Source organism: Ruditapes philippinarum, unplaced genomic scaffold (genome assembly GCF_026571515.1).
Source record: "Ruditapes philippinarum isolate M1 unplaced genomic scaffold, ASM2657151v2 ctg584_1_1_1_1, whole genome shotgun sequence".
NCBI classification, from domain to species: domain Eukaryota; kingdom Metazoa; phylum Mollusca; class Bivalvia; order Venerida; family Veneridae; genus Ruditapes; species Ruditapes philippinarum.
The window spans coordinates 107,417-168,364 of NW_026854286.1; the positions used below are offsets into that span (position 1 = coordinate 107,417).

General features: G+C 31.7%; 1 protein-coding gene across 11 annotated transcripts; it reads right to left on the reverse strand.

Moving 5' to 3' along the window:
- Window positions 1-10,723: 10,723 nt before the first annotated feature.
- Window positions 10,724-55,023, reverse strand: LOC132739665 (zinc finger protein rotund-like). Of its 11 annotated transcripts, none has more exons than XM_060727413.1 (7): window positions 54,970-55,023; window positions 41,100-41,154; window positions 28,855-28,908; window positions 21,317-21,534; window positions 17,637-17,707; window positions 15,114-15,280; window positions 10,724-13,707 (listed from the first exon to the last, which is right to left on the reverse strand). In XM_060727413.1, the coding sequence occupies exons 1-7, from the start codon at window positions 55,006-55,008 to the stop codon at window positions 12,872-12,874; spliced, it is 1,440 nt and encodes a 479-aa protein (XP_060583396.1). In that variant the 5' UTR covers window positions 55,009-55,023; the 3' UTR covers window positions 10,724-12,871. The 11 variants fall into 11 exon arrangements, with proteins under 11 accessions (XP_060583396.1, XP_060583395.1, XP_060583404.1 ...); XM_060727412.1 differs by having other exon boundaries at window positions 21,317-21,549; XM_060727421.1 differs by lacking the exon at window positions 54,970-55,023 and adding an exon at window positions 54,791-54,963.
- Between the last annotated feature and the right edge of the window lie 5,925 nt (window positions 55,024-60,948).

Below are 60,948 nucleotides of genomic sequence, written 5' to 3' on the forward strand. Positions count from 1 at the left end.
TACCAAAAGTATAGTTTCTGGTCAAATTGTAACAGTGCAGTCTCACATGACTTTACTGGACTAAATTTGATTACCAATAGAGCTCAATTTTTCTGTTTGTTTTTGTTTTTCCAAAACACCTCAGTCTTTTGTTACAATAATTGTTTAAGTAAGAGGATCGCAATTTTGACCATGTTTTTGAACATTTTTGAAGTAATATCTTAAAAATTAATTAAAGTAATGAAATAATCGACATTTATAAATAAGGTACCATGAGTCGAATACAGAATCAAAATGATATTATAAATATTGATAAGACTAACATGTAATCCATGAATTAATTAATTCAAAGCTTAAAATAAATGAAATTATAATTTCATGTAGAGTAATATTTAGCACCTCAAATTTTTAAAATTTGAAAAACATGGGCAAAATATGTTCTTGTCTGTAACCTGCCTCCCTATTAACTAGCAAGAAATAAAAGCTGTGAGAAAAAGGTCTTACAGGGGCAATAACTTCTTCCAGATGATTTTATTTTCATCAGTCAATTTGAAAAAAAGATAAAATGAAGCATAGTAGTAGCCTCATTGTTTTTTTTTTCAAGTTGTGTACATAATAACAAGAATGTTTTGATTAACAAGGAATATCACTAGTTATTAATAAACATCTGTTTCTCCTAAAATTCATAAAAAAGAAGAAAAAAATCTGATTAAAAAGTTAGAACATTTGTCAGTTGTCCCACTTTCTTCTATAACAATGACCTTTGACCTACATCAATAACAATGACCTTTGACCTACATCAAAAACCAATTGTTTTCAAGAAATTTTCTTAAAAAAAAAAACTTTAAAGTTCAACTGAAGACATGAACAGCATTGATGTTTCTTAGAAAATTAACCATTTTACAACTCAACACACAAAACTGTTAAAGTGCCATTTACTTTCAGTTCAAATCCTTTTTTCTTTAAATCTTAAAGTACATGTAGTATGAACTGAATAAAATTTTAGTGAATTTCTAAAAAAAAAAAATCAAATGGAATCTGTACTTAATATCTAAATGATTAAAAAAAATTTGAGAATAAATTCAGGAAGAAACAAACATGATTAACTTTTTAAGTGTCTTAAATTTAAGTCACAGATTAGTCTATTAACTCAAGTTTGTTTTTTTCCACGAACAGTAGATAATGTTGTATTTTACCAATATTATAAAATCACAATAGCACTTAACATATTAAGAATATTTACATATACATGTTGTTAAGGTGGTATTCATTCTAATACTTAGTAACCAAATTAAATGTTTAGCTAATAAAAAAAAAACAGAACAAAATATGAGAAAAAAAATGCTTAAGGAGGCCCATCTTTTATACATAAGTTCAATGCCTGTGTTCTTAGAAAGACTTTAAAGGCCCAAGCATTTAACAAACATTAAAGCCCCATTCTTATAATAACCTTTAAAGGTCAATCATTTCTATTAACATTACATATTCATTAAAGGCCTGCCCCTTTAAATAACATTAAAGGCCCATCTCTACAAACAGTGCTGTGTTAACCTTGCAGCATGAATTATATAAAAAAAAAAGACTTTTATAAAGCCACTGGAGTAAGAAAAAAGTGCAAGTATGGACAAAAACAACAGAATTTTCACAACATATACATAGAATGAAAAATAACTAAAAGTTCTTATTTCATAAATAATAAAACATTACATAACTAGTACAAATGTTCCTTAAACCTTCATTTTTACAAAGAAATCGTATTTGAAACCTGTGTGTGACTGAAAGAGCAAAAAAATAATACAGTAGAAAATCAGCTGGGAGAAAAAAATAATCCAAATTTAAATTAATATATGGTTTTATTGTGATATCATAGTGGGTGTATAAATCTATCAGATTCTTTCTTTATCCATGGCAATAAGTCATTTCAAAAAGTGAAGATGATGTGTGATATCAAATAGTGATATCAGTGTGGTTGAGAAATATGGGGTATAACCTCAAAATCAGATTATTACAAAAGATCATTTTACTTCAGGTCATTTAATTAATATTTACAATTTCAAGGCTGCATTTGTATACTGGACTTATGATGCTTTGAATTTAAACTGTAAATTGTAATTTAAAGTAAATAAAGCTTAAACTGAGCAGCCAACATTGTAAGAGCCTGATCGTTGATAAGACGGTGGGCCCAGGTAAGCCATACAGCAAGGACCTGGAAGCTGGCCTGGCTCTATACTTGTTGTATAGACAACGGTGCATTACCCTGCTCTTCAAAAACTTAATAAAAATTAGTTCTTAATATAAACTGATTTTCAATTATAAAACAAAGATCGATAATCAACCAAAATACACAAAAATAACTCTCTCTTCACACGAAATACTTGTAAATATTAATTTATGTCCTTTAATTTGTAATTTCTAATTTCAAACAAAAATTACTTGATGTAAACTTTAAAATTATTTTGTAATGTTACTGATAAGTTTGTATATTACTTAATTAATGCATACTTTGTGATAAAGACAGAATACATAAATCATCTTCATTAATATGTATAATGATTCTAAATCATTGTACAAGAACGTAATTATGTTTATTAGTAATAACTGAATCAGCAGAAATAATGCTGCCATGGAAAGAAATGTACATAAACTTTCCTTAATGTTGTTGGGTAAAGAATGTTTTTTACATAAAAAAAAAAAAATAGACGTAAAATTAAAATTTTAAATTCCTTGTCTTTTTTTTAAACAAGGAATTAGGATGCATATCAAATGTTTTCCAACAAGAAGGGGCTTATAATATAGTCCAGTTCTCATTTAAAACATAGAAGCAAAATCATTATGACATTTTAAACAAAACACTGTTGTTATTTTTATTAATGTATATTTTTGCCAGACATTGTGAGGAGGAAGCCTTCATGCATTCATTTTTTGGGCCTCTTTTTTCAATTATTTGTAATTAATCAATGTCCATTACCTGACCTTAATTAATATTCTTTTTAATTTAAATTGATTAAATCAATTAATGTAATTTACCTTTTTTTTAAATTTATACCTATAATATGCTATATGAATAGATTAACTCACAACCTAAGTTGAAACTAATAGTAAAACATGATCCAACTGGCTTGATTTAAATGAAAATTAAGAACGAGTCCGAAAATTTTATAATCTGATTATTCTAAAATAGACCTATGGCGGAACTTATGTTAGGGACTGGCTTTCAATCATTGTTTATTGTAAAGTTATCTTGTTCATGAATAAGTAATCTTCAGTCCTGTTTAAATTATGATTTAATTAATGTAAAATACAAATTAACCTAAATAGTTGAAAATGAAAGAGAAGTGTATTTAAAGACAGAAAAGTTGGTAAAAAAGCACTTTCTTTGTAAGAAAGAGAGCATAATGCTGATCTTGAACCAAGCATAAAAGTAAAACAAGGTTCATTCTAAAAAAAATATGAATTCTGATTAAATATATACAAAATGACAAATAATATTTTTCCTTATTTAGACAGGCTAACTGATGATATCCTGTGGGAAGCTGCACCTAGAATAAGTACAAAACAAGCATAGTAATAGGTACATGTATATAGTGAATTTCATTCCGACCTTTCTGAAAATTTCACACACACCAATATGATGGCTTACTTAAATTTACAGTTGATTGACCTTGGATTTACTGTATGTGCAAAACTAGTTAAACAATATGATGACAAAGTCTCACAATCATTATCCAATCAATGCTCTCCAACCAGAGAGGACGTCATTTATTGTCCAATCAAATTTGAGCTTACAAATGAGTTTAACAGTTATCAAAAAGGTCACAATGAATCCACCAATACCTAATTGCACAAGCCACATCTCGTAGAACAAATTGCTTTGGCATTTCTGCTGTTGCTGTGACATTAAAACCATGGCTTCAAAAGAAACAACAGTGGGCGAACAAAATCAAGAATTCAATATGACTTGACCTTCTTTGTATTTTAGTATTTCTGTAAATATTACAAGAGCTTATAGAATGGAGTCTATTCAAAATTACGGAAGTAGGCTGTCCTGGTGGCATAGATCAATCATTATTGCCCCTGGTCGTCAGGGAGTAAAGTTCGATATCTACGTCATTTTATGTTACTATGGAAATAAAACAAAAAATACCAAGGCAACATGATCTAAGTAAAGCAATGTTTGCTGTAACATGTCTAAGGGAAGATACTGACTTTAAATGTGGAATGAAAATGATGACAACATCGTTGAAAATGTAATGATCAAGATACACTCTAGAACTTTATGTTATAACTTAAATAATAATTACATGATCAGTAATTTATTTTTTTTTCCTTTAAAGACAATTCTTGATGTAGATTAATCGATATATAACTAAAAACAACACTTTTTTACATGGGATTCAGTGCAGACTAAATCATTGTGAAAGAGGAATAAGTATTTATATTATTCAGAGAAAAATTAATTCAAAATCTAGTACAAAAAATATTATCAAAACATAAAATAATAATGTCAATTTCTGTCAGTGATAAAAATTGCCATTATTTTGCCATTTCATGCATGGTTTAAAAAAGTAAATCTTAAATTAATTATTAAAACAGGTGCTAAAATCTTTACTTCATCTTAAAGGGAGATAATACAGATTTTGTTCTATTCAAAGAGACCAATCATGATTACTTCCCTTTATGGATCACAGAAAGATATCTGGTAATTCACTTCATGGTATTTTAGACATCTTAAGAATTTTTTTAAAAAATCTGTAAAATAATATATCTATCAGCCAAGGGTTAAACTCAAAAACATTAAAATGTGTTGCTATTAAATATATCCCTTTCAGTGCTAAAATTTTATATTGGACTTACCTTACATTGTTTTGTTTTGGTATTACTGTTGATTTTAATAACAAAAAGCAATATGAAAGTAGGCTGGACCATACTGATGTGAAGGTTTAGCCTAACTTTATATTGATAGCATTATATATAAGCAAAGTAAAGTTCACTTCAGATAGTTTGAAACAAAAGTTTGAAAAAAAAATGTTTTAGCTCTGATTAAATATATAAAATATGCTTTATTATTAAACGAAACATTTTCTTCCAATTTACTGCCTTTTAAATCAATTTTTGAGAAATTAAGGTCAACTTGAAGAAAAAAGAAGATAAACGGGGGGAAAAAAGATGACATATCATATATATATAATAAAAAACAACAACAGAACAACCTATCGCACGAAGGAAGTGAGTAAATGAGTTATGTTGTTATATGAAATTGAGATCGGAAACTCCAAATTTTCTCTATCTGTTTAAAAATATGAACTTCTTGAATAAGGCAGTGATAAAAAAATTAATGAAACAAATGACAGATATTGTGATAGCTAGTGTATTATGAGAATAGAAATTTGAGCCGCGTCAGGACAAAACCAACATAATGGGTTTGCGACCAGCATGGATCCAGACCAGCCTGCGTATCCGTGCAGTCTGATCAGGATCCATGCTGTTCGCTTTCAGTTTCTCTGCATGTAATAGAATTGGTAAGCGAACAGTATGGATCCTGATCAGACTAGGCGGATGCGCAGGCTGGTCTGGATCCATGCTGGTCGCAAACGCACTATGTTGGTTTTGTCATGACGCGGCTCAATTTTTTTTTTTTACATACCAACCCTCAAAACCATACCCCCGATTCAATATAAAAGTGTATTATATAATTATGGTACCAGAAAAGCAATGTCATTTCATCCTTTATTAACCCTTGCCATCATGTTAACAATTCTTGCCATTTTGTTATAAATCTCAAAAATTTATTTTTAGTTTTTTATTTAAATAAATAAAACTATAATAAATTTTGGACATACTTATATTTCGGATAATTATTGATGATCATTTTGATTTGAAGAGCCATGTACTATTTCAGTGTGTTTACATTTGTATTATTTCAAAGTGTTTTTAAAGTTAGTAATAATTGGACATCTTTCAATGTATTAATAATTCAAAATGAGGTTTAAAATTGTATTATTTCAGAGTGTGCTTGATATCGTAATACAACGGATGTGCTCTACAACAAAACTACAATGCTTACATAAATTTCAAATTGTTTGATCACTTAACACCTTCATTTGAAATATTCTGACGAATATTTTATAAACAATAAAAAAAATGCTTGATTTACTGCAACTTACAGTTTGGAATGTTCGGGAAAGTTAATTATTTGTTTAACAATAGGTAAAGATCATCATTAAAAAGTTCTGTAATGATTCTTAAAGTAACGCTTTGTTAAATTAATCTGCGGTTTCTAAGAACCTTATAAACAGGAGTTGTCAGTATGGCAAGTGAGTGATAATTTAATTCTGTTCAAGCGGCCTACAGCTTTTAGTTTTATATGGAAAACAATTCAGTGTCATGTTTTAAACTAAGTATTTCAATCATTTTATCTTCGAAAAGTGGTTTCAATGTTAAGTCTTCTTTAACACAGCGTCCGAGAGCTATTTATAACGTACCAGCAACGTTCATTTCAAAAATAGTAGATCGGGAAACAGAACATCCACTTTACTAATATACATATAGAGAGTGGATTATCAAGGGTGTCTCTTTATTGTTTATGTATTTTATCAAATGCAAATTTCATTTTCTGCCTAATGATTCTTTTGATTTGACAATAATACTCATTGATAACGATTTATCTAAAAATAACCTTTAGAAAAGCTGAATGCCGTTTTAAACTCTAATATAAGGCAATGGTGTCTGGTAAGAAAGTAAAGAACTTTAAAGATAAAAGTACCAAACTATAATCCTACACCATTGTTTTCTTTATACTTTAAATAATTTGAAGAAAAATATAAGCTTTACTTCGGTACTGAAAAAAAATCTCCAAATTATTAGCATATGTGTAAGTAAGTTATGCGTACTGTGTACAACAAAAAAAATATGCCCTACATAGTGTGAAGTTTTTTTGTTTTTTTTGGCAAAACATCCATTATCGATGTACAAAAATCACAACAAGGTCGGCACGTATGGAATGATATGATAAAAATGTGTTGTGAATGAACAAAATGTTTACACGACAATTATAATACCTATATGGTCAACTCGGTAAAAATGATTACAATGGTGTATTTACAAATGACCGACTAACATAAGGTAACAAAGAGTTATCTTTCCTTAATTCTTATACAGCACATTGTCAATCAACTAATGGTTGAAAGCAAAGTAATGTCAACATGCCACTTTTTCTTATTGAATGCCATTTTGGCTTTCATCTTCTGCAGTCAACCTCTGCTTAAAACGAAATCTGTACATAAATTCACAGAATTTCGTTGCTTTTCATTTGTTACCTTATTACTCTTAACTGCTATCATAGCTAATACAGGGCCCTAATTGTCATTAGACTTCAAAAATGATCACCATTGCAAAACATTCGGCTTTCTTTTTACAGACCGATTTCAGACTTCAAAATCGAAAAACTTCAAAGAAACCTAGATCTTATCTCGTGTTCAATCAAAATTGAGAAGTCCAATGTGAACAGGGCATGATTAGGTCAAAACAAGTCTAATGTGAACTAAGCATGATGCAATGAAAAAATTTAAAGCACATTTTTTTTGTCTAATCACTAAAGAACAGGTACATTGTTATACATCATAATACAGTCTACATTTATATGTGCAATGTCATATAAAACATTAATAATCATATGTAAATTCAACAAAATTCTGTACAAATTTTAGCCACCTTCCCATACAAGAATAGTGGTTTGAGCCGTAGTATATAAAGGCCCTATTCACAAATATCAGAAGTTAATAACACAATAAAATCTATAATAATCAAAAATATCTGTAAACAATAAATGTTTCATTACACATCATATATGCAAAATATATGCAAAATGAGCATATACACATTAATAAAACACAACAATCTACATGTTAACCTAAACAATCACTTTCACACACACACACAAAGACAAAAAAGAAAACATAATTATAACATAATGGAAGAGTCTATTTTATAGATGGGTATCCTGCATGTACAAGATACATGCAATGTTAATGTACCTTAAATCCAGTAATGGACTGATCTTTACAATTTTATCATACTTCCAAATCAATTAATAAAGAAAAAAGATCAAAAGAAAAAGAAAATATCCATTGTGTGAGAACATACAGCATCCCTCTATAAAATAAAATAAACTTTAACTTAAAAACTTACATAAGTCAAAAATAAAGTAAAATAGGTAACAAAGAAAAATGTTAGCACTTTTTTAGATTGATGAACTTTAAGTACGTAAAAAAAACAACAGACATAAGTAATTAAAAATAAAAAAGAAATACAATTTTTTTTTATGTATTTCTATTCCTAAAATGAAGCACATTGTTGTTTTGGCACAAATCATGAGCACAAAAAGTAATAATATCTATAAACCCTTAGATCCCTATAATATTATAAGATAAAAATTTTGATAATTTTTGTACATGCAACACAATTATCCAGGCAAAATCCATTTAAAAAAAAATTAAATATAAAACAAGGAACATCGCAATGCGATGCAACCAGGTTTTCAGCAAAATATTTCACAGAAGCTTTGTCATGAAGGGGCATTTGTTTTTAATTGAACTTTTAGGAGGAATTATGGCTTTTTTAATATTCCTCAAACAAAAATGATTGAGAAATTTTATGTTGTTTATTCGCCTTTTTTCCCCAAATGTTTTAGAAAGGTAAACAGTACTTTATTTTTGCTTAATTTTTGCATTTTTGCGTCTCTTGTCATTTTCTTTTGTCAACAATATTGGCGTGTGGTGTTTTGTGCGATATCAAGAAAAGTATGTTCACAATTTTAAAAAAATACTTGAATGATGGTCTTGGAAGAAACATAGGAATTTAGTGAGCGCCAGGGCACTTGATGACAAAGCTTCTGTGAAAGTTTGGTCAAAATCTATTGACAAATGTAGGAGAAGTTGCGCACTGTAGAAATTGTTCACTATATATTCTGTATAAGGAAAAAATATACAAAGGGCCATAATTCGGTCAAATATTATCCAATCACAAAACCCCAACAATATGTGCCAGGCACTTGATAACAAAGCGTCTAAGAAAGTTTGGTCAAAATCCGTTGAGAAATGTGGGAGGAGTTGAGCACAGAAGAAATTGTTCTCTATATATTCTGTATAAGGAAAAAATATACAAAGGGCCATAATGCGGTCAAATATTATCCAATCACAAAACCCCGACAATATGTGCCAGGCACTTGATAACAAAGCTTCTAAGAAAGTTTGGTCAAAATCCGTTGAGAAATGTAGGAGGAGTTGCGCACAGAAGAAATTGTTCACTATATATTCTATATAAGGAAAAAAACAAAGGGCCATAATTAGGTCAAATATATACCAATTGCAAAACCCTGGCAATATGTGTCAGGGCACTTGATGACAAAGCTTCTGAGAAAGTTTGGTCAAAATCCGTTGAGAAATGTAGGAGGAGTTGCGCACAGAAGAAATTGTTCACTATATATTCTATATAAGGAAAAAAAACAAAGGGCCATAATTAGGTCAAATATATACCAATTGCAAAACCCTGGCAATATGTGTCAGGGCACTTGATGACAAAGCTTCTGAGAAAGTTTGGTCAAAATCCGTTGAGAAATGTAGGAGGAGTTGCGCACAGAAGAAATTGTTCACTATATATTTTATATAAGGAAAAAAAACAAAGGGCCATAATTAGGTCAAATATTATCTAATCGCAAAACCCCGACAATATGCGCCAGGGCACTTGATGACAAAGCTTCTGTGAAAGTTTGGTCAAAATCCGTTGAGAAATGTAGGAGGAGTTGCGCACAGAAGAAATTGTTTACGCCCGCCCGCCCGCCCGCCGACATACCTCCAATCTAATAACCAGTTTTTTCCTTCGGAAAACCTGGTTAAAAATAACAGTAAGTACTGTTGTTTTACTTCAAAATTTCTTCAAGATTTTTTAAATAATTTAATTTTTTTTCTGCAGAATTGAACAGAATTTATAAAAATCCTGAACTTTCAAAGATGTAAATTTCGCAACTGTGTGCATTCTTTTATTATATATAATATACAATTATACAGATGAAATCTAGAATGTATTCTTTCTGATCTTCAGAGACAAGTTTTACTTAAACTTTAATATTTTATATAAAAACAAAAAATATTAGTATGCATAGTAATATTGAGAATATTCCCAAAGCAACCAATTTTCCAGTAAAAAATAATGATCACCATTTGTATAAAATTCATGTATATAGCAGTGTCCCATAGCAACAGTTTCAGACCCCCACATATATATATAAAGTTACAATTGATAGAGACCTTAATTACAAAATGTTTGTTTCCATGGTAACAAATTGTGAGTTTTCATAAAAGATAATTTTAATAATTCTGGTCGATAAAGCCTTCTTATGTGTCACCTTAAATGTAGCAAAAGTGCTGATTAAAAAATGTACATATCCATAGAAATAACATTATCAAAGGATTATCCATATGTATCCATGGAAATAACATTATCAAAGGATTATCCATATGTATCCATGGAAATAACATTATCAAAGGATCATCCATATGTATCCATAGAAACAACATTATCAAAGGATCATCCATATGTATCCATAGAAATAACATTATTAAAGGATCATCCATATGAGCAAAGAAGTGTCGAGTAGAACCCAAGAATCTCAGAATGTTTTTTAACAGATGGAGTTGAAAATAGCATACAAAATAACAATCTACCAACATAATACAATAAAAAAAAATTACATATCTTTAAGATAAATAAAACAATTACCTAAAAAAGAAAGAAGTGTTGCACAAATGTTTTCAGTATTCCTCTCTCGAAACATTATTTTACATACATTCAACAACACATAAAAATTTAATTTTTTTTTTAAGATTTTTTTTTCAAACCACTTTTAACATGGAAAACTACTCTGGGTCTTTTCTCCCCATTTTATGTTCAGCAATATAACACTCACGACAAGCAAATGTGGAACTATTTATATCATTGATCTATACATAATACTGTCCTAACTAGTAATAGTTCATAGATAAGTTATTTTCTAGTTTTCTGGTGAAATATAACATCAAAAACAACAGTCATCACTTTTAACACTTTACATGCATTCCACTACTTTTGGGTAGTTTTTGTAAAATTGAGTTAATTTCATAATGTCTATACTAGTATCATTCAATATTCTTTTGCAGCTTTTTTCACATATTTCTGAAAGTTCACCAGCAAATGTTTCCTTTTCTTTTGTAAGGTACAATAGAAAGTTTATTTCCAAACTGGCAAAATGGTTTAGAACAAACAAGAAAGGGATCGAAAAGTTAGAAAAAACAACAACAACTAAAAACAAACAAATGCATGTTAGAATGCTGCCAATCTCAACTTTCCCCTCTTTAAAACCATGCCTAAAACAAATTGTTCTTAGAAAGTTAAAAGTTCCCTCATCAAGACAGTGTCACATTATGCACAAATATTCCATTATTACAACATCAGTGTTATTTAATTATCTAGTTACTCTTGTACTGGACAACTTCTCCACCCAGCAAACTGATGGGGGATGATCAATCACAAGGTATCAATCTCAATTTTTTTTTAACTGTAAATTTATGTGTTTTTTTACTCTCACTATTTTGTGTAAAACAAAAAAATATCGAAAATGTATAAACTAAGTATGCAATTTTGCACATAATTTAACAAATTTAATACAAAAAAACTACTTTACGATGAATATCACCTAACCGTATTTGATTTATACAGCAAAAAATGACAGATTTGCCATAGAAAATTAATGGAAAGAGATATAAATAAATTATCATAACACCATAAAGTCTATTTTTAACGCAAGATTTTCCAGGAATTTTCAAGTATAGTATTTATTCATTTATAAGACAGGCTCTTTATTTGCTCATGTCCTGGTTTATTTTGTTGTTGTTGTTGTTGTTTGGTGCCTCTGACTTAATGAGCAATGGCCTGTTAAATAAAAGAAATAATTGCTCCATACAAATAAGGGAGGTAAATACTATCTTCTTAAAAAAAAAGAGATGCATGTGAAATCATTACAACTTGAAAAACATCTTGTTTTTTAATTTAAACCAATGATTAAATGCTAATAAAACTGTCGAAAACAGAATTTTGTAGCCTACAAGAATTCATGCAGTCTTTTACATTATGCTCTAGTTATGGGGAGGGTTTTATATCGTCAGTGACGGAGATTTTGTTGGAAAATGTTCCAGAGATCTAAACTGTGCAGATACACTAATTCACAATGCATGACATATACATGAAATATTCATGAAAATACATAATATTGATCCATGTCAATGTGAGGGAGACTGATGATGGGAAATCATGAGTGCTTCCATAAAAGATGATCTCTTTTTATGTCCCCACTCTTCGTTTTTTAATTGGATCATAGCTAAAATCACACTAATATTTTTGCTGCCAGAAAATTATGACACAATGTATTCATAAGTAAATAATTCAATTTGGACCTGGTTTGTTTGATAGTTCTAAATTTTAAGTAATTTTGAAATATGTATATAAAAGAATAATCTGTTCGATACAAGAAATGATTAATTTCTCTCAAAGTGAAGCTTATGTTGATTGCTTTAAAAAATATTGTAAGTTCTTGTCCGTGTTAATAAACACAGAATAAGTGTACAACACATTCACACAAAAAACCTCATAATAGATATATTCAGGTCATTTTAAAATACATCAATTAAAACCACAGTAAAGCTTTTCACTTGGCACAGCACATTTTTGGCAATTTATCTTTCAGATCCATATTACCTAAATGCACTTAGAAGTGAAACTATGTTTCCGCTTATATAATGTTTATAAATAGAATTTCTATAAATAGCATTCTATAAATAGCAATCACATGATGCTGCTGCTTTTATGTTAACCTAGAATTACTTGGACATGGGGAAAAAGATGGTGGCATCTGCTGGGAAGCATAATTTTTGATATGCTGCAAACTTAAGAAACTATTAGCTAACATGCTATCTGGCCTAGTTGTCATAGGCATATTCATATTACGATCAAGTCTATCATTCACAAGTCTATCGTTGACAAGACGTTCACTGACCAATCTGTCAACAGGATCTGATTTTCTAAATCCTAATGGGTCGTAAGGAAAGTAGCGTGGATTCGACATCGATGATATATGTGGCAGGGAGGGGCTTAAATTGCTATTTGACAAAGCAGACGACAGTCCAGAATTTAGCCCCGATCCGTACGGATATGCTGAATTATTTGAGCTGGTCGTGCCGAACTGAGCTAGCGGCATAAATGCTGATGACACCGACGATCCAGGACTTTTTAATGCTGGCGTTGCATTTTCTTGAGCTCTGTGATCTACGCGATCCAAAATTCTTGTAAAATCAACTGCTGATTCTAAACTGGAATGATCTGACGGTTCTTGCTTGACTGGCGCCCTCTGGCCTTGTAACTTCGCATTCTCTCCTGTATGTTTAAGCATGTGCCGTGCCAAGTAAGTCTCTTGCGTGTATGCTTTCCCACAAATTTTACAAATTTGCGTCTTTATGTGTTTCGTTTCGCTGTGTTTCGGTATATGCTCTCTTAGACCGGCCTCGTCAGCATAGCACTTGTAGCACGAGTTGCAACGGTATGGTCTATCTGTCATGTGACTTCTAGAGTGTGACTGAAGATTTGATAGTTGAGAGAAAGCTTTCCCACACCCAGAGTGGTGGCATTTGTAAGGTTTCTCACCTGCAATTAAGATCATTAAAACTATTATTTTCTTCAAAAAATCAAATTTTTCAACTCTATAAAATATACATTGTTTGATTAACAATTGTTCTTAAGACATTTCCCTTCATATATATTACTTGTATGCAAGTAGCTGTAAAGGGAAAATTACAAAATTTTAATGCTAGATTTACACATTTCTTCATTGTAAAATAATACTAAAAGATTGCACTTGCTGATGTAGCAATTGGCTATAGAGGGTACAAGGTGTAAAATAGGATTACATGTGAAATCTAGCTACCAATACATCATAGTTACCCAGACTGAATCTTTAATATCTGATTAGTTATTATAAGTGTAAATGTTTGAAATTGACCAATGGTCTATCTGCAATAAATCAAGACTGGTTTACAGATTTTCATTTTTCTTAGAATGTACCTCAGATTGCCAATATCTCTGTAGGCTCATTTCAAAACTAAATCTTAGCCTACTGGTGTATACAGATTCTACATATGCAACCAGTGCAAACCAAGATCTGCCAGCACATTCATCATGATCTGCTCATGGCCTGCACTAGTTTGCTATTCAGTCAGTCCAGATTGAAAGATGGGCAAGTCTATTTCAGGTATTCAACAAATGGTTAAACACACCAGTACAATCTCAGTTTAGATAAATTGTGAAGGTAAATAAACAACTCAAGTCTGTATCATAGACTAACCATTATTGTTGCTATATGAGACTGGTACTGGTGTCAAACAAATGATCTTTGATCAAGATGTAGATACTTCAAGCATAAGATACCTCCTCAATCATCAATAAATATAAATGAAGGTAGTAGTGGTTTGGATTGGATGTTTACCACATTAAATACCTTAAATGGACTTCTGCATCTATCAATCTTGACATCCCAATTAATCATTTTAAGGGAAAGTGTATCAACCTATTGTTTGTTTTGTTTTATCGTACACCAACACAATTCAGGTTATATGGCTGCATAACAGAACGCCAGAGGTCAGAACCACCTCACCTGCTGGAGCTAAGAGATGCATAGACTCCTGTAATTTGAACACATTTAGTTGCATCTTATGATCACACAGGGATGAACAGTAACTGCAATTCTGATGACCTCAACCCTTAACAGCAAAGCCTAAGCCACATGGGGAGCTAACAACCTATACTTTTCTGGATTAGCACACAGTGCCGATCAAAATCTGATGGCACTAAGTGAAGACTTATTTTTGGGTAGAATTCAGTCGCCATCAGCAGGCTACTGAGGGTTAAAACCAATAAATATCCAAATCTTTCTTCTAATGTAAAATAATTATGTCCATGTTCCACATTGTCTCACTACCCATAAGCAGCATTCTTTGAATGTTTTCCCTGATGTGTGTAAAATCTGAAAGAATACAGAAATAAAAGGTACCAACCAGTGTGTGTACGTATATGCTGCTGTAGATGTGACAACTGGGTAAATTTTCGTTCACAAATTTCACATTTGTACGGCTTTATTCCGGCATGTATTCTATTGTGCTGTGACAGATAAGATGAATTCGCAAAACACTTCTGACATTGGGGGCATCTAAATGCAGATGGACTGAAATGATAAGCAAATGTTTCATATTTATCATCTTTATACTGGCTTAAATATATGCATCATTAAAATGATTATGTATTTTAAATAACATGGGAATGACTGAGGGTAAACAATGAAAGTAAGACCTCGCTTAAGTGAAAAGGACGGCAAAAAATGGCCGTGAATATAGAATAGCATGAAGTGACCATACATATAAAGCAAACAGTGTATTGTCGGACATACTAGCAAGAACTCTTTAGAACATTAAAATAGCAAGACTAAGACTGGCAAAAGCTATGTAGATACATAAGAGAATGAATAGAGCTGACAGTTAATACAGGATGGCAAGAACTGGCATAACATATAAAATGATGAGAACTGACAGTACATACAAAATGGCAAAAACCTTGAGGACATACACAAAGGCAAAAACTGACAGAACATACAAAATGGTAAGGACCTAGGGAACATACACAAAGTCAAGAACTGATGGTACATACAAAATGGTAAGGACCTAGGGAACATACACAAAGGCAAAAACTGACGGTACATACAAAATGGTAAGGACCTAGGGAACATACACAAAGGCAAAATCTGACAGTACATACAAAATGGTAAGGACCTAGGGAACATACACAAAGTCAAGAACTGACGGTACATACAAAATGGTAAGGACCTAGGGAACATACACAAAGTCAAGAACTGACGGTACATACAAAATGGTAAGGACCTAGGGAACATACACAAAGGCAAAATCTGACAGTACATACAAAATGGTAAGGACCTAGGGAACATACACAAAGTCAAGAACTGACAGTACATACAAAATGGTAAGGACCTAGGGAACATACACAAAGGCAAGAACTGACAGTACATACAAAATGGTAAGAACCTAGGGGACATACACAAAGGCAAGAACTGACAGTACATACAAAATGGTAAGAACCTAGAGGACATACACAAAGGCAAGATCTGACAGTACATACAAAATGGTAAGAACCTTGAGGGACATACACAAAGGCAAAATCTGACAGTACATACAAAATGGTAAGAACCTAGAGGACATACACAAAGGCCAAGAACTGACAGTATATACAAAATGGTAAGAACCTAGAGGACATACACAAAGGCAAGAACTGACAGTATATACAAAATGGTAAGAACCTAGAGGACATACACAAAGGCAAGAACTGACAGTATATACAAAATGGTAAGAACCTAGGGAACATACACAAAGTCAAGAACTGACAGTATATACAAAATGGTAAGAACCTAGAGGACATACACAAAGGCAAGAACTGACAGTATATACAAAATGGTAAGAACCTAGAGGACATACACAAAGGCAAGAACTGACAGTATATACAAAATGGTAAGGAAAGAAATGACAGTACATAATTATAGAATGGCAATAACTGACAGTAAATACAGAATGACAAAAACTGACAGTACATATAGATTGGCAAGAACTGACAGTACATACAAAATGGTAAGAAATGACAGTACATACAGAATTGAAAGACCTGACACTATATACAGAATGGCAAGAATGGACAGTACATAGTTACAGAATGGCAATAACTTACATAACATATACATTTTAGAGTGGTTACACATGTATATAGAATCACAAAAACTATCAGTGCATATAGAATGGCACTAGCTGAGGACACAAAATGATCTTTTACTTGATATTCAATGTGACCTTGACCTAGAGCCAGCACAGCTTTTGCATAGGTTCTGCACATTGCGCTGTTAAGGTTTACATTTGTGCCAAGTTTGATGACAATTCTTAAAAGGATATAAGATTTACTGAGCAAATATGATGGAGACGGGCTGACCATCTCCAATGTGATTCCAATAAATAGCCCTGTACATATTATGTGATTGGGGCATTACATCTCAAATGAGAAGATTTACTGCTTCACAGAATATCACTTATAACCACTTCAAAATAGTATAGGAAACTCAAATCGTAATTAATTAAAACATGCTGAATGGTACTCATGAATGTATGGTAAAACTATGGTAGTATAAATATTGTGAATGGTAATTTAAACAGCCAGTTAGCACATAATACAGGCGCTGAAGTTTCATTAAAAATAGGCAGACTGGAACTACATTGATTTGCAACTTGTACTTGACATAGAACTGTACATAGATTTCTGGCAAGTTACTATGGTAATAATAAATGGAGTAAACAAAAAATTTTAATTTGGATAATACTGTTAAAACTACTGTAAAAGTTATGTGATCTACTGATTGCTAAGCCCTTAAAATATAATTCATAATAATTTGGAGTGAAGGAAGGGACAATAAAGAGCCTTAGAATTACAGATGATGTAATCTAATTAGCAGGTGTATACTTTCTAGTTACCTGTATGTCTTCATCTCAGTTTTATGAACTTGTTGACAATGAATCAACATGTCTGACTTTGAAGAGAAAATCTGTAAAAAAGAAAAAACAATTGTATTTATATATATAATTTTCCTGCAAAATTTATTTCTAGCCTGACACTATTGTGTTCATATGTTAAGTTTGCTTTATTTCACTTCATAAAACAGACAGAAACTTGGAGATTGGTATTTCATGAAACAGATAAAGCCCCCTTTACCAAGTTATATACTGTCTTTAATGATTTAATCTTCACTGCAATTTGTACTAACACCTTTCAGTCCCTCTTTGTGCAAAGGTGTTCTTACACACAGATGTGTCTGTGTTATAATATGTGTTCAAAGACAGTCTTACATACAGACTTGCGTATGTTAAAGTCTGTATCTAAAGATGGTCTTACATGCAGACTTGCGTATGTTAAGGCTTGTATCTAAAGACGGTCTTACATCAATTTGGGTTATGTTAAGGTCTGTACCTAAAGACGTCTTACATACAATTTTAGTTAAGGTCTGTATTATTAAAATGGCTCTACAACTTTTGCGAAATGTTAAGGCCTGTATCAAAAGAATTTTACATACAGATTTGCATATGTTAAAGGTCTATCTAAAGAGGTCTTACATACAATTTGCTATTTAAGGCCGATCTAAAGAATCTTACATACAAACTTGCAAATTTTAGGCATCTAAAGAGGTCTTACATACAGCTTTGCATTTTTAAAGGGTGTTTAAAAAAGGTTTACACAGGTTTTGTATTTAATTGTTTTCAAAGTTTAATCTTAACTTTAAGAACTTCATTTTGGTAAAGGCCCTTCAACTTAATATTTTTAATTTACAGTTTTTTGCCAAAATTTTAAAAATTTAAAGAAAGAAAACTTTTTGCTTGTTTCGTTTGGGGTAAAGGGTTTTATCCAGGTTTAATTCCAATTTTGTTTTAAAGGTTTTTTAAACAAATTTAATACATTTTTTGTCCTCAAAGACTTTCCGCTTTTGTTTTTTAAACCCCCTGGTTTTATTAGTTTTTTTGGGCTAAAATTGGGAATTACTGACTTTCTTTCAGCCCCCTTTTTTTTGAAAGGGGTGAAACATTTAAAGGTCATTAGTCCCTTTTGTTTTAACATATTGGTTTTGAAAAACAACTTTAAATTTTCCCCCCCCATTTCCTTTGTTTTAACGCCCTGGAGTTTATCAGTCCCATTGTTTAAAACAAAGAAGGGGGAAAAAACTTAAGTTTCCTACCCAGTCCCCACTTGATTGAACAGTAGTGAGGGGAAAACAATTACTTTAAGATTTTTGCCTAACATCACAATCACTTGTAAAATGTATCATTGGCCAGTCACTTTTAACCTCACTTAACAGAGGCCATCACTTCTTACAAAACATTGTTGTTCAGGGTGTTGCTTTTATTTTAAAGACTATAAATTTTCAAATTTAACACGTTTATTCTTCATAAAACATTCATAACACCCAAGTAACTGTTTCTCTTAAAAAAACTGTAGCTATTATATTGCAAACATTACATCATACCAACCACATCACAGCCATATATTTGATGTTCATATTTTTTTGTTTCATTCATCTGTTGCATTTTCTTAAACCAATATGAAACTCTATATGAAATGCAGGCACATGGCAAGTGTATGGATTTCTCTATGATTCCTACAAACCATTTCCCACATCATGCTGTCAGATATTTTTTTAATCTATTTACCCACTATTGAATTTTTTTTATTAAAAAAAAAAGCAGAACCTGTATGTGCACCAATCATGCACTGTGAATCGATAAAACTAGAATATGCTTTTGCATTTTTTTCTCTTCTCATCTAGAGATTCTCTAGAGGAATAAACACCAGAAATAACAGCAAGGAAAACACCTTCAGACGATGCTACAAATTTAATAACTCTCTTGTTAGTATTGGTTAAAAAAGCTATCAAATTGTGACAGTTCTTCTTTTTTTTGTGATGTAAATGGCTTGTTTTTTTTGTTTTTTTAAACCATTGTTAAGAAGGTATTGTCGAGAAGGAAAAATCAGTTACTGTTGCATTTCTTGATCATTATATACCTACTTATATACAAAAAGAAGAAGAAATCAGAGCTTTTCTTTTAACATTTCAAAAAATGCTCAAAGCTTTTTAACTGAAATTTGATAGATTAACGCGTAGAAAAAAAGAGAGTTTTGTTACAACACAGACATAACTTTGTTACATAAGTTAAGGTGAGATATAACTTTATTGCAGTAAGTTAGATTAACATAATTTATTTATAAAGGCATGTTTGATACAAGTTAAAGCATCAATCATTACCATGTAGCAAACATTTCCTAACTCAAGCAGACCTGTATACTTTCATTTATTTCTTTCAAAAGTACAGATTACATAGATATTATAATTTCTGCATGTGATTTATACTTCACATTTTCTATTTCACAATTATATTGGTGAATGATTCAATAGGACTGGTATCTAAATAGAACTACCTATTTTCGATAATGCTAAGATAATTTCCACACCAGAAACACATGTCTCTGTCAATAGTATAACCAAAAGCTAAAGAATATGTGATTTTACTTTTACCATGCTAGCTTAATATTTTAAATGGACTTGTCCATTTTTCAAAAAAAATATTTATCATTCTCATGGAAATTTCAAAATATGTACTGCCTGAATAGTGAACGGTGCAGACCACCATCATAAAGCACGGAAGCACGTGCCTGTTCATCATAGTCCGCATAAGTCACATGGGTGTAATCTGTTGTTAGAGTTATGTCAGTGCAAAAAGGTAAAGCAAGAAAGTTTCTTTAAAACAGTGTTTCACATCACATGAAAACTGTAACAGTCATATGGCAACCTTCCAGCTTTACCGAAGAAGCAGTATCTCAGGTATCTGTCTCCATGCATTATATTATGTACAAACAGGCTTCTAAGTAGAACCATTAACCTTCCATAAGAGGAACAGACATACATGTTTCCTTACATGACACAATTCAATGGCAAAAATAGTTTTCAAACTCCCAGACTAAACACCACTGATTTATATAAAGTCAGAGCATCTAAATTACATACAGCTGCTGAATATCCTGAAATAACATCAGCCTTAATATTACGTATGATGCCGATGACCAGCAGGAATGTTTAATTAGGTCATTTAGCTTGGGAATGACATACTTTTATGGCTCTCTTTAGTGTTTATTTAAGACAGTAGCAAATACCCATGCAGAACCACAGAAGTTAAACATGTTCCTTCATTTAGTTCATTTTCAGAATCTAACACAACTTGTAATGGTCAAGAATTTTGACATCAGTGACCTTAATCGCTTAGTTACAGAGATTACTTTGTATCATGCAGAATTCACAAAACTAAATTCAGTCACTGAAATGAAGTTTAATTCTTTAATATGTAGGTTAAAAAAATGTGGCAGGATGCTGAGCGTTTAATGCCTCAGACTAGTGATCTAAGGATTGCTGGCCGTGTGGGTTTAAACCCTGTCAGGGGAAAGAAATTGTTTCTGTAAGCAAGAAACTTTACACTCCTTGCTTAGTACTGGTTGGATTTAGGAACGGATCTGAGTGTGTTTCAATAAACTTATAGTGTTTTACACAATCAAACTAAAATAAATTAGTATAAACTGAAAAAAAAGAAAAGATTTTGTCAACTTTCTGTCTCACCTGATCACACATTTTACATTGATATGTTTTACTCCCCGATTTGTTCTGGGCTGGCTTTACTGGTTGTGGTATCACCAATGGTGGACCACTTGTGCCATTGTGTGGATGTGGAGTAGTTGGACTATTAACTCCACTTGGGGCTCCGTTACTACGGTAACTGCCCGCACTACTTGTACTACCATGCCGGACAGAATCCTGTAGATTGTTGTTCATAGCATCTGTATTGATGTTGCCTGCAAATAGAAAATATCCATTTACATTTTGACACAGAAGGTGTCTCTTATAAACTAATATAATGTTTATTATAAAGTATTTTTAGAGCAAATTTGGGGTCAGAATTCAGCCCCATTTGCCTGCCTGAAAGTATATAAATTTTTCCCCTATTTCTGAAAAAAACAAACAACATGATCCTCTTCAAAATTTCACGTATACACAAAAAACTGAGATTCATTTTATCAGAATTAATGCAATACTGAAACAGAGAAGGATATTGTTGTATGAATTAATTATGTTATTATATCACAATTTGACATAATATATATAAAATGGACAATTTAATCTGTTTCTGACTTTCCCCTTTTCCCCCTCTGCAACAAAATTTTCCCCTCTCCATGGACTCTGCCACTAGTCCCATAGAAGCGAGAAAAAAAAAATCACTGCAATATAATACAAAGGACCTTCCTTTACATTAAACAATTAAATAAGATATATGTTTGATGATAGGTTCATAAATTATCACCACAAGCTTTTGATTTAGCTTTTGTGACAGTAAGAAATGGTTATATAAAATCTATTTCAAGTTTTACTGTCTTTAAAACTATTTGTTGAATTGCTGTAATAGACTAGGAAACAGCGCAGCACTATACTGCAACCAAAAGGATAAATGATGTCTTAATCTTGACACTTGTAGATGCCACACTGAGCTATATTATACAGAAGAATTACAATCATTAGCTTTATATTCATCAAACTTTGCCCTTTCGGTTATTTATTTGGTTTTGGTTTGTTTTTTAAATCACACCCTCACTATTAAGGTTATATAGCAACAACTTCCCAGCTTTATAATGGAGGAGGACCTTAGGTACTTCTCGGCACCTGTGTCACAAGTGGGCACCTGAGTAGAACCACCAACCTTCTGTAAGCTAGCTGGATATAGCTTCCTTATATAAAAGAATCTAAAGTCCCTGATGGGATTAGAACCCTGAGTGAGCAGCCAGGGGCAACTGGTTGGTCAAAAAAACTTATCCACTTGACCATCAAGTCCCCACAAAATGTAAGTACCAAATGAATTTTGCCATGTCTTTTAACATGTCAGATTTAAGTAGAGGACACCTTTTGTCTTATCTTAAATCATGTTTTATTAAGTAGAAAATTACTAGTGTCATTGTATTTTTGGGTTTTGGTTCAGTAAGAAAAAATATTTTCATTTTTAAAAAGTTGCTGAACTTGTGTTATATCAAAAACTTTTTTTATAAAATTTTTAATTTTTTACAATATATCAAACATATGACATAAACTTGTTGTTTTGAAAAAAAATATAATCTTAAAATGTTTTAAGCTATCCCTGACTAAATAGACATATTTATGCTTTGTTTTAAAAAACATATCTGATGACATAAAAAGGGGCATCCAGTTTTTTGTCTTAACTAGCTTAAAAAAAAAATATAACATTATTTTTTTGCCTGTCTTAAAAATTTTTGTTTGTTTGTTTGTTTGTTTGTTTCTTTTTAGCCTTTTTCAACAGTATTTCAGTCATATAGGCGGGTAGTTTCCTAACCATCGTTCCTGGAGAGTTACACCAGTACTAAACTACCTTCCTCCGCGCTAAACTACCAAAGCACTTTAACATATAGCTGGTGACATAATAGGCTTCCATTGTTTTACCTTAGACTATGTCTGGCATAAGTAGAATACACATAGCTTCCACCATGTCTTATAAGACAAACTCTTGTGTTATGTCTGACTATCTTTATATATCATTGTGCCATGACTTAAAACTATTTGTGATAAAAGTCAATCTTATGCCATGTCTTAGACTATGTCTGACATAAATAGGATGTAATAATTATGTCATGTTTTAATAATGTGTATGTCTGACATAAATAGGATGTAATAATTATGTCATGTTTTAATATATGTGTATGTCTGACATAAATAGGATGTAATAATTATGTCATGTTTTAATAATGTGTATGTCTGACATAAATAGGATGTAATAATTATGTCATGTTTTAATAATGTGTATGTCTGACATAAATAGGATGTAATAATTATGTCTGACATAAATAGGATGTAATAATTATGTCATGTTTTAATAATGTGTATGTCTGACATAAATAGGATGTAATAATTATGTCATGTTTTTAAGCATGTGTAATAAAAGTGCAATACACAATCATATATGATACATTTATTGTGGCATATCTTTAACTATGTGATTAGCTATAGTCTCTATTACAATGGTCAAATCAATTTATTTTTTATTCAAATATGGTTAAAAAAAATATAAAGAGAATTTGGTTATATATATTTTGTTTTATGTTTTATTTCATATTTACAGCAAGTGATCATAACTTATGATGATAATCCGCCATTTATGTTTATGCAATGTCATGACTGTGCAGTTGTAAATTAGACAGGCAGGAATGACTGATGGACACCAGGTGGTTTTATGTCACATGCCTGCATGATCCAGCCTCTTTTTATTTAAGTTTTGACATCAAAAATAAACAACAACAAAGTCTGTAATCGAAAATTTAATGTTGCTTTTTTATAACCACAATAATTATTCCATTATAGTCAAAACCAGTTAATTAAATGCCAAATCTTAATGCTTGTTATTCTCATCCAAAACACAATAAGTGCAAAATATAAGTAACTTTTATCATATAGAAGAATATGAGCCTTCATATTTAATCAAAGGACTTGGAATTTTGTGTCTCCAAGAAATTTTCTTTGTTTTCCAGTAATCCGAGGTTGTCTGGGAGAGAAGTGTTAGGTATGGGTTTTATTGAATATGTACATATATGGACATGTTAAACATAGCTAATATATGTAATTGAGTTACCATTTCATGCGCACACATGCTGCGCGTCAAACGCGCATTGTGCTTCTATGCCGTTTCTATGCCAGTATAGAGCGCCATTATAGTGACCTATATCTTACGTGTAAAAATAACATTTGCTTTAAATTTCACAACACATGGATGTAACAAATGCCAACAGTTTATTGCTAACATCATTCATGATTTTATTTTTAGATAGTTTCAATCTGGACAGAAAGATCAGTTTTATGCAGGTTCTAAATTTTATTTAGCGGAAAAATTAGACACAGCAAAGCAGACGCGCAGAAATGCGCACCATTATAATATACCCATGCGTATACATTATACATAAATATACAACGACATTATGCATCACAAAGTATGCATCTTTGATGCAGAAGTATTTAATTACGTATTTAATCGTTGCACAATTTCTACTGTTACATCAAATAAACATGCCAACAAACCTTGCGACAGCATATAAAAGAACCATGGATTTGCGGAAATCACGTTTGGCGGCCATTTTGTGCTCATATCTCTCAGTGAACTAATAACCTCGACACACACAAAAACATGCAAAATCGTTCATGCGCAGTCCTGCATGTGTTTACTTGATCGTTATTTACTTGAATAAAATTACGAACAAAAAAGAAGTTTACAGTTATTATTATGCAATCCAAAACCATAACATTTCTATTTTTAGTATTTAGTTGTAAAGCGTAGCCTTATCCACAAACTATATCCCGTTTGTTATTTTACAGCACAAATTTATTTTTTCCCCGACCTATCAATAATAACATCCGCCATAAAGCAGCCATAAAAATTGTGCATTAAAATATCTCGATTGCATCGGAGCACTCTCATTTTCACTTTTCATTTGAAATGATATCATTAAGTAACTTTAAATTATTCAGATGCTATTAGTCGCACAGCGGTGCACTGCGACGGTTTTTTCTATATCCAAATGAGCATGAAATATAATTCTTTATACGCAAGTGTCACAAAAAAAATTCCCACTCCAGACACCCAAATACAAGCATACAATTACCTATGTGCATTTTTGTTATGCAGTATGCACTTAAGCATTAATGTTTAACGTTACATGACCCAATCCTTTCAGAAATTCAAATGAAGCGGCCAAATCAGTACATTACTTTATACAGTGTAAACACTGCAGACTGATCGAAGTTATATCCCTTGCTCTTTTAACTTATGCTAATTTATGTCAAAAAAGGTTTAATTTTAGCTCCTTCATCTTGGTTGGAGTTTTTTTATTACGTTATTTGTATAATACTGCTATTTGAAACATGCAATGTCAAGGTTACACTTTTGGCTATTTTTAGTATCAGTATCAAAATAGTGTAATAATTAGCATAAATTTATTTTGAAAATGTTTAAATTTGCTTGATATATATATATAACTTTTAGAAAGGTAAATACAAAATAAGTAAACTTTTTACTTGTACTACGTAAACTTGAAAATCAAATATCAACATAAATTATGTTCCTCATTTTTGCATATTTTAGGAAAGTACCTATAATTTATAGATCTTAAATAACAATAAATAATGAATAAATTTTGACAATTAATTTAGGTTTTAAATACTTTTAAAGTATAAATTACATTTGAGAAGTATGCAGGTAGCTATTTGTTATAAGTTATTATTGAGATTAAGTGTCTAAATTGATTTCATTAATTCCCTGCATAAAAACTAAGGCAGTTCTTCATCCCCAACATAACATATCAACCTCGGCAAGAAGGTTATACAGCAAATGGGAGTTATCACCGACATATATACAGTATAGGTGGGGGGGGGGCATATCACTGATGCATTATACAATATAGGGGACTTATCATTGATGTATATATACAGTATAGGTGACTTATCATTGATGTATATACAGTATAGGGGACTTATCATTGATGTTTATACAGAATAGGGGACTTATCATTGATGTATATACAGTATAGGGGACTTATCATTGATGTTTATACAGTATAGGGGACTTATCATTGAAGTATATACAGTAAAGTATACTTATCATTGATGTATATACAGTAAATGGGGACTTATCATTGATGTTTATACAGTATAGGGGACTTATCATTGATGTATATACAGTATAGGGACTTAACAATGATGTATTTAGAGTATAGAGTACTTTTCATTGATGTATATATACATTATAGGGGACTTATCATTGATGTATATACAGTATAGGGGACTTATCATTGATGTATATACAGTATAGGGGACTTATCATTGATGTATATGCAGTATAGGGGACTTATTATTGATGTATATACATTATAGGGGACTTATCATTGATGTTTATACAGTATAGGGGACTTATCATTGATGTATATACAGTATAGGGGACTTATCATTGATGTATATACAGTATAGGGGACCTATCATTGACATTTATACAGTATAGGGGACTTATCATTGATGTATATACAGTAAAGTATACTTATCATTGATGTATATACAGTATAGGGGACTTATCATTGATGTATATACAGTATAGGGACTTAACAATGATGTATTTAGAGTATAGAGTACTTTTCATTGATGTATATATACATTATAGGGGACTTATCATTGATGTATATGCAGTATAGGGGACTTATCATTGATGTATATACAGTATAAGGGAATTATCATTGATGTATATGCAGTATAGGGGACTTATCATTGATGTATATATACATTATAGGGGACTTATCATTGATGTATATACAGTATAGAGTACTTTTCATTGATGTATATACAGTATAGGGGACTTATCATTGATGTATTTACAGTATAGGGGACTTATCATTGATGTGTATTCAGTATAGGGGACTTATCATTGATGTATATGTATATACAGTAAAGTTGTCTTATCATTGATGCTTATACAGTATAGGGAACTTATCAGGAAAGTGGTCTTATTATTGATGTATATACTGTATAGGGGACTTATCAGGAAAGTGGTCTTATTATTGATGTATATACTGTATAGGATACTAATCCATCATAAACATGTATATGCACAGGAATGTACTACCTTTAAATTTTTCTCCTGCATTTATGCGAGGTATTCGGCAGGAAATTTCAACAATAAGCATCCTCACATGACTGGAATTCAACTTTTGATATTTATATTTAGCATTAGCTTTTAGACAGTGTCTTATCATTGGACGTCTCAAATGGAACATTATCCAAATATAGACATTATTTTTTTCTTCATGACTTTATGTACCCTTTCAAGCAGATATAAAGGAATAATATCACAAACATTTAATTGAATTCAAATTATATCTGTCTACAATACATTATAACAACATTTCTCTGTTTTGAAAATAGATATTTAAATGTCTGTGAAGTTTTTAACGCCTTACAGAATCATTTGATTTGTATAAATGCTGAACTTTCTTACCACTTGTCAATCAAGAGCATCAACAAAGATTTCTTGTCAAATTGCTTTGATACAATTACATGGTTGGGAAGAAATGCCATTTAGCAATTAATCAAATTAATAAATTGAGAATAACAACTGATGTTTATTTGTGGTTATTAAATTGACTTTGGCCAACAAAAATAAATCCCGTTAAAACAGATCAAAGCAATGATTATAATTGAATAAAAAATATGCCAATTCCGCACAATTTGAATGTATACATGAATTAATTTAAATATTATAACAGGATGGTATAATGTGGGATTTAGTCTCAACGACATTCTAAATGTCATCACCAGAAGCCATCAGTATAGAGCCAGGCCAGCCTGCACATCCGCACAGTCTGACAAGGCTCTAGCTCTATAGTGTTGTTCATTTAATTTTTATATTTTGTTTTGAAATCTCTAAAGACCATTCTAACATTCAATAGACAAATTCAGCAAACCAAAGGTTAAAACACAGATAACTTGGCAAAATTAAATTGCCTAACTGACACCAATACACACATTTTCAGTTTAGCACTTATTTCATTCTATCTATGACCATTTGAATATCACCAGGTTATATGGTTCATCACCAAGTTATATGGTTCATCATTAAGTTATATGGTTCAACATCAAGTTATATGGTTCATCATTAAGTTATATGGTTCATCACCAAGTTATATGGTTCATCACCAAGTTATATGGTTCATCTTCAAGTTATATGGTTCATCATCAAGTTATATGGTTCATCATCAAGTTATATGGTTCATCATCAAGTTATGTGGTTCATCACCAAGTTATATGGTTTATCACACATTATATGGTTCATCATCAAGTAATGTCGTTATCACCAAGTTATATGGTTCAGCCTCAAGTTATATTGTATATCACCAAGTTATATGGTTCAACATGCACACTGATTACATTCTGTTATAACTATAAGTACAAGTGTTATGTAGGGTTTAAGGTCTCACAAAGACTCGAACCTTATCAATATATTACTTCAGGCACACCCAATGTATGATCACTGTAAGCTAATTCAGTGAGAATAAAAAACAACTTACTAAAATCTGTATGAACATGACTGGTAGGATTAGCAGCCTTCCATTTGAACAAATCTGAAAATATATAATTATTTTATTACTTAATGATTCCAGTAATTAGTTTTCCCAATTAACATTAACGAAATGCCATCAGATAATTAGGACTTTTGTTAATACCTATAACCAATTTTTGCATTGTGCATGCTATTATATCAGATCTATAACCTTATATTGTAACCTTAAACCTGCCATGAAAGTCTATACAATTTCACACACCCTTTTCCTATAAAAGAAGATATATGTAAAAACTATTTTTTTTTTCAAATATTTTTTTTTTCCAAAGAAACAAATTTCTCAGATCTTTTATTTTTTAAAAATCTGGAATGGGTTGTTTTATCATTTCAAAGTGGAGACTATTATGAGACTTACACACAGCATCTCAAACCCAAAGGGAAGAATCTTGCACATAATCTTTAACCCAAAGGGATGCTCACTCATTCAAACATGAAACATTATATGGCAGAAAAAAGTGTAGACAGACATTAGAGAAAACCTTAAACTTCGGCAACTTTCAAACAAGGATCTATCTTTTGCTTTGTATATTCATGAATTTCTAGCTTCATGTTTGAAAATATAACTGATAACTTGTAATAAATTACACCCAAAAACTTGTTGAAATATTTGCCACAATTAATAGCTTGTCGTAATTACACTTGATTTATTTTCTCTTTTTCTTTCTTATAAAAAAAGAAAAGGAACAACTCAAAAAAAAAAAAGAATAGTGCAGGAAAAAAATCATGACATTACATCTCACAAGGTTAAAATGTGAGCTAAAAATACAATCATTGGGAAAAAAAACAACACCAACTTCACATCCCCAACAAGCTAAGGATTAAGATCCACAGTTGTTAAATTTTATTGTCTTGTCAAGGTTACTGGAGCATTGATTTTTGTGCAGCTGCCAGTTATTTTCTCTGCGCTGCGCCGCGTATGAACATGCAATGCATGCCTCTCTCATATTGTCGTATTGCGAAAGGGAGGCATAATTAAGACAAATCTCTTTTTACTCATTTCAGATATCTCTGTGCTGTTTTGTGTGCGTATACATGTAACAACGGAGATGTGAAAATCAACTGCACTTAACCAGCTTGGTATTTTCCTCTGAAAATTGTACGTCTTAAAATTTTGAAAAAAAAAAAAATTAATAATGAATGATTGATTACTGAATATGTAAAATACACGCTAACGATTATGTAACATGTTCAATAACGTGTTCAGAGTTCAAGATACTCATAGCAGTCCAGGAATAAATCAATCACAAGGCCATACAATTATTTTTTTACATATTTGGTTCCATGTCTTTCAGGAAAACTATTTAATTTATTTCTATTAGTGTGATAAGAAAGAGCTATATTTCCGTATAAGTACATAATACAAAGTAGTTCCTACTGATTCATTTCAAGTCCTGTTAATTACTATTTGTGTTTATGAGATGTTTTGACAAAGAAAATACCCGATTTTAATTACCAATTTTTTTTATGTATTTTCATTATTTGCTAAATCTACTGAAAATCTCTGTATATTTGAAACACCTGCAAATCATAAAATTATAAATAAATAATAATAATGCATCTAAAATTCATGTTAAGTACATAAGTACTTAAAAGTTTCATCCCAAACTTTCATGACCCGTATCACTCTTAGTTTTTAATTTAAAAAAATAAATATTTAATTTTAATTCTAAATCATCTGTGTCAAAAACAAGGACAGACAGATGAGTTTTTCAGTGTCCATGATTTTAAATATTTACAATCCAATTTAACTCTCCTAGCTTTTTTGATAGTCAACAGATGTAAAACTTCTGTACATGCAGGAATTATGGAGAATGGTTCTTCAGGTTTTTTTTCCAGAATAAGAATTTCTGTAGAAGAGTTGGGACACAGTCTGTCAAACTTGTATGATTCTGATTTAATTGAGAACTGGTCAAATTGCACAAATGTGCTGGTTTACAAAATTAATTAATGCATTAGTATTCAGGCAACATCAACAATACCTGAATAATTTAGAAACCCTGTTAAAATAATTCAGAATCCTTTTTGAAATAATAAACTTTTGATTTTAATAAGGATTTCTATTCAAAATCTACCTTTCGAAAATCTCATATTAAAATCTGGTTGATTTGAACTTTCTCTCACCCTATTATGAATAATCAGAATATGAAACCATTTCTAATAATGCAACTTTATCCCTAAAATAATTCTTGAAATTATTGAGATGCTAATTGCACAGTAAATCTGTAATTGCAAGACTTAGCTTATTATTGAAAATAGGATATGTTAAATTCTTATCAGTATTTACATACGCTTTTACAAATTAAACTTTGCATAGTGTCAGAATATAGAGTTCCCAAAAATGATGTTATTAAAAAGTGTAAAATTTAGTACAAGAAAGGTCTCATTTCCACATGAGAATATTGTTAATGGTCCTTGTTTATGTTGTCAAGTCTAAAACCTGACACTGAACAAGAAAGAACAAAGTACAAAGAAAAGAGAACAGTGTTCAGTCTGGATATACTGTCTGGTTTGACAGCCAGGATACGATTCTGACTTAGCAACATATATGTACATATGGACATCAAACAGCATGGATGTACATTCTAGCTTGGCTGCATTAATGTACAGTGTGGATAAGGCTCTAAGGATGTACAGTTTGGTCAGGCTTCATGGGTATACTCTCTGGTCAGACTGCATGTATGCATAGTCAAACTAGACTGAAAAGAATGTTCAGTCAGCATCAGGCATGGTTATAATCTCACTTGGCTGCATGGATCTACAGTTTGGTCATGCGCAAATGTACTGTCTGGTCAAACTGTGATGATGTATAATCTGAACAGAATGCATAGATGTACAGTATGTTTAGGCTGCATGGATGTACACTCTGGTCAGACAGAACATTCTGGTTATGTTGCAAAGATGTACAACCTAGTTTAACTGCATAGATGTACAGTATGGAAAGGTTGCACGGATGTCAGGCTTTATTGATGAACAGTTAGACTATTTGTTCAGTCTGTGTCAGGCATTATAAGGTAGTCTGATAAGGCTGATGGTGCAGGCTATATCAATGTACAGTCAGACATGGCTGTATGAAAGTATAACAAGGCTTTGCTGCAATGATCCTGGATTTACAGACTGGTTTGGCTGCATGGATTTACAGACTGGTTTGGCTGCATGGATTTACAGACTGGTTTGGCTGTGTGGTTTGGCTGCATAGATTTACAGACTGATTTGGCTGCAATGGATTTACAGCCTGGTTTGGCTGCATAGAGTTTAACAGACTGGTTTGGCTGCGATGATTAACAAACTGGTTTGGCAACATGGATTTACAGACTGATTTGGCTGCATGGATTTACAGACTGGTTTGGCTGCAAATGATTAACAAACTGGTTAGGCTGCATGGATTTACAAACTGATTTGGCTGCAATGATTAACAAACTGGTTAGGCTGCATGGATTTACAAACTGATTTGGCTGCAATGATTAACAAACTGGTTTTGCTGCATGGATTTACAGACTGATTTGGCTGCAATGATTAACAAACTGGTTTGGCTGCATGGATTTACAGACTGGTTTGGCTGCATGGATTGATAGACTGGTTTGGCTGCATGGATTTACAGACTGGTTTGGCTGCAATGATTAACAAACTGGTTTGACTGCATGGATTTACAGACTGATTTGGCTGCATGGATTGATAGAACGGTTTGGCTGCATGGATTCACAGACTGATATAACTGCATGAATTTATAGACTGATTTGAATGCATTGGCTATATACTGGTGGCAGAGGTAGATATTCAAAAAGTAAATAACACGCAATAACATGTTCATATTTTAAACAAATCTATAATTATGTATTTTACATGTAATTTCAAATATACATACTAATTCATGGGCAAGATGTTACATGCATACATTTATAGCATGTGCATTTTCCTAGAAAAATTAACAGATGGAGTCTTTTGCAACAACTTGCTGAATTTTTTTCTTTCAACATCAAATAATGTCTGCTCATTTAAACCAATATCTCAAAACATATTTCACATGCATGATCAACCTGCTCATAATTTGTAAATATGTATAAAGCTGTATTTTATTGTATCATTTACATTTTTTAATGATGCACATTTAACCTTTTGTAGAAGGGCCACCCCAAGAAGAACTATGCAGTGGTCAATAATGACAAGTAGCCTAAATTAGCTGATAAAAATAACTAAATTTCTTTAAAAATTGAAAATTGAAACACAACCACAATAAAGGGCAGTCAACATCAGTCTGTAAACAAATTAGCCACAATTTAAGACAGTACAGGCTAACATGTCTACAGTGGTCAGCAACAGGACTGAGCTCAAATAACTATAATTGGCAGGTGACCACTATATTCAGGTTACCATGGATATATTATACAATTTTGTACAAAAAAAGTTATATTCAAGCTATGCAATAACTAAACGTCTCTTCTAAATACACTGTAATTGCTGGTTGTTAATCACTTCCCACATATTATCATGTATTACTCATGTATTACACTGTACAACAGTCTAACATTACATTGTACTGCAGTCTAACATCACACTGTACAACAGTCTAACCTTACAGTGTACTGCAGTCTAACATTACAGTGTACTGCAGTCTAACATCACACAGTACTGCAGTCTAACATTACAGTGTACTGCAGTCTAACATTACATTGTACTGCAGTCTAACATCACACTGTACAACAGTCTAACATTACAGTGTACTGCAGTCTAACATTACAGTGTACTGCAGTCTAACATTACAGTGTACAACAGTCTAACATCACAGTGTACTGCAGTCTAACATTACAGTGCACTGCAGTCAAACATCACACTGTACTGCAGTCTAACATTACATTGTACTGCAGTCTAACATCACACTGTACAACAGTCTAACATTACAGTGTACTGCAGTCTAACATTACAGTGTACTGCAGTCTAACATTACAGTGTACAGCAGTCTAACATCACAGTATACATCAGTCTAACATTACAGTGTACTGCAGTCTAAACATCACAGTGTACAGCAGGTTAACATCACAGTGTACTGCAGTCTAACATTATAGTGCACTGCAGTCTAACATCACCCAGTGTACTGCAGTCTAACATTACAGTGCACTGCAGTCTAACATCACACTGTACTGCAGTTTTACATTACAGTGTACTGCAGTCTAACATCACACTGTACTGCAGTCTAACATTACAGTGTACTGCAGTCTAACATTACAGTGTACTGCAGTCTAACATTACAGTGTACTGCAGTCTAACATCACAATGTACTGCAGTCTAACATTACAGATGTACTGCAGTCTAACAATACAGTGTACTGCAGTCTAACATTACAGTGTACTGCAGTCTAACATTGCAGTGTACAGCAGTCTAACATTGCAGTATACAGCAGTCTAACATCACAGTTTACAGCAGTCTAACATCACAGTGTACAGCAGTCTAACATCACAGTGTACAGCAGTCTAACATCACAGTGTACTGCAGTCTAACATTACAGTGTTACAGCAGTCTAACATCACAGTGTACTGCAGTCTAACAATACAGTGTACAGCAGTCTAACATAACACTGTATTGCAGTCTAACATCACACTGTATATCAGTCTAACATTACAGTGGTACAGCAGTCTAACATCACAGTGTATTGCAATCTAACATTATGGTGTACAGCAGTCTAACATCACAGTGTACTGCAGTCTAACAATACAGTGTACAGCAGTCTAACATAACACTGTATTGCAGTCTAACATCACACTGTATATCAGTCTAACATTACAGTGGTACAGCAGTCTAACATCACACTGTATATCAGTCTAACATTACAGTGGTACAGCAGTCTAACATCACAGTGTATTGCAATCTAACATTATGGTGTACTGCAGTCTAACATCATGGTATGTACTGCAATCAAACATCAGGGTGTGTACTGCAGTCTAACATCACAATGTATTGCAGTCTAACATCACAATGTACAGCAGTCTTACATTGAAGTGTACAGCAGTCTAACATCACAGTGTACAGCAGTCTAACAATATTATGTACAGCAGTCTAACATCACAATGTACAGCAGTCTAACATTGAAGTGTACAGCAGTCTAACATTATTATGTACATCAGTCTAACATCACAGTGTACATCAGTCTAACATCACGGTATGTACTGCAATCAAACATCAGGGTGTGTAATGCAGTCTAACATCACAATGTATTGCAGTCTAACATCACAGTGTACAGCTGTCTAACATCACAGTGAACTGCAGTCTAGCATTACAGTGAACTAAGAGTCTAACATAAAAGTACAGAGTCTGGTCAGACTTAATTTGCCTGATGCAAGAATGACTTCCCAAATAATAGGAAGTTAAGTTATATATCTTGATAACAAATGACTTGAAATTGTCTTTTTAACTGCCCAAAATTAAGTATTTCAAGGGCAATAATTCTGCAAAAAGAGATCAAATGAAATAAAGAAATCTTTACAATATAGACCAGGTACAAAATGTGACAACCTATTCTTTTAAAGGTTTGGTTGAAATCCTTTGTGAAAAGAAAATGAGTAGCTTACTTGTACTATACGCAAATGCACAAAGATAGTTCAAGATTTATATTCTAGCACTGAATAGACTTTAAAGAAGGTACAAGATAATAAATTCTAATATATAAGCCTTGAGTATTACCAACAATGTTAAAATTTTCGCGGTCTTACTCTTGCATGTGCATATATAAACCAAATTATAAAGATGTAATTCATTAAAATATAAACAAGAGGATCATTTGAATGAAAGTTTATATCCTTGTCTTGAATATCTTTGAAGCGTTATGTAAACAACATGTACATGTATGCACAATTTACTCCATAAATGGTAATGCACAAAACTTGATGCAATTTACTTTCATGTTCATATTCAGCCCTTAACCTTTTGAAATACTTAAATGGACTTGTCCAGCTTCCATTTTTGGAACAGTCCATTATCAGTGTTGGGGGATATCAAGATGAAACTTTTAATTAGTCAGCAGAGCACAGAAGAGAGGCTCGCCCATTTTATAGTCAGCACTTTACAGTGTCAGCAACAGGTTGGTTATCATTATTAATTTGGGCTGATTTTACTCAAGTAACTCAATCATGATAAATATTTAAACGATTTAACTCCCAACTTTGAATGATATCACTATATTCACATAAATATTTTAGTAGCATTTCTTGATTTATATATCATTACTATCAATAAAACAACTTATTCTTTTAAACAATTATGTAAACAAATACTTGAAGTGTCATGAAAATAGACTGCAGTGAGGCACACAATGTACATTAATGGTAATTTTCTGTTGGGTTTAAGTAATTTTGATACTTTGAAAATTCCTAGGTGCCCCTCTAAACATGATTTTATGTATGTACATACACCAAGTTATAATCTTACATGAATTATTTCTATGCCTCTAGAGGGATTCAAGCTTTTACCAGAGGAGAAAATTGTTTTTTTGTCTGTGACATAAACCACTTTGCTATGTTTAATTAATTAAATAAACACATTTTTTGGTAATTTAAACATCCTAACTACAGCAGGGGCGTGGTTCAGTAGTAATATTATCTGTCTTTTAACCCTTGTGTCTCAAGTCTGACTGTCCCAATTGTACTAACATTAAAATTTCAAATGATAATTATTACTGTATTGGTGCTTCACATGTACGCCAAAACAAAACTATTCAGTTACCTCTACATTTTAACAATACCCACCAATAACAAAGAATGGCTTGCACTTCTTTGGAGAGGACACCCTGCAAACATGGCCTTACTTAATGAGGAAAAGTACGGAAATCTATTTTTAGCCTAAGTGTTCTTGACCTTGAAGCCTAAGTGTGCTTGCCGTTGAACCAATCAACCAGAAACCAAAACCAAAGGGTAGATGTCTATGGAAGGCACTAACTCATCAAACATGTAAAACCTTGGTCAATAAATGAAGATGGTTTAAGAAGTGGTGCTGGCGAGAAATGCATCATTGAAAAACATTTCTGGAAGCATAATTGTGCAAACTTCTTTAAAACATTCTCTCAATCTTGACACAACTTATAAAATGGAAATGCTTAAACATCTTATTGTAATTTCATTCTAAAATATTCCATTTTTCCCCGTATCATTCCACTATTTATGAAACTTTTATTTTCTCTTTAATTGTCATCAACATTTAATGCAGCAAATGTGTCTCTTTTACAATCTACCTTTAATGAAATATTCTTTTTTCTTTCTGTTTCTTTTCTTGACAAGCTACCTTTAATGAAACTTATTTTTTCATTTCTTGACAAGCTACCTTTAATGAAACTTATTTTTTGCTGTGTGAAAATCAACCTTTAATGAAGACAATCATTTTACATCTTCAATCCACCTTTTAAGATAGGTAAACAGCTTTCAATCGAGTTTGTCTAGACATCGTTTGCATCTTAACTGATCACCATGATAAAGTCACTCAAAATATTTCTCCTTTAGGCTACTTTACATATATTGAAAGATTGAAATAAAGTATAAAATTAACAATGTTTGTCATAAACCATATAACACAATAATAGTTATAACACAATAACAGTTCGGGTTGAATGTTTAATAGAATATGTCAGATTATTCAATATTAAAAGAAAAACGCATGAGTAAAAGTAAAAGTCAGGAATTCTTCATTTATAAAGATTTAGATAAGACTTGGTTAAATTTCTTATTCTTTACAATTTTATTTATCAAGGTTTTTGAATGGAGTGGTATTAAAAAATACAGTCAAGCCTGACTGTTAAGGTCACACATAGAGCATGCTGAATTATAGAAATATTTATTGGCAATTAAACAAATGAATCGGTCAAATGAAACCCCAGCCCTTTAAACCCATGGCAGTGCTTGCTTGCTAAAGACAAACTTTGATTATAATATCTCATTCCTAATTCTAGGTATTGTCTGGAAACCATTTTTTCTATTCTTAGTAACAGTGACCTTGATCTTGAATTAAGGGGGTCCTACAACAATCCAAACTAGAACTATCACTAAATGTGATTAATACCCCCACAAGACTGCTTCGGAAATGAGGATGTTACTAGTAACAGAATACCTTGTAAAAGAATTGAAATATAGAGTTATGGTTGTGGGCAATTAAAGATAGTTGTGGTTCTTGTATATTGCATTTCCTTTCAATGTGGTTGACCATTGAAGAAGTTTTATTGAATTACTCTGTAATAAGTCCAGAAATACAAAGAAAAGGAACAAAGGGCAATAACTCTATAAATACTGAAGATGGAGTTATAGTTCTTGTGCACTGCACTTCCTCCCTCTTTTTGTGCTTGACCATTGTATGAAGTTGTTTTGAATTTAAACCAGTATGTTTTAAGTTATGCTCCAGACAAGGAAAAGTATCAAAGGGCAGTAACTCTGTATTTTGTCAAAATGGAGTTATGGCTCTTATGCACTGCACTTGCTTTTAATGTCCTTGACAACTGTATGAAGTTGTATTGAATTCCAAACAGTAGTTTTCAAGTTATGCTCTGGACAAGGAAAAGTAACAAAGGGCAATAACTCTGTAATTTGTCAAGATGGAGTTATGGTTCTTGTGCACTGCACTTCCTCTCAATGTGCTTGACCATTGTATGAAGTTATATTGAATTCCAACCATTAGTCTTCAAGTTATGCTCCGGACAAAAAAAAAGCAATGGAAAAGTAACAAAGGGCAGTAACTCTGTAATTAGTCAAGATGGAGTTATGGTTCTTGTGCACTGCACTTCCTCTCAATGTGCTTGACCATTGTATGAAGTTATAATGAATTCCAACAATTAGTCTTCAAGTTATACTCCGGACAAAAGAAAGCAATGGAAAGTAACAAAGGGCAATAACTCTGTAATTACTTTAGATAGAGTTATGGTTCTTATGCACTGCACTTCTCCTTACTGTGTTTGACAATTGTATGAAGTTGTTTTGAATTCCAACCACTAGTGTTCAAGTTATGCCCCGGACAAGGAAAAGTAACCAAGGGCAATAACTCTGTAATTAGTCAAGATAGAGTTATGGTTCTTGTGCACTGCACTTTCTCTCAATGTGCTTGACCATTGTATGTAGTTATATTGAATTCCAACAATTAGTCTTCAAGTTATGGTCCGGACAAAAGAAAGCAATGGAAAAGTATCAAAGGGCAATAACTCTGTAATTACTTTAGATAGAGTTATGGTTCTTGTGCACTGCACTTCCCCTTATTGTGTTTGACAATTGTATGAAGTTGTTTTGAATTCCAACCAGTAGTTTTCAAGTTATGCCCCGGACAAGGAAAAGTAACAAAGGGCAATAACTCTGTAATTAGTCAAGATAGAGTTATGGTTCTTGTGCACTGCAATTCCTCTCAATGTGCTTGACCATTGTATGTAGTTATATTTAATTCCAACCATTAGTCTTCAAGTTATGGTCCGGACAAGGAAAATGCAACGGACGTCTGGACCGACCGACCGACCACCGGGTGACTCCTATATACCCCCCCCAAACTTCGTTTTTGGGGGTATAACTAGGTCTCTTCACAATCTTATATGCCAAGTTAAATTACAATACAAGCTTGATATACACCAAGTTTGATTCCTAACCCTAGTTTTTGCAGAAGCCTTTTTTCCTATTTTCAGTAAAAGTGACATTGACCTTGACCCCAGGGAGTCTAAAATCAACTCCAACCCAGATCTTCATATACACATGTTATATATCAATTTTCTTTACAGTTTCTCATTCCTAACACAAGTCATTGTCCAAAAAACATTTTTCTACTTTTAGTAACAGTGACCTTGACCCCTCATTCCAAACACGTCATTGTCCAAAAAACATTTTTCTAATTTTAGTAACAGTCACCTTGACCCCCAAGGGTCCAAAAGCAATCCTAACCGGTGTTTCTACATAAGGTTGCTATATACCAAGTTTGAGTTTACATTGTCCGGAAACCATGAAGTGGACCAACTGACAGCCGACTCCTTAATTACCCCTTTACTTTGTTTGGGAGGAATAATAATCCAAGTTATGTTAAAGGAATGCTTATAATTGACTGATGCATTATTCAAATCAAAAACGTTATACATGTGCTAAAATTACTTAAATATATACTTTGCTAAAATTTGATATTTAAAAATATTGATAATTGCTACACAGTCTTTTTGTAAATACAAAATAAAAATGTTTTGACTTTACAAAAAGTAGATATATTATGCTTTAAATCCTACAAATCCTGTAAGTTGACACACTATGAATATATAGTGTCATTCAAAAGAATGGAAGTTTTAAGAAAGGAGCAGATTCACTTGACCCGTAATATTTAGGAACGCAGATCCCCATACATAGTTTTTAAAGAAGACATATTCAGTAAGAATTCAATAAATTAAAATAAATTTTTTCCAATAAAAATATTTCACTCAAAGATGAGCAAAGTACATCTGTAAGCCATATCATCGGTACTGCTAATTTCTAGAACGAGACACTTAACACTAGATGTAAACTGGCACCTGAGAGGGTGATCTAGTTAAGTAGCACTACAATAAGCAGAGTTAAAATTTCTCTATGAAGTAACCTACACTTAGTTTTAGTTTATTCAAATCTATTTTAATTTATGTTGGAAGCTATAAGTTTATGGAAAACACTCGAATCCGTTCCTGAAACCATTCCTGAAACCAACCAGTATCAAACAATGAGTGTAAATTTTCTTGCTCAAGGAAACAACAGCTTGCCTCCGATAGGGTTTGAAACCATATGACTAGCATTCCTGAGAATGAAACCTTTTAGGTCAATAGACTTATTAAAATTAAACTCATTTCCATTCTTTTTCTTACATCGTTAATGAATACCGAAATTAATTAAAAGCATAAAAACTGCCAGGTATGTGTGTAAAACTTATTATTTAATCACTAATTTCACAGTATTTCAAACAAAAATAATTTTATTTAGATATCTGATGGCAGTTTGAAAATACTTCATGTGAAGTGACTGTAAATGAAATCATTGTTTTTATTACCTCCCTTTATACAAAACTGACTTGCTCTGTTCATGTGTAGTAATTACAATAGTTTAATTATAATCATTCTACTTGTTTATGTAGTATCTGTTTGATCTGGGGTTTTTTTTTAAAGAATTGATATAAGAACTAGTGAAATTTAACAATAATTACATAAAAGTAATGACCCAATAAAAAATTAAATGTACTAACCTGCTGTTACTGTAGATGACATTGGGCTGTGTGCATCAGTTGCTGGGGAACCAGCCTGAAAACATACAAACAAAACATAGTAAAATTTAGGAATACAGACATCATGGGATTATATTTTGTTATACTGACAAAACATAGTAACATCATGGAATTATATCTTGTTATACCAACAAAATATAGTAACACCAAGGAATAATATCTTGTTATACTGACAAAATATAATGTTAACACCAAGGAATAATATCTTGTTATACCAACAAAATATATAACATCAAGGAATAATATTTTATTACAAAACAAAACAAAAATCCCAACCTCTTTACAAATGATGAATTCGTTAGTTTTAGTGTTATGAATGGTATTGAAATGTTATAAATAGGCAATAGGCAGATCAGAATTCTAAACATTTCCAATCTAAATTTTGCAATTCAAAGGTTAAAACTTGTGGCTGGATTATGATCTGAGGGAACATGTGTTGATGAGGAAGTTACATGTAAATTCTGATAAAGACATCAGACAGATAGATGATTGGTCAAAGGAGAAACAGACATTTAGGTAGATGACTAGGCAAGATTTAACAAGACACATGGTTACAGTGTGGCAAGTATGAAGCCAACAAAATATATATACAATGTAGATAAAATGCTAGCCAGAGTAAAGTCTTAAATGCAACTATAATGGTGACTTGTGATCTTTACTGGTGGGGTGGAAGGACTAATACCTCTAATGATTTATACACTGATCTTCAGGTTAATTATTGCCGGTCTTAAAACACTGTAATAATTTTATTCTTGTACAAATAACACAAAAACAACAACACATATTATAAATCAAACAGATATTAGGGATTGGCTTTACAGTAATGGGTAATGGGTCTAAAAACAAGAAGAAAGTTGGGTCATTTTTTTTTGCATAATCTGCATTATCTGCATAATTTCAAGGCCATAAAAATTCTATGTTGGGTTCTCATGTTAAATATTTTAGTTTTAAAAGTGTGCAGTCAATAAAGGTAAAAGACATATAAACCAAATGCTGTATAATGGAATTAGGTAAGCTTTGCATGACCTTAGAATATAACATAAACATTTTCTCTTTTAACTTCGGGGTGTTGACGTGTTTGCTTCCTACCTTTGCCAGAGCTTGTGTAAAAAAAATGGTCGGGGGGGGCACTTTCATTTTAGAGTTAACTGCCCTTTTAATTAAAAAAAAATCAAAGTTTAAATAAATTCTCTACTTTTGTTTTTATTTCAACCTATATGTCAATATGTAACAGTTGCATACACTATTTCTTTCTTCTCATAAATGTTTTAAATGATTTATTGTGCCAAATATGATCTATTTAAAAAACAAGATCAGCAAGCATGTTAAAATTTATTGACGAATTGAACTGAATGAAATTTTAAATAAAAAACCAATATCAGCTTGAACTGAATGAAATTTTAAATAAAACAAGCAAATTCGTTTATTTCATTTATATCCCCCGCCGAGTACTGGTTATTATTAACACAACAACTGAATACATAAGGCTTTATTTATATATTAATCATGGCATAAACTGTAATATTCTTTGAACTTGATAAATATTCAGGGCAATAACAGAGCCATACTTTGTGTTAAATAGTAAAATCTTGAAATGCCAATGAGATGTATGCATACTACATAACTAATCAAGGGCCATAAATCTGAGTTATAAGTATCTGACTGGAACAAGGCGACTATATGCACATCTCCTCTTAGTATCCCATAAAGTTTCATTGAATTCCAGCCAGTAGTAGCAGAGAAGTAGCGAGGAAACAAATATTTTTCTATATGGATACTGCATAACTAATCAAGGGCCATAACTCTGAGTTAAAGTGTCTGACCGGAACAAGCCGACGATATGCGCATCTCCTTTTGGTATTGAAGGTTCCCATAAAGTTTCGTTGAATTCCAGCCAGTAGTTGCAGAGAAGTAGTGCGGAAATGATTTTTACTCTATATGCATACTACATAACTCATCAAGGGCCATAACTCTGAGTTAAAGGGTCTGACCGGAACAAGCCGACGATATGCGCATCTCCTCTTGATATTGATGATTCCCATAAAGTTTCGTTGAATTCCAGCCAGTAGTTGCAGAGAACTACTCCGGAAACGATTTTTATTCCATATGCATATTGCATAACTAATCAAGGGCCATAACTCTGAGTTAAAGTGTCTGACCGGAACAAGCCGACGATATGCTCATCTCCTCTTGGTATTGAAGGTTCCCATAAAGTTTCGTTGAATTCCAGCCAGTAGTTGCAGAGAAGTAGCGCGGAAACGATTTTTACTCCATATGCATACTGCATAACTAATCAAGGGCCATAACTCTGAGTTAAAGTGTCTGACTGGAACAAGCCGACGATATGCGCATCTCCTCTTGGTATTGATGATTCCCATAAAGTTTCGTTGAATTCCAGCCAGTAGTTGCAGAGAACTACTCCGGAAACGATTTTTACTCTATATGCATACTACATAACTAATCAAGGGCCATAACTCAGAGTTAAAGGGTCGGACCGGAACAAGCCGACGATATGCGCATCTCCTCTTGATATTGATGATTCCCATAAAGTTTCGTTGAATTCTAGCCAGTAGTTGCAGAGAACTACTCCGGAAACGAAATTCGGACGGACGGATGGACGGACGGACAACGCCAAAACTATATCCCCCTCCCGATTCCATCGGCGGGGGATAACAACAATATTAGCCTATCATTCGGAACTATACACAACAAATATGATTTTCATGGAGTTTTGTAGAATATCAAGTTATTGTAGGCGTCTGTAATGGTGTAATGGTAGTGTTTTTTTCTGAGTCACTATTTATACCAAATTATTAGATTACAAATGGAGATGCCATGAAAACATTTAATTCTTCCACTCTGAAGCTTTTTATTTGTAACAATGAATGTATTATTTAACATTTAGAATATTGTTATGTTATTATACCATCTTATATAAACATACTAATATACATATTGACATGCAAAAGTCTGATTAAATGGTACTCAGAATTAGCTGACAAATTTGAGCACTTAAATCTTACAAATAATTTTTGGCATATTTAGCAAATACTTTCTCACATTTTTACATCATCTAAATTTGGAAGTTACATATAATCATTTCTCAATATTTATTAAAGAAATAAATACTATTATTTTCTTCAGGCAAGAACCACAAAATTTAAATAGGCTGACTCCTGTAGAGTTAATTTATATGGAAAACACTCACTAGTACAGTGTAAGACAGGGGCCATAACTATTTAGCAATGTAGTTTCACAAACTGTATTTGGCAATATCAATATTATTTCATAATGATTATGGTTGCAATTTTTTTTTTTTCATCAGAATAATATTTCTTTTTTTATTTTTTTTTTGTTTTAATACCTATTTATAAGAAATAAATAAAGACAAAAAAGGTGCCATATCAAAAACAAATTATCATGTCTTTGCTTTTAACAAGAGAAATAAAAGTAAAGTATTCTCCAGCATTTATATAATATATATTCACAAACTATTATGATTATTTCCTTTTTCATTTGATCTTTATATTTCCTGGTTCTAATAATTTAAAGTTAATCTCATAACAGTATAATAATTTTATGGTTTTATAACAACAGCCAATTATAAATAGCTTGACAATTTTTCATATTTGTTATAAATTTCCAATGGAAACAGGAAAAAATATCCTTGATTGTTCCTTAACAAGGATAATATACTGGTATTGCCTTGTTGTTTCATAGCAAGGGCTACTATACTGGTAGCCTAGGCAAGTCTTGATTATTACAGTTTCTTAACAAGGCTAATACACTGGTAGTCTGGGCAAGTCTGATTATTACCAGACTGTTTCTAAAATCAACAAGGTTAATATACTGGTAACCTTGTCAAGTCTGATTATTGCCAAATTGTTTCTTAACAAGGTTAATATACTGGTAATTTGGACATGTCTGATTATTACCAGACTGTTTCTTAACAAGGTATATATACTGGTAGCCTGGGCAAGTCTAATTATTGACAGATTATTTCTAAACAAGGCTAATATTGGTAGCCTGGGCAAGTGTTATAATTGAATGATAATTTCTTAGCGAGGCTAATATACTGGTAGCCTAGGCAAGTCTAAATTTTGACGGATTATTTCTTAATAAGGCTAATATACTATTGTGACAACCAGTGTTCTAATTATCATGCATATTTTGACTTTTGACATGATTTAGTATTGTGTGCCAGCACGTGAGGTAATATATATTTGGCTTTTAAAGTTATTTTTTTTAACCTTAAATTCCTTAAATAAATAATGAACAGCTTTATTTAATAAAATTGGCTAGGTAAGAAAAAAATCTAGTTATTTCTTAATTGCATGTACACCAACTCATGAAAAATCTCTAAATTCAATCCAGAAATTTGAATCTCTGGCAATGAAAGCTTTAATTAGGAAATCAAATTGATTTTCAATTCCTCAGGTTAAACAGTGGGTGGCACTTACTTTATAGAAAAAACTAGAAAAAAATAATTCTTGGGGGCAGAATGGAGAAGGCAGACAGAAATCTAAAATATATATATTTATATATATATTAACATTGCATTGACTGCACATTTTATTTATTTTCATCATCATGTAATTTCTATAATTAAGGAGAGAAACAACCACTGATTAGAGCACTTTGATTAATGTATCATTTAATCAGCTGTAGGTAATTAATACATTAATTTTATGATGTAGCTATTTACATTAAATGAAGAATGAACATCAAAGGTAATTTATGCGTTCCTAGAAATCTTCATTCCAGCCCGAAAGTGAACTTCGTCTATACATTAATTCATAATCATGGTAATGTAAACAGTAAACTGAACTGGTGACTCCTCAAGAAAATGCAGTGTTTAACTCATGCCATGTTTATGTAAGATAATGGATGACTATGATACTAGTTTTCTTTATCTTTCACATACATGCATTTTGTGATAATTGTCATGAAAACTTACCAAGTTATTTTAAACCAGTCTCCAAAGTAACAGTACAATATTGAGGAAATATGGCTGTGACCACAGTATAGCTTCAGTCAATGACCCTCGCTTAAGAGAACACAAAGGTTAATCACATAAAGACATTTGCAATGGACATTATGGTTTTAAAGCCAGAATGGTTACTTGACCTAGACTTTGGTTTAAAGTAACAATAATGATAATTTGACCTTGACCTTGGTTTTGAGTAATAGTAATAATATTTTGACCTAGACCTTGGTTTAAGTAATAATGTTATTTTGACTTAGACCTTGGTTTAAAGTAATAGTAATGATAATTTGACATTGACCTTGGTTTAAAGATATAATAATAAAGTAATAAAGGTATTTTGACCTTGACCTTGGTTTAAAGTAATAATAACGATAATTTGACCTAGATCTTGTTTTAAAGTAATAATCATGGTATTTTGACCTAGATCTTGGTTTAAAGTAATAATAATGGTATTTTAGCATTGACCTTGGTTTAAAGAAATAATAATGATCATTTGACCTAGAACTTGGTTTAAAATAATAATTATAGTAACAACCTGCTGGTAGCAACTAAATTCACCCATACAACTGGTGCTGACCTGGACCAGACAGCCCTTATGGTCTGCACTGTTTGCTTTTCATTTTGGTAACTTTGAAATTTTCCCTTAAAATGATGAATGTTTTTTGTTTAGAATGATAGATGTCTAGTCCATTTCAGATATAGAACATGTCAAGATTTAATTGATTAAAATGCAAATTTTTGCTACGATTATAAGCCCAATGGCTGAAAGGTTTAGTCGATTCCTATAAAATTCAGCCAATAAAAGTTTCAGTTTTGGCTGAAAAAAAAATTAGTCATCTGATTTAAGTGGGTCAGTCTGGTCAGGAGGTACAACATTCTGACTTTATGAGAGGTCACAAACATTTGGTGCATAAGCCACACCAAATACTTAATACATAACATAAAATGTGCCGCGCCATGACACAACCATCATAATGGGTTTGCGACCAGCATGGATCCAGACCAGCCTGCCCATCCGCGCAGTCTGATCAGGATCCATGCTTTTCGCTTACAAACCCTTTAACAAGTAGACAAACTGTAAGCGAACAGCATGGATCCTGATCAGACTGCACAGATGCGCAGGCTGGTCTGGATCCATGCTGGTCGCAAACACACTATGTTGGTTTTGTCATGACGCGGCTCATTAATATTTTCTTGAAGCAGAATTTCTAATTGCTAATCTGATAGTGAAATAACTTAAGTGGCTCTTAAAAATAATTAAAAGTATTCAGTCATGTCATGGGGAAATTTTTTCAAATAAATGAACAGGATGTAATTTACCTTTAAGCCACAAATATTTGTAATGGTTATTTTTTTTATTTTCATACACATTCTAAAGTATAGGTAATTTAAAATATTTTGAAGGCTCTTTTAGTAACACTACTTAAATAAAAAATTAACAGTTTAGCAAGAATTAACTGATTTTTTTATAATCTATATAATATTAAAGTGTTAGCAGGTAAAAAAATTATTAAGCATATATTAAGTATTATTATATACCTATAAATTTTCTCCCTAAAATACACGCAAATATTGAAGCGCAAATACGCTTCAACGGATAGAAATTTACGTATAATGTTAGTGTTAGTAACAAATACGGTACCATATAATTTCATGGAAGTGCCGAACTATTTTTGACGTTGGTTGCGATCTTAGCTTTGTATTACTTTGCATTTGGAAACAGGAACCAAAATTATTAAAGGCATGGCTGGTTTGCAAGAATTACGTATTCATCCGTCAGTCATGAATTTATTTCTTGACAATTATATTTCATTTTCTGAAAAAAATGAAAAGGTATATAATAAAAGGAAAATTATGTTGTAGTAGCTTTCTGAGACTATGTATTTTTCTACTCACAACGTTGGAAAATTGATATCTCACTTGACCTTCGGTCTCGCGAGATATCAATTTTCCACCGCTGTTCGTAGCAAAATACAGAGCCTCAGAAAGCTACTACAACATAATATTCCGTATATAGCAAGACACTATCTAAATAAGACAAAAATAAACAATTTAAACAGCACAAAAGAAGCTATGTAAGGGCTATTGTAACCGTTTCAGACCTTTAATTTTTTTCTTATTAGCATCCTATTAACTAATAGCCGTTTAACTACTTTTCTCAGGCACTTGTAGTGTTTACCCGGATAAACGTGACTTTAAAATGATTGGTTAAATAAACACTATTGAGAATTGGTAAACGAAATAGACTGTCTGGTAGTTTCAAATTTAGGTGCTCTCATTGGACAAAAAAGTAGGGCAAAGACTAAAATGACTGAAATTCTAATTGCTAAAATGACTGAAATTATAGTTGCTACATAGTCTTTTTCCTATATAAATTTTCCCAAAACCTTTTTCAAATGCTAAATAGTCATGATCATTTACAAAAAGAAACACATGTTGGTACAGTTCAACATTTTCACATATAATTTGTATAATTTAGTAAGATATAGCCTTAAAATAATTTTTTTTATAGTGAAAACAAATATACACGTAACCTATACCACAGCATGATGCAAACTTTACACATATACAAAACTGACATTGCTCAAACATCATGAAAATCTAGAAACCATCACAATTGTTTTTTTTAAAGATTATACTTCCTGTGTTTGCTAATCCATTGTTTGCAGGTTTCAATGAATAAACCAAATGTTGATAGTTCAGAAACTTTGTCAAATTTAATCACCAAAAAGACTGCTTCAAGATATCGAAAATCTAGCAGTTCATGGGTGCTAGGTCGATATTCTATAATGGGTGATAAAAAAACTCAAACCTCACACCGAGTAGACCTTATTCTCTCACTGTGTTGAATTGGCCAAGTGTTCTGGCATATTATCTATTGAGCTCATCAAAGAATTTTACTACTCTGCACAAACTGATGTCAACTACGGACATCATGTTAACATCAAACAATTTGTATGTCACAAATTGACGTCATGTTTTAATTGATGTCATGTTTTAATTGATGTCATGTTTTAATTGATGTCATGTTTTAAACAATAAACAATTTGAATGTCACTAATTGACGTCATGTTTTAATTGATGTCATGTTTAACAACAAACAATTTGAATGTCACTTGTTGATGTCATGTTTTAATTGACATCATTGACAAACAATTTGACAAACAATTTGAATGTCACGAACTGACCTCATGTTTTAATTGATGTCATGTTTAACAACAAACTATTTGAATGTCACTTATTGATGTCATGTTTAACAACAAACAATTTGAATGTCACTAATTGACATTATGTTTAATAACAAACAATTTGAATGTCACAAACTGATGTCATGTTTTAATAGATGTCATGTTTAACAACAAACTATTTGAATGTCACTAATTGACGTCATGTTTAACAACAAACAATTTGAATGTCACTAATTGACGTCATGTTTAACAACAAACAATTTAAAAGATAGGAAACAAAATGGTGTCAAAGGTTTGTACTACATTGACAGTACAGGATGAAAGAAATCGGCATCACAAAAATTCAACAAATGACAGTGTTACTGCAATGTTTCTCTACACATAAAATAGCCAGCTATGCATGGAATTTGGCTGTCAATTATTACAAATATGCCAATATAGGGTAAAAACTGAAGATAAAAACATGTAAATGACATGAATTATATTTGATTTTTATCTCTGATCATATCAAATCATTTTCAGGCATTTCCCTTTACCAGTGGGGAACCATGACTTGCCTTTATATTGTAACCACCAATGTGAAACCACACCAGACAGTAAATCCAGACTATATCCATGATCCATATTAAATTCAAAGCAGTTAAAAAAACAATGAGGAAATCAATTAATAAAAAAAACATGACCTATTTTATCTGACAATCTAAAATTAGACTCGGCTCATATTTTCATTAGGAGGAATATGGAAGTTATCTGTGAGCCATGGCAAAGTATAAATTAATCAATGAAGTCATTGTAGTAAAATTAAACAAAACAGGATATTAAAAGATCTATTGAGACGTTAAGAATGAAACAACAAAACTGAGTGAGCCATTAGTCCCTGTAAGTGTTGTAACAGAATACTAAAGACTAATACAGATGATATAAGTGTAGTAACAGAATACAAAAGACTAATAGAGATGATATAAGTGTAGTAACAGAATACAAAAGACTAATAGAGATGATATTAGTGTAGTAACAGAATACGAAAGTCTAATTGAGATCATGTCAGTGTAGTAACAGAATATGAAAGTCTAATTGAGATAATATAAGTGTAGTAACAGAATACCAAAGACTAATAGAGATCACATAAGTGTAGTAACAGAACACGAAAGTCTAATTGAGATGATATAAGTGTAGTAACAGAATATGAAAGACTAATACAGGTAATATAAGTGTAGTAACAGAATACAAAAGACTAATAGAGATAATATAAGTGTAGTAACAGAATACAAAAGACTAATAGAGATAATATAAGTGTAGTAACAGAATACAAAAGACTTTTGTGTAGTAACAGAATATGAAAGACTAATATAGATCACATAAGTGTAGTAATAGAATACGAAAGTCTAATATAGATGATATAAGTGTAGTAACAGAATACGAAAGACTAATAGAGATCACATAAGTGTAGTAACAGAATACGAAAGTCTAATATAGATGATATAAGTGTAGTAACAGAGTACAAAAGACTAATAGAGATAATATAAGTGTAGTAACAGAATATGAAAGACTTATAGAGATAATATAAGTGTAGTAACAGAATACAAAAGACTTATAGAGATAATGTCAGTGTAGTAGAATACGGAAGACTAATAGAGAAAATATAAGTAATACAATATGTAAAATAATTTAATAGAGAAAATACAGATGTAGTAACAGAATATGAAAGACTAAAAGAGATAATAGCACAGGATATGACATTAAAGTGTAAGCAAAGTGTGGTAACAGGATGTAAATGATTGCAACTGAATATTATCACATCAAGGTGTGGTAACAAGATCAAGATGTGGTAACAAGAGCAAGGCATGGTCACAAGATCAAGATGTGGTCACAAGAGCAAGGCATGGTAACAAGATCAAATGGTAATAGATGGTAACAAGAGATCAAGGCATGGTAACAAGGTATGGTAAAAGGATAACAAGAAAGTTTAAAACAAGAAAAAACATTGCAAGACTGGGAGTTTTCAATTTACCATTAACCAGCTGAATATCTTAAATGTCCAGCTCTTAATTTAGATCTTAAATGTCCAGCTCTTAATCTAGACAAAACTATCATTTTTAGGGGAACAATTCCAAAAATGGTAAACAGACCACGATCATATGGCACAAATTTTGTCAGGTTATCTTAGTCTGCACTGGTTGCACAGGCAGAATCTGTTGTCACCAGCAGGCTTAGACTTAAAGGTCTTACATGAAGAATATTCACAGTGTGATTTTTTGGGCTGCCATTGGGATTTTTTTTCTTCTGAAATTGGGAATAAAAGAGCCTATTCCAGATTAGAAATGAGGCTTCATTTAGGCCTCTGGTGACAGGGGAAAATGCCCCTGTGTGGTAACAGGGTATGACCAGTCACATCCATGAAAGGTATCAAATATCATGCCATCTTTTACAGTAGTCATTAAATGATTAGATTCAATGACAAAACTTGTGACAAACTAAACGATAGACAGAAAGAAGGATAAATCAAATTTATATATAATATCAACAAAAAAAAGGCAACAGAAAATATAAGTCTGCGTACATGCAATTTGTGGATAATTTATTGAGAAGAAACATACTGAATTTTTTCTACCACAACAATTTATAATAAGAGAACAGGATATAAGAGAATGATAACTTCAAGTATGTCTGATGTGTTCCAACAGGATGAAGAAAGAATGTTATTGGGTGTATTATGAAAAGATTGAAGATGTTAAAATACAATTTTAAATATTACAATTCTTACATAAATGCATTTCTTTCTCTCTAATTATGTTGTCAACTTGCCTTTACATTATATAATTTTCAGGATAATGTCAGAAAACTAACTCATACACATTAAAGTTAGTGTTTGAAATTATTTTTTGTCCAATAGGATTGCAGTATTTCAAATGAATCGTAACAATTTTCATTTGGTAAATCGGTAAACTGTTAATCAGTGTAGTAATTCGACTGTTTATAAAAGTAATTTAAAACACTAAGCTGGTTATAATTTATTAGTACGTAGTTACAAAATTAAATTGGTTGCGCAGCTGTGCCGCGCTTGACCAATTTAATTTTGAAATACATACTAATAAACTTTAACCTATACTTAGACTTAGCAGAAATTTGAAAAAATACTGCAATGTGATTGGACAAAAAATAATGTTGATCATTAATTACTTTTTATCACACCACTAAAATTCAGTGTTGTAAAATTTAGTGGTGTTTGTAACTAGTAAGTAATCATGTTAGTTTCTGGGCTAATTGATATAGATTCCTCCGGTGACCTTTTATTTGAATAGCAATAGATTTGACTACAAACATTGACACGTGTTCTTTTGCTAAAAAACATGTTTGTAATGAAATTCTTATTGTAATGCAATAACCTGATAATTTGAATAAGACAGGTAATGGTCATATAGTGACATATCCATTGGTCAGTCCCTTTTAGGACCTCCTGTTATTATATTCTGTTAATGTGTTACCACACTTCTAAATTCTGGTCTTACTCTGAATGTCACAATTTGTAAAGGTGCCTCCTATAGTTTTGACCTTTACAAATTGTGACATTCAGAGTAAGACCAAAATTTAGAAGTGTGGTAACACATTAACAGAATAAAATAACGGGACCTAGTTATAAAGATTTTACAAATCATGGCAACATGATCATAACAGGATAAATTTAACAAATCATGGCAACATCATGATGATTTAAACAATATATACATGTCCCCGACGACCAAGATGTGGGTTATAGTGAAACAAATTTAAATGTGGAAGTATTTAGAACAAAATATATTAGTGCAAGAAAGACGTAGTTTGAAAGTCAAAGTAAGACATAAATTGAAGGTCAAAGTAATTAAGACACTGTAACTGAAAAATGCTTATCTACATTGAATATTATGAGTCATATAACAAAGGGTGATAGTAAGGCATGTTTTCAGGGTAATATTTTAGTACATTGAATATAGTATGTGTGAGTCATATATGGCAGGCCATGGTGTAGTGAGCAATGTATTAGTACATTGAATAAATGATAATGTAAGTTGCATTAAATAATAGGTAAATACGTTACCTATCAATTATAATTAGATGTGAAGTGAAATACAAATGTACCTTTATTGAAGGTAAGTGTCTCGCATAAAATTAAATGACAAAAAAAACAAGAATCAGAACAATATCTTCAGTGGCGATTTTACAAGAAAATGCATAACATAAAAAGTATATCAAAAGTATGTTGACTATCAGATTATTTAGAGTTACAAAATTGATTTAGCAGCAAAATGACACAATACATATAGGTAAAAATGTCGACGCAACAAAAAAAGGAAAATTGTAAAATAATAAGACATCATTCTGGACATTTACATAGCAACGACTACAGTGAGAAATGTCATACAAATGGGACTGATATAAAACAAAAGGAAAAGTGGATAAATTCAAAATAAAAGTAGAATAAAACAATTAGAATGCTGTCATGAGATATCAGCGCTTGAAATCAAATAAAGAATCATGAATTACAGTATTAGCAATAATGTTGGTGTTTCTGGAATATTTATTGAAACAACATATCAATCATTGCAGTTCTCAGTCTTAGATCAAATATCAGCAAGCCTATCCCAAACATTTAGATACAGGCCAGCCTACTCATCTATGCCATGTGACCAAACATTCCATTCCATTTCTAATTATACATAAATTTATGATCAATGAAATTAACAAGGAACATAACTATATAATTATATAATAATGGAAAAAGTCTTAAAATTCAACACATAAGGAGTCCAAAACACTCAAAGTCAGAACATAGAAAAGTAGAAAAGGAAGATCAAGTTATCAGTATGGATGACTCAGTTGAAAAACAAAATGGTATAGACAATGACCTAATTGCCTCACAATATGAAGATGACATTAAGGAAGAGTTACTAGTCACCATTTCTGATTAAACATTTAGATACGAATTATATGTGAAATAGTCATTGACATAGATACTTGAAAAGTATATGGTTCCATTTCCTGCAGTCACATACAATAGAACACTGAAATTGTGCAAGTCTACAATAAATAGAAACAACATATAATGGTCACTTCCTGATTCTAACACTAGAAAGAAATTTGTTAGTTAAAAAAATAACATTGAAGCGCCGTTCGAGGACCGTTGCCCCGTCGGCAAGAGCCTCGCTTACGTTTTTTGTTTCTCTTTTTTTAACACGTCAAAATCTCGTAAAAAAAAAAACCAACGAGACAAGCTCTGTATAATACTTTACACAGTTCTAAGCAGGTCGTAGATATGTGAATAATTCCTTGTAGTCGTAGAAAATTATGTTAATATCACTGGAATCCCCAAAATGGCGGCCAACGCCGTAGCCGTTTACACACGGATATCCGCAAAAAAAGACGAAATAAGGCCTCCCCCAACCTTGAAAAAAAAGAAATATTTTCACGTATCTATCGTTTAAACTTTTTATAAATATTACCAATTGCTGAAGACTTTATATATGATCCATGATTTATAATATCCATAAACTCTTAATTCAACTCTTTCTGGACAAAACTTCATTAAAATCTGATAAAAATCCAGAATTTTTGAAGTTTAAACTTTCACTGCGACTGTTTTAGTTTTACACCGGTAAACACACACATGTAGATATATCACCTTTGCAAAAAGCAGACGAAACGTAAACAATATGCACATGTGGTAGTGCAGACTTTATGCATATAGTGTGCATACATCGTCTGCAAGCCTAACCTAGATGCATTACCGTACATTCGGTATGCAAAATCTCTACTCAAGTGGGTTTAAATGAATGTTCTCAAGCTAAGGTTTTTTTTTTGCATGATAGTTTTTTTCCATTCAATTTTTTTACCTTTATTCTGTCTCTATTGCACCTTGTTTTATTTATTTCATATCAAATATATCATTTTGTATCCCATCGGTAAATCATAGACTTAATGATATTAACAGTTTTAGTTATATATATAGTAACTCTACATATTTTTCTGTTATATAACTTGAAAGTCAGATACCAGTATAGACTGCAGTATGATATGTCACAACTTTTGCCTTAATACAATCTAAGATTTTGATTGTCATTTTAAAAATGATGTTTATACATTCTTCATTTTTTATATTCAAATCTATAACATACAAAATTTCACTATGGAATGTTTTACATATGATATCCAACAATAAACTCCTTTACTCATACAAAATGCCAGATCAAACTCATATCAAGTCCTCCACCCAACAATGTTCAGTAGAAGAAGACTCATCCTTCATATATTTAACTCATTCTAAAGACCTGTTAAATATAATTAACACTCTTCTGAAATCAAGATATGATGATAAAATACCCAAAAAAACATGATAGTTATTCTTTTCAAATACCTACCAAAAATACCCTTTACCTGAGCAGACACAGTAGAAGATAGAAGAAAAACTTTGAAGAGGTAAACTGGAAAACAAACTTGTTTGACATTTGACCTTTAGGGGTTGATCTATAACTTAAGCCAGCACAAGGGCGGTATGGGTTCTTCAAATTCACTTTTTGAGATAGACATTCGAGCCAAGTGAAAAGAACATTCTTCAAAGGCTTTATAATAAAGGGAAGATAAGAAATTGTCTGATATTTGACCTTCAAGGGTGACCTTAACATTTATGACAATTGACCTTCAAGGTGACCTTTATCCTTCATGATAATTGACTTTCAAGGGTGACCTTCACCTTCAACTGCACAGTAACAGCATGGGTTTTGAACATCGTCTTACTGAGATGATCAAGTTTGAGTAAAGTTTGAGCAAAATCTTTTTAGGTGTAAATGATTTATAGATGGACAGCAGAGTATGACCAACAACCTTTTTGGTGGGGGGCATAATAAACACTGCACCAAGTATTGATGAATGCCACTTAAACATGAACATTATACAAAATGAAACCATGAACACACTGCACCAAATGAAATATAACATGAACACTATACCAAATGAAATACATCATGAACATACTGCACCAAATGAAATATACAATGAACACTGTACCAAATGAAATATATCATGAACACTTCACTAAATGAAATGCATCATGAAAACTGCACCCAATGAAATATATAATGAACACTGCACCAAATGAAATGCATCATGAACATTTCACCAAATAAAAAATACAATGAATACTGCACCAAATGAAATGCATCATAAACACTTCACCAAATGAAATATATAATGAAAACACTCCAAATGAAATATACATGTACAATGAACACACTACACCTAATGAAATGCATCATGAACACTGCACCAAATGAAATATATAATAAACACTGCACCTAATGAAATACATCATGAACACTGCACCAAATGAAATATATAATGAACACACTGCACCAAATGAAATACACCATGAACACTGCACCAAATGAAATACATCATGAACACTGCACCAAATGAAATATATAATGAACACTGCACCAAATGAAATATATAATGAACACTGCACCAAATGAAATATATAATGAACACTGCACCAAATGAAATACACAATGAACACTGCACCAAATGAAATACATCATGAACACTGCACCAAATGAAATGCATCATGAACACTTCACCAAATGAAATATATAATGAACACTGCACCAAATGAAATACATCATAAACACTTCACCAAATGAAATATATAATGAACACTGCACCAAATGCAAGAAGACCCACCACATTTTCTTTTGTGTAAATAATTGAATCTAAATTTCAAGTTTGAATGAATTCAAATAAAAATTAAAGTCAAGTTCATCAGGACTGTTGTGTCCAAGTATGAAGGCAATCCATTTACAAATTTACAAACTTCATTTCAAAGTTTAACTGAACACAAGCCATTCATTTATAACAAAGTTATTATGGCATGTATCAAGCAAAATTGAATGTCAAGGTCATTTATTAGTGAAGGCCAAGTTTAGTCTAGTTGTGTTCAACCATGTATAAAGGCAATCCATTGAGAATCATAAAAATATGACCAGTGTTGGAAGTTTTTGGACAGCAGTCGACGTCAACAATAACATTACTAAATGTAAACAAATAAAACTTGAACACTGCTCCAAGTAAAATAAAATCAAAAACACCTACCAAATGAAATATGTCACTAACACTTAACCAAGTGGAATAAATTATAAACACTATACACCATAATATGGACACTACAACAATTCATATCCACTGTAAATACTGGTTATTACTAACAACAGCACATGGATGATTTCATACATAATTCAACATGTTTGGATTTATATTAAGTGTAGTTTTGTCCAAATAAAAATCAGATCTGTCTATTCATAGTAAAGTTACGGCAATTTTAGCAACATTTAATAACTTGACCATAAAGGTCAAGGTCTTTGAGCGTCAAGGCCACACTTTATTTAACATGTCATTTGTGATGAGTTTTCTCAAACTTAGTCTTGTCCAAGCATAAATCAAATTTATCAATTACAAAGTTATTGCCAATTTTAAGTAAATTTAATAATTTGACCTAGAAGGTCAACATCATCTAAAGGTCAAGGTCAGTTTCAATTTGATTTCCTTGGAGAGTTTTGATTTGTTCAATTGAAGACAATCCGTTTGTTCATAACTAAATTATTTCCAATAGTAGCAAATTTATTAAATTCAAGCAGAATACAATAATTTCACCTAATCAAGGGCCATTAATCTGTATTAAATCGTCTGACATGGACATAATAATGATTTCATTTTTCATCCATCTACATGTATAAGCTTCAAATTGATACCACAAACACTTTTTTAACCATGCCCTGGTGTAAATTAAGTATAAACAAGAGCCTGTATATGGAAAACACACATGCCCCAATCTTTATTCTTGTCATTAACCAATTTGCCAAAAAGGTTTACCCATCACTTACTCAAAAAAAAATATGAGAAAATTTATATGACTTGACATGACTCCTTGTTCTTGTCAGAAAAAAATGTATATCAAGTCATATAACAATAATTCTAAATAAAGTTTATCACATACAAATAAACATATGACCTTGACCCAAGTAAATTCAAACTCCTAAACAGGATAACCTCAAGTTTATGTACTTACCAATTATGATAGACAACCATCAATACATAAAGGATGCATGAGTACAAGTGTAAAACTCTACTTGCAGCAATAATGCCCTTGACCTTAAGACCCCTAACTCCACCATAAGTTAGTTTGTTTCTTTGTGTTTGTTTGATTTTTGGGCACATCAACACAATTAAGATCATATGGAGCCATAACTCGAAAAAAAAATGAAACATCAACTTGAATCTACATGAATCGATAGATCTTGTTATAAAGAAACTGTGAATAAGAACTGTAACTTCCAAAGGTATAATGCTGGAGTTATTGCCCTTTGTCATTTTTCATACTTTATTTTTGTTTGGGACATAGCTTAAGATTATTTGATGTATCAGTTTAAAATCTAATGGATGAATAGATCCAATGGAGGAAATGTAATGGATAGATCTTTTTAAGTTAAAGTTCTGCACTATAATCCAAAATGAAAGTTATGTCTTAGATAAAAAAAGTATGAAAAATTTCAAAGGGTAATAACTCCCAAATTTTGAGGAGTTATAGTCCTTAGGCACAATGAGATGTAACCATGTATGAAGTTTTATGTTCATAACTGAAATAGCATCAATTTGTCAAAATGTGACACAGACAGACAGACAGACGTCCTCAAATTTTGGTTCTTATTACACGGTGGTCACTCTTTGACAAAACTCCATTATGGAAAGAAATTTACTATGTGTTATGCTAATTTTCAGTCCATGGTATTGCATATTTTGATGTAAAATGTAACATGTTTGCAAATTTGCTAAATAAACTTCAATACATTTAAACTAATCTACAGTCTGCTAATCGTATAAGGATTGTTAAGCTTAAAATATTCATTGTATATATTACAGTTTTACATATCTTATATAAGATCAAATGATTTGGTAATATTATCCTAAAATCTTACAAGATAAATCAATATTAAAAAAAATCTTATATTTCTAAAAATAGTTTCTTGTTCTAAATATAGATATATTAATATATAAATTAATACAGGCAATGAAAGCATAATTTTTTATATTTTTTCATAGCAATAACTATAAGTGTACTTAAATTCCTATCTTAACAACTAATAAATGAACAAAAAATGTCAATACAAAGTATACACTTAGTCTTTGATAATGCACATTTCAAGCTGAGTAACAAAATATCATATTGAATGAAAGATTGCATGACTAACCCACATACCCAGTAATTTTCATAATAAGAGTTACATACATACACTGTAGATTCAAACTTTATGAATAGAAATGTTCTAATGATAACTGTATGGAGTATTGGTTGCAAATTTATGTTAAAAATTATTGGAAGAAGCACATAGGTGGTGTTAGTATTGATATAGATTGATATAGGGAATAGGGGGAAGTAAGAAGGTCTTAAACAGGGGTTTCTGAGGTAAGGGGACAGTCAGTGAATTTGATTGTGTACATGCTGGACATTTCTGAGTTTGTTTGTCTTTGTGTTATTTTTTTGTGCTAGGGTGGGTTAGATATATTTTTATATTTTGACTTATATATTAAGTTATTCACAAGAGAACTTGGTCAACCAACCTAAAGGACTCAGACCAACATATTTCAAGACTCATGCCAAGCTTTTTTAAGGCTTTAAGACGTTGTTATGAAACATAATGTAATAACCTCAGTTTTATAATAAGAAAGCATTAAGATTATTTCTATCAAGTCTTAACTTCCTGGACCAACTAGTACTATTGTGTCATACTAAAGGAAGAAATATGACTGGCTATTACAGGGACTTTAACCTATGATTTCTAGACCAATCTTCTCTTTCTACACACTGGAAAGGGGAAGGAAAGGGTTTGAGACATTATCAAGGTTATTGAGATTGAGTAAATAGATCTTGTTGAATAAGAACTGTAACTTCCAAAGGTATAATTTTGGAGTTATTGCTCTTTGTCATTTTTCATACTTTATTTTTGTTTGGGACATAGCTTAAGATAATTTGATGTATCAGTTTAAAATCTAATAGATGAATAGATCCCATGAAGGAAAAGTAATGGACAGATCTTTATAAGTAGTTCTGCACTATAATCCAAAAAGAAAGTTATGTCATAGTTAAAAAGTAAAGTATGAAAAATTTCAAAGGGTAATAACTCCCAAATTTTGAGGAGTTATAGTCCTTAAGTACAAAAAGATGTAACCATGTATGAAGTTTTATTTTCATAACTGAAATAGCATCAATTTGTCAAAATGTGACACACACAGACAGACAGACAGACAGACAGACAGACATCCTCAAATTTTGGTTCTTATTACACGGTGGTCACTCTTTGCCAACATTTCATTATGGAAAGAAATTTACTATGTGTTATTCTAATTTTTAATCCATACACATTGTGATGTAAAGTTGAAACATGTTTGCAAATTTGCTAATTAAAACTTTAATATATTTAAACTAATCTACAGTCTGCTATCATATAAGGATTGTTTAGCTTAAAATATTCATTGTATATACAGTCTTTAACTTCTATCTCTTATTTAAGATCAAATGATTTGGTAATATTATCATAAAATCTTACTAGAGATA

Coding starts and splice junctions, on each gene's coding strand:
- LOC132739665 (XM_060727412.1), bottom strand. CDS start 55,008: ATGTGCATATTGTTTACGTTTCGTCTGCTTTTTGCAAAG. Junction 17,708..21,316: donor AATGTAAAATGTGTGATCAG/GTGAGACAGAAA, acceptor TCTTTTTTACAG/ATTTTCTCTTCAAAGTCAGA. Junction 15,281..17,636: donor ACTGAGATGAAGACATACAG/GTAACTAGAAAG, acceptor TTATCATTTCAG/TCCATCTGCATTTAGATGCC.